Source organism: Dermacentor variabilis, chromosome 5 (assembly GCF_050947875.1).
Source record: "Dermacentor variabilis isolate Ectoservices chromosome 5, ASM5094787v1, whole genome shotgun sequence".
NCBI lineage: Eukaryota > Metazoa > Arthropoda > Arachnida > Ixodida > Ixodidae > Dermacentor > Dermacentor variabilis.
Genome location: NC_134572.1, coordinates 50319278 through 50390928, shown reverse-complemented (window position 1 = coordinate 50390928; position 71651 = coordinate 50319278). Strand labels below are relative to the sequence as shown.

The 71651-nt window shown below is 47.8% G+C and overlaps 3 protein-coding genes across 4 annotated transcripts; all 3 read left to right on the top strand.

The window, feature by feature from the left end:
- The first annotated feature begins 5062 nt into the window (after positions 1-5062).
- On the top strand, positions 5063-6933 carry LOC142582588 (uncharacterized). The gene has a single exon (XM_075692461.1). It carries the CDS (start codon positions 5704-5706, stop codon positions 6088-6090), a length of 387 nt encoding a protein of 128 aa, XP_075548576.1. The 5' UTR covers positions 5063-5703; the 3' UTR covers positions 6091-6933.
- Positions 6934-28711: 21778 nt separating this feature from the next.
- LOC142582587 (putative glycerol-3-phosphate dehydrogenase, mitochondrial) lies at positions 28712-54758 on the top strand. 2 transcript variants are annotated; one of them, XM_075692459.1, is made up of 8 exons: positions 28712-29664; positions 31427-31606; positions 33141-33425; positions 34028-34306; positions 37581-38003; positions 40934-41242; positions 43575-43790; positions 54253-54758. In XM_075692459.1, exons 1-8 carry the CDS (start codon positions 29524-29526, stop codon positions 54505-54507), a joined length of 2088 nt encoding a protein of 695 aa, XP_075548574.1. In that variant the 5' UTR covers positions 28712-29523; the 3' UTR covers positions 54508-54758. The 2 variants fall into 2 exon arrangements, with proteins under 2 accessions (XP_075548574.1, XP_075548575.1); XM_075692460.1 differs by lacking the exon at positions 43575-43790.
- Positions 54759-61809: 7051 nt separating this feature from the next.
- LOC142582586 (uncharacterized) lies at positions 61810-62886 on the top strand. Its single transcript, XM_075692458.1, has one exon. It carries the CDS (start codon positions 61948-61950, stop codon positions 62335-62337), a length of 390 nt encoding a protein of 129 aa, XP_075548573.1. The 5' UTR covers positions 61810-61947; the 3' UTR covers positions 62338-62886.
- The last annotated feature ends 8765 nt before the right edge of the window (positions 62887-71651 follow it).

The following is a 71651-nucleotide window of genomic DNA, read 5'->3' as shown; positions in this document are numbered from 1 at the left end:
CTCGTCGCATTTTTTTTTTTTTTTTTAGTGTCTTGACTAAGGTCAGCAGGAATTATTTCTTCCTTCTCTAAACGCTTTGATAACCCGTGAGTTTTTAAGCGGGGAAAGCATGCATGGCATAAGCATTTTTCACCTCTCAAGCACCCGCCTCTCCCAACAGCACTCGTTGTCATTGCTAAAGCTTCAGGACGTGCATGCGAGCACTTAATGTCCCCTGCAAGGCGGCTGCACTCCACAATAGGCAGGACTAAACTGCAGCCGTGCAAATCCATCGCGTTCATTGAACACGTCACTGCAAGGTCAACGTGCGCGGGATAGTGCGTGCGCCAGTTCCAAGCCGTGACATACTCACAGACTCCCAAAAAGCGCCCCCCTCCCCTCCCTGTGAGCGCCCAATAACCGATTGCGCGCCCACGCAGTCATTCAGCGCGCAGGAACTCTCGCGTGGTAATATAGTGAACCATGGCGCAGCGCTCTCAAGGCCAACTCCATTGCCGTGGCGATGTTCTCGTGAGAGGTGTTTATATCGACCGAACAAGAATAACGGCCGAGCGGACATGTGATGTTGTTCGACGAACCCGCAGTGCAAGCGACTATACTTGTTTTCTTACCCTTCTGCGACTCTCAGTAGTACGCGGAGAGTCCAAGGCTGTTCGATAGCGCCCGCTGTGGGGGGAGGGGGGGGGGGGGGGGGGGGGACGATGACATGTTTTCAAGCGTGCGAGAGTCATACGTATTCATTATTTTTATAAACAAGAAAATCTCCTGCAAACACGTGAAACCGCGCGTGGGCACCGTGTAGTGGACATAACAGATAGGAAAGCTGGCCGATCTCGAGAGCGGTTACGCGGCGGCCACTCAACCCCAACGATAACGGGCTTGACTGCTGAGCATAGGCAAGCACGCGAACACACACGGGCACGCTTCACCTACACTCACTCGAAAACACACACGCATGCATTACAAGAAACACACACACACACACACACACACACACTGCGAGAAGGAGGATATGCTGATCAATCGCCTGCTTTAGAAGTGCTGGATTTCGCAACTGACAAGAATGAAAACAAACAGACCTTCTTCGAGAAGCACGTGGCACCAGTCAAAACGTGTCCGCCTCTGAGAACTATATTCTTCAAGCCGTGCTCAATTTCTTGCGCGTGCGTGTAGAGAACATTCACCAAACGCATTTATAATATTTAACGCTGTTTGATCGCGTGTATATAAGCATGTAAGGAATGTTCAAGGTACATGAGCCACTTGTTGCTTGCCTGAAGTGTAGGCTTTAGGCGAAGCTGCACGATACTGCCGATATGTGTTACGCCTCTGCAGTAATGGATCAAACAAGGTCACAGTTTACGCCGTTGACAACAGATGCAGAACAAATGCATCTTATATATGTGTCACATTTCACATGTGTGTCCATAGGCCCTTTCTCGACATTTTATTCCCGATTGATAAATCTTCTCTGCTGTAACAAGCAGAGAAGACAGACATATTTATACTGCTCATTCTGAACAAAATTGCCTAGCTGTCTCCGTCAATGTTGCGAGCGGGCTACTGGCAAATAAACGCGGCATATTCTACGTCGTGCGCACGGATGCGCACATTTCTTGCATCGGCCGCGGGCTGCCCCGCATGCATCCTTGAGGCGGTCTTTGACTGTTGGCGCACTTCTGCGCAGTTTGGCGGAGGCGAACCAACCCTTTCGACGAACGGGACCGACCTCACTCTCACTCGCATGCACCCTCTCCTCCTCGCCGACCGCAGCGACCCTTGAAGCCCCGTGGCGGCCGCCAGCATGCCGTGATATCGCGTTGCGCAACCGCCACTGGCAGCAAAACAAACAGCGGCTCACGGACGCCCACCGCCAAGCATCGGAAAGGGTCAGGCGACCGATACCGCTAGACTTGCAAGAAGCTCGACAGAGTCAATGTTCTGTGAAGCGGAGCGGATATTTGGACCAGTTATGGGAACCTTATAGAGGTGAAACGACGCCTTGCCAAAGTAAGATGGACATAGTTTGTCTGAAACAACTAACTCTGAGAAGTACCTCAAGCCTCGTGACTAGTCCTATAAGCAGTATCAGGCATAGAAATTTGTTTATATAACCGAAATATAAGAGCTGGGAAGGCCATGTAATGCGTAAGGTACACAAGTGGTGGACCTTTGAGCTACATATTGGGTGTCAATGGAAGGGAAGCGCAGTCGAGGATTGCAGAAAATTAGTTGGGGTGATGAAATTATAAAATTTGCAGGCGCACGTTGAAAAGAACTAGCGCAAGACAGGGGTAATTGGAGATCAGTCCTTTGTGCTATAGAGGACCTAAAGTAATTATGATGATGATGATGATGATGATGATGATGGGCAGTGGCTTGCTTGACAAACACAAGAAAATTCTTCTTACACATAGAATGAAGTATAGCTTCACTTGACAGTATGTAGATACCACGCCCATATTTATCGACCGTCATTTTCTTTCTCTCTCTCTTCTAGGGTCTTTCGGCCGGTCCCCTACGATCCAGAACAGTATCATGTAGAGGATTATACACACGCTGCCAGAAACCTCTTATTTTCGTTATAGAGGTCTCTCTCTCTCTCTCTCGCTCTATATTCAATACGTTACTTGGCACCTGTATGTTGAGTATCATGGTGCAATAAAGAAGAAAAAAACAGTACAACGTTCCGGACTGCGAGGTACTTGTAAACTGGGTGAACCCACAGAGAGATCTGCTTTCCGCCTACCACCGAAAGCACGAGTTCGCGAGGCACGAATTCCAGTGAACAAGGTTCCTGGTGGGGATTGCCCCAACCGGAACTGCCACCGACACCAACGCTTACAGAAGCTCCTATGTAAGTATCAAACATGTGCGGGTCAGTAAAGAGAGAGTGAGAGAAAACACGAATAGGAAAGGCAGGGAGGTCAACCAGAACAGCATCCGGTTTGCTACCCTACACTGGGGGTGGGGAAAAGGAGAATAGAAAGAGGAAGAAAGGGAGAGAGTAAGCATTGTACCATGTAGTCACGCAGCCCGGTAATGGGAAATGTGTCGGATATACCCGGAGCTTCTCTGAGAGACCACTTGATCTCACCTGAAAATTTCATGTTTCTGCAGGCGGTCTTTTTCATTTGCTGCTTTTTATGTTATACTTCCGTTTGGCGTCGTTAGAGGCGCAAAAAAGATTGCTAATATGGCAGTCAGTGTCCAAGTGATCCGTACACATGGCGCGGAAGGACATAAGTGCACCATAAGTGCACCATAAGTGCACAGGAAAGCTTAAATTTGAAGAAAGAGTTATATAAGCAGGTCGGTAGAAGGAAAAGTGGCAAGAGGCAATAACGTATATGATGACAAGGCTCAGAAGTTCATGACAAGGAAGGTTAGTGAGGGCAAAGTAAAACCAGAATAAAGAATATCATTCAACCAACAATTGCAATAAGAAACAGGGCGCAGTTGAAAGGGTGAGATCAAAGAGTATTGGTTCAGCGCCCCCTATTTTGCATTAGCTGGAGCCATAGGTGGTTCTGCTTTCTGCATTGTTTCATTCGCTCGCTTTTACAGGTTTCACGGCTTGATGCACGCATGAAAATACGCGCATGAAAATACGGGGGATATCGCCGGCATATCAGCTGGCGCGTCGATGTTCCGAGCATTCGGGCAAATATCGGGATTAAGGCAATTCAACCAAAGTTAATTATATAGGACTAAAGCTCCTTCTTTTGTAAGGTGTCGCACCGACAGCCTCTGCCCTTTCCAGAAGATTTTATTAAGGCCGCTAAACCATGCCCCCCCCCCCCCCCCCACACACACACAGTACGCCTCACACATGCATGTGAACGTTATACCGGCCAACGACTTCTTTCTTTAGTTTTTTATTATGTCAAGTAGTTCCTTTACGGTACAAATTTTCAACTTCGTTCCTTTCTCTCTAAATAAAGGTTTTATTCGCCACATACGGGCTGCATCCGACGGGAACGGCCTTCCTCCACAAGTTTCGTCTATCTGCAGGTCGATCGATTTTTGTGCGAAAGGTAATAGAAATGTTATTAAAATAAGCAGCAACGTGGAACCCCACCCCTTATGTAATACGTCTAACATAGGCGTGCTTATGTATATAAAAGTGAAGCTGTCATGCAGCGTGCATAAACTTAAACTCTAGAAACCTGTCAATACAATATCGACACATTAAAAAAACAATTAGTTTAAACTTAGAAAAGCATGTGACATTTATGCTCTTATTTCACACTTAGGTGACTCATCCTGTGGAAAAGAAACCAAACGTCAATTATCCCCCAACATCACATATAAGTACGTCATGCAACCCACAACAAGTACAGACGCAGCAACGCCACGCGTGTTAAGGCATACACTGCGTTGCCTTGCAATCACAACCTTAGGACAGCGGGCTCTCTATGATGAGCACGTATTGTGCAAAGAGAGATGTAAATAGCCACTTTCAAGTGAGTACAAAACACAGTCACGTGCTTACACATCGAGAGAACCGTTGACACGGCAGCCCCAGCGATCTCGTGTTTTCCGTTACTTGCGTAGTATACTTGTTGCGAAAACAGAAGCGCTGTCATCTTGAAGGTCACCAAGATTGCACAGGTTTATGCCTCACGGACCAACGGGTGGACATAATGCTCGGATAATGAATGCCGTTGGACGATTACGTCGAAAGCCTTACTGCTCAGAAGTGCAACGAGGAAGGAAGAGAAACAAACGGAGGCATAAGCGTAGATCTGCCACTTATTCAAACAAGGAGCGCTGCGGTGAGTGCGCCCCGTCCAAGACGAAAACGGCCACAGAAAGAAGGAAAAAATAAACCGCACGATGTAGGAGAGCAAAGGTGGCATGAGAGTCCATCCCTCACCCACTGAGCAGGCAAGGGGCTCGATTCCCATATGCTGTGGTTCGTTGTACACGCTCGAAATTTCAAGGTAAGGTGAGGGATACGGGCTCGCTGATCGCGCGGCGGGGGTATCAGGAGGACAAGCGCAGAGCGGCGCTTATCGGCGTCTGTCCGCGAAGACTTGCGCGGACAGGTTCATCATACACGGATGACGAGCGCTGCGATGTGCGAGGGGCGGACTGCCCGGCTGACTGACTTGTTGGCCGGCCACCAATCGAGAAAGGGGGAATGCAGCAATCGAGTATAAAAAGGATGCCGGCGGCCGGCGCTCCTTACAAACGACGTTGCTTGGAGTCCGCGAGCCGACTTGGCGGCGCCGAAACCCGATACGCAGTCACAACTGGCGCGCTTGTTGTTCCTCCTCCGCGTGCTACACAGTATCTACGCAGCGGCGGTTGTGGCCTGCCCCATCTGCGTATCACGTGCCGCCGATCGGCCAGGCTCTGTCCACGCGCCGATAGCGCGAGCTCGCGAGAGAGCGTATCTGATCGTCGTCGCCAGATCACGCCTGCACTTGGGCTCGCAACTGTGTCCACGACGTGCAAGAAAGACCGTCTCCCGCACATTCCTGACCCTCGGTGGACAATCGCTCGATTGCTGCCATAGCTGCCGGTCATCGGAAGCTTGAGACACCATCGACGAGAGCCTGTGACTTCTACTGGAAGGCTCGAGGAACAGTTCCTGGTACACCGGCGGTTCACGCGCGAGCGCTGAGGCACGCAGGATTTTTTCTTCGGAGACAAAGAAAGACAAAAGGAAGCTGAGCTTCCCCAGAACTGAGCGGCATGGCCTTTATGATGCCGGTCGTGAAGCAAGACTACGACATATACTCGGGACCTAACAGCCGGAAGAACTCTGTGTGCAGCACAAGTCCTGGGACGAACAAATCTCGCAGCAGCAGCCGCAACAACAGCGTGTCGTACTCGAGCTCGCCGTCGCAGCCCGTCATCACACCGGAACAGGCACGCAAGATCCTGCAGCGAAGGCGAAGTCGCGGTATGTCCGAGTGTCTGCCCGACCTCAGGGAAATTGACCACGAGGAACCGCGCCCGCGTAGGAGGAGCAGCCTGGGAAAGTTGTCCTGGTCATCGCTGCAAGCCGCGCTGCAGAAACTGAAGCCCGCCGAGCCGAAGAGCAAGTCGCAGACGTCAATCGAGGAACAGGAGTCGTGACAGTCGTGCAATTTGCCCGTGCCGATTGTGATTTCTGTGTATATAGGACCTGTACATACACATTGGGGGATTCTCGACAGTGGTGCAGAGCCGCTTCCATCTGTTTGTGCGTATATGCATGTTTTGTGCGCACAGAGCTGTTACCGTAACGTTATTGTTCTGTACTTTGGCAGGACACTTAATATTGTCGGTCAATACCGCGCCATGACATTTTTCATCGAGGTAACTCACAGCAAGCGTACGTATCATATGCAGTTTCACAAAGAGATCTGAACGAGGCTTAATTTAATTTATTTTGTTAATAATGTCATGGAACCGTTTAAGTCACGTTGTGCTATATTGTATGGCCGAATCACGCGCACAAAGCGTTACAAGTACTCCTTTTTGCATTTGTCACTTAATATTCATATAATCGATCAAAAAATTAGATGTGACCTTTTCGGCATGTCGTAACTCTCGGATAATAAGTTACCGCATTACTATAACGTGATACATGGATGCACAAACAGCTGACTCCTATACTGTATTCTTGGTGGCTTCTAACGCGGCCAGAACCAAGCACACCGATTCATCAAGTGCAAAGCAACTGCGTGAGAAATGCAACTAGATGGCCAAAGTTTTGAATGAGTTTCGTTTGTGATCAACTTTGTGCAGGGCGTGTTTCCCAGCACGCTAACTGCCCTGAGCATGTAAATTTATTGTTGTATTTGCTGTGTCAGTGCCTGCAAGACCAAAGTATTGTAATATTTTCCTGTCAAGACCTGTAGCCGTATAGTCGCGATGTCTTGTTCACTTTCTTCGTGTAAATTTTTCTGACGATCAAATAAAAATGGCAATAATGAATGAATAATTTAGTTGTGAATCGAGTCCGCGAACGTCTAGTGCGCAGTTTCGCCGTTCATAAATGGTCGCCCCCCCCCCCCCCCCACGTTATCATTATCTCGTTTCTTTTGCCTGCACTCGGAAGAACGTCGAGTTCACAGCTCGGAAGGCAACGAAACAGAGCATCTACGAAAAAAAAACAAGTGAATTGGAGTGAAATAAGAATGCCACAGTGTGGTATTCCGCAGTTAACAACTATCAACCCAATTTCAGCTCGCCTAGCTTTTGTATTCATGACGCCGTTACCTCACCAGCTGAAATAATGCAGCAGCAAAGGTAAGATACCGGTCTCTCTCATTCTGCACCTTTTTTCTTGCCGTACTTGAACCGCTGTTAATGTTGTTTTGTTGCTTACGCGCTAATTAACTTCACAGGTCTTGGCACGTAACTAAACTATGAGAGCTTCAGTGTCATTAGAGACGTAAATGGCGTTTAAGAAATATGTGCTTTATGTTTATTTCGTGTTCTTAAGCTTTTTTTTTCATAACTATGCAGTTACAGTTCAGTGCATGAGCTACACCGCCAACAGTTAACGGCCTGCCGAGCGATGGAGAGCAAGTATGTGGGGAAATGAGATCGCACTGGTGTTTGTGACACGCTAAGGAACCGTTAGGTTTTCGACCATTGCGCGTTATCGTTCAAAGAGTACTTAACAAAGTATAGCTGGAGCCACTTGCAAGCCCGCGCCAAATCCTTTACTCGTTTATGCCTAAAATTTATATTCTCGCCTGTTCAAAGCCTCAATATGTAAGTGTATTATACTATCCCTCATAATATACGCACAGAGAAAAATGAACCTGCAGCCAGCCGATTTCGCAGGAATTCCGCAACACCACTTCATCTCGACGCTTTGAGGCAGCTATCGCATCCCACCTCGTCCGTAGGACGTGTGATATCGTCATCGCCGAGTGGTTTTCTATCGCCCGGATTGCACTATGCCGTAAATCGTTCTTTATCTCCGCGATTACGAAAACGAAACAGTGCTACGTACGCAACCCTCCTCTTGACGTACAAGACCATGCTGCTGCCTTCCAGCTACTCCCTGCATTGCACCCCAGACTCCTTGTCGCCATCTTAACTCCTTCAAAATTAGCCGACGCATTGCTGCTACGCTACGCAAGTCATTCTTCCAACTGCTCTCTTTTTGGGTCTTTTTTGTTACTCGCGCACTGAACGCCTAAATACCATGCCACCAACGACACCCCTGAATGCTCCTTAACCTCTCGCGTCCCCAAAGCCCTCCCATGCCCTTCTTTTTCTTTTCTTCTTCTTTTCTTCCCCTTTTCTTTCTTTTCTTTTCTCCCCGCCTTCCCACTCTCCCACTCTTGTCCCTTCGTCTTGGGAACCACGCTTACAGACGTCAGGCGACAGCGCTCATCTTTGAAGACTCTCCCTTTACAACCAGCCGCCACCGACAACAACCGCACGTGACGTCACTGCACTAACCCTTTAAAACTAACATGCCGAGGATGACGGGGCCGCCTTTGACGAAGATAGACCCTCCTATCGAAACGTTGGCCAGCCTTTCTGAGGCACCTTAGCCCTGTTTATAACCTTTAGATCGAAGGGTAGGACGAGGACCAATTTTTTTTTCCTTCAACCGCGAAGCGTTCTGTCTGAGATAGCCCGTGTGAGTTTCCTTTGTGGCTTCGTGCGACATTCGCGCGGAGGACAAAAGTTCCCTATCCTGATACTTCCTCCAGCTAGACGGATTCCGCAGAAGTGATTTGCGAGGGCCTCTACAACTTGGGAAGTATGCTGCGGCACGAACACGGTAACAGTCTTCCATTCGCCCGCACTACTTGATAGTCAAAGTTCGCCAGGCAGTCTTCTGGTAAGGTAACGTCTTAGCTGAGTTTGAAATATTGAACTTTTTTTTAAAGGATGGGGATGGGTTAAAGCCTTCCCAGTCCTTAAGAAAGAGTTTTCAAAAGAATATAATTCCTTATTGATTTTTCCAGCGGCCGAACTAGAGATGAAAAATATCATGAAATTTTGAGGGACGTGAAAAAAAAAACTAGTTTTTTTTTCATGCTTTATTTCGGGAAAATACGAAAAAATAAAAAGAGACTATTGCGCACATAGCTATGGAAAACCCGACACAGTTATTTCTCTGACACAGAAAATAATATAATTGTTCCATTATTGTATCACAAAAGGCCTTGCGGATAGTCCGGGTTCAAAATCTAAGCACGATTTCACGTCACAGCATTGATTTCCCGCGTCAAGACCGACATTTGTATCAATCTGCTGTGTCCGATTCCCTTCCGCTTGACACACTAACGCTTCGCTGTGTGGTGGATTAAGCCTTCCAGACGTTGGAGTTCTAGTGCACGTACACAAGTTTTTGAACGCGATCCCCTGGGAGCCTGTTGCGCAGCTTGGTGCGCACATTTTCAGACTCGTGCCAGTTTTTTTTTTTTTTTCACATAGCGCAACAGAATGGGAAATCTACAGTACACGACAGGCGAGTAGGCCCAAGGGTTGGTTGAAGCAAAGTCCTTGCCCCCACGTTGACGGATTCAGGTCCTTCGCAGACTCCCAAACTCCTTCTTTTGACCAAAAGTTTAGATACGCCGAAAGGAGTCACATGTCAACAGAAGAATTATGCGGGGGAGCTGTTTTTCTTTTACCTTGGTTGAAAAAAGAGAAAAAAAACTTGTTGTTCTTTTCCCGAAATTCTCAATGTTTTTTTCAACCACTCACACCTCGAGGCCAAGCTACTTTTTCTAAAAATTAAGTAAGTCTAACTGTCTTACTGTACACGTCCATGCATGTTCACAAGGCACAGAACAAAGCCGGACTGAAACGCATGCACCGTTCACGAATGCATTTACTGTCATACAGACATGATTTAGAAGGGAAAAAAAACAAGAATTGGACAAGTATTTTTTATTATTGTTTATGGGACTCAATATGTTGGCATCTTTGCATGGACAGTAATTCCTGACCACCAGATAGCTCCCGGTCTTAACAAATCAGCTGATAAAGAGTCAAGGCATAGTAATCATTACTCAACTACCTATGTTCTTGGCAAATAATAATGCAGTCCTTAGAGTTCTTGGCGCTGTAACTTTGATCATGCGTTGATCAAAGTACGGTCACCATGTGTAAAGCTACAACAACGGCAATTAGCTGAAAATGGGACCTTCCGCTTTTCAACAGCCATGCCAAACGAAAGTGCTCATCCATGGGGTACATGCTCGGTAGGAAGGTGGATTCGTCGTAAAGCGGGCGGTTAGGAATTTTCCGTCTCAGTAAATTCTATCCACGATGTGCACAATATCTCTTTCTAGAAACAAGTCCACCTTGTTTACATACTTTCAAGTGTTTGGCAAGTTTCTTTCTCTCTGTTACAAGGGATATCGAAAGACGAATTCCCGCTTACTTTCTTTCCTTTGTTTCTATTTGAACAGGTATAAAAAATAGGCCGATTGCAAAATGTGTGCTACAGATAAGCAGATGTGCTTGAGCGTCAAAGCTGTTTCCATAGGACATTTCCAATATAACTTTTCATGCCTGCGGCGGTTAGATTAGGAAAAGGTTTAAGAACACATGTCAAGAACGCACTCGCAGCAAGCCCTTGTGTTCTTTAAGTTCAATAGAGCGGGATAATTACGTCGGGGTTCGTGAAGACGAACTGGAGACTGAACTGCGATTAACAAAAAGGAATTAAAATTCAGTGAGCGGAATAGAGGCTATCCTACCAAGTTGTTTTGTTGTTGCTTTTTGTGTTTAAGTGTCCTCTAAAATGAAAACGCATGTCATTCACTTCATTAATTTTTCAACAGAATGCTTCTTGTTTCCAGACTTGAACCAGCGATGGTATATGCTCGACTTCATGCCTTTATCAGAGCTATCCAGTGCGCCTCGGCAGATCCAGTGAGCTTCGGCAAACTCGGTTGATAAGCGCCCCGCTATTGAGCGATGAGTCAATACGTGCGAAGGATCGGACGTGATACATCCTGTTACGTTCCTGACATTGCGGTAACCGTTCCAATGTTTATGCACGGCGTCACGTGGCCTTCTTTTGGCGGCAATCGGTTACAGAGCAAATAGCAGCTGCCGCTATCTCTCGCGGCGCGGTCGAGAACTCGTGAGAAAGACCAACACGCACGAATTCCTCTCTCCCAGCTCAGTTTGCCATTGACGCTTGTCGATAAGCTAAAAAGGAGGACGCACATAAATGATGTCGAAGTGACAAGCCTTGATAGCTAATGCGGCGTGGACGTCACTGGCTGTGATAATGGCCGCAGTCACGCGGATTCTCGACGACGGCACAAGAAGTTGGACGTTCGGCTTAAGAGCATATTACGCAATTTTTTTGGCGATAGAAGCGTTCTCATAAAAGTGTATGTGCTGAGCAGTAGTGATAACGTAGGCAGCATCAGTGATGACACTTTTCGACAAGATTGCACGTCACTGAAGTTGTTGACGACGTGTTAGCAAAGTACCATAAAATAATAACTGCTGGAATTTACCTTCCTTTTTCCTGCGGTAATCACAAAATCTTTTTGTGCCACCGCTCTTGCTCATGTTTAATTTGGAACACTGCAGTCGTCTGCCCATTGTGACCTAACATTTATTTTTCTTTGTGTACTCGGTGATGACATTTTCAGACTGCATTACACGTCACTTAAGCGGTGGATGTCATTGACGCAAATACTCAAGAACAAATTATCTAACTCTCCTTTTGTGGCACACAATTTTTGTGCCTCTATGGAATTCTCTATGGAATTACGCAATGAAACAATACTGTGACGCAGCAGTTATCAGGACGTTTATTCCGCGTCAAAGACGGGGCGAACCGACCACGCCCACAGCACGGATCACACTCGACAGCCAGCCCCACAAGCGATGATGAAGAAGAACCCCATATAAACCCCACATGATGATGATCATGTACAGATGACAAAGAATAGCTTATAAATTCCCACAATACCTTGGTTTGGGCGAGTTGGTTAGTCTTGACGGTTTTCATAAAAATGCGCTAAACACGAAGACGAAAGGAACACATACGCGCAGTCTGTTGTACAAACACAAAACGTTTATTTTTAAACTCACACGCCCAAATTGTTAACTCCCTTGTTATCATTATTATTTTTAGGCACCTAATTAAACCGCCCGATTCTTGGCCAATCTCCCACTGTGGGTATGTGCCACGCACACTCAGCACAACAACAACAACAACAACATACATAAGCGCCAGTCCTGTTGTATGTGTTCCTTTCGTCTTCATCTTTAGCGCGTTTTTATGAATACGTAACGAAACAACAAATGGAACCTAAATATCCTCACTGAAACCAAGATACGCCTTCAAGCGCATAATTATTTTCTTTAAAGTGAACCTTTCTGTGCCTTCTCCCGCGAGGATTAGTGCGTCTTGCCCAGTCAGCTTCTCACCGAGTAACGTGGGTTGATTCCGGAGGCAGTGCAGTTGCAAACTGTGCCAATCTCGGAGGCAGCTCGATTCGCGGTCACGTGGGTTGCGCAGTGCGGTTATCTGTGTCTTACCGTCTTGCCTGCAGCAGGTACGTAACCGACACGCTGCAAAGCGCGGTGCAGAAGAAGACAAGTTCCGCAACATTTATTTAACTGCTTCGTGAAAGCATCGCCTCTCGTCTATTCCAACATGCGTGATGGATGTACTTTTTTTTTTTTGTCGTTCACTGTTCCTGCGTCAAGTTCTTCATTAGTCGAAAGGCACAGCGGCTGGCGGAGGAAACCTCTCGGGTCGTCATGTCGTGTCTTATTAGCGATGACTACCGCGGTTATCAGCGCAGTAGGCGCTCCGGCCGTAGCTTTTACCTTCTATGCGGGCCAAGGCTACGGAGCAAACAAAAATTCCAGCCCAGGCAGTCAAATGTCCGCAGGGAGAGATTAGATAAATAGGCGTTACGGAGTTATACGCGCCTCTCTGGAACATCTCCGGTGCTTCAGGAAAGTGAGATGCAGAAACGAACGGCGTTCGTTCTTTTATACTCCAATTATATGCACGTTTTCTTGGCCACTTCAACTAGTGCGTTCTTTAGTCAAGCAGAACGGAAGAGCCGTAAGCAGAAAATACGATTCGGATTGTCGCTTGAAGTGTAATAACCTTTAGAGCTAAGAAGCAGCATTCGAAAACATTTTTTTTCTAAGTGACGAGCTCAAACATCCACTGAAAGCATAATGAGCAAAGCAAATGTGCATGCTGTTACGAACGGCCTGCGCGGGCTGGCGAACTAGAGCAGAAGCGTCCGATGAAACTGCTCGGCCCGCTGCGATGACTTACTTTGTGGAAACAACAATGCGCCGAGTCAACAGGCCATTGGCGCCACCATGTGTGCTGCGACGACTCGCTTCGTAAGGATGACAATACGACAGTCCGCAACCGAACGGCGCAAGGATGTCTACGGCGGCGACTCGTTTTGTAAGGACGACAATACGACAGTCCCCAACCGAACGGCGCCGGGATGTATGCACGCAGTCGGCGGACCAACTATTGTTAGTGGATTCGCCGTCACCGTCACGGTTTTTTTGAAGCGGTGGAATTCCTGGAAGGTGTTTTGCGGCGCCGTCTCACGGGTCTTAGAAGTCGTCAGTCAATGGACAGACGCGGCGGCCACTGTCTGCGGGGTCAACTCTGGGACCAAGAGGCGCCTGCTCAGGGCAAGACGCGTGTCTGCGGAAACCCTCTCACATCGGTGTGGTTAGTGAAACCTGTGCGGAGGTGAGTGTGTAAACCCTCCCCCTCAAGGGTGGGTCGTCTACAATGACTTGGGACGCTCCGAACTGGTCGACGGTTGAACGGCCGTTTTCCCTCACCTAGGGATCTGGGGAGGACAGTGTTTATAAGCAGCTGTTACGCGGCTGCTGAGTGTGCATTTATTTTCTTTCAGTCATGCTAGACTGATTAACTGTAACGTTCTCATGTAGATAATGTAAATAAATCGCATATACCTCGTTGTCGATGAGAAAAAGTCTCTCCCTTCAACAACGTCCTCAGCGTGGATGAGTTGGACGACGGCATGGGCCAGCTACCATCGATTTTATGCCGGAACCCAACCATTACAATGCTTGCTTGCACTAAAATTTTCATCTGATGCAAGTTTAACTCATGGCTTGTCGATACTACATTGCCTATTACACAAGTGATGTTCTTGTTGTTCATTAGGCAGGAGGCAGTACAAGGCCACTGTCCTCCGGAGTATTCAGGGTATGAAAGCATTGCACCATTATACGATTCGGTGTAAAACATACATCCAGAACATAGAGAGAGAGAGAGAGAGAGAGAGAGAGAGAGAGAGAGAGAGAGAGAGAGAGAGAGAGAGAGAGAGAGAGAGAGAGAGATTGAAATGAGAGAAAGCCAGTGAGGATAACCGGAGTTAAAGTACCCAGCACATGAAAAATATATAAAGACTATAGTCTGGATAAAAACGTCCTTGATGAAAATACTAAATTCACCAACTTCTTCCCTATTGCGGGTCAATTATTCCATATGTTGACGTCAGTATACGATATTAATTGTATTCTGCAGCGACATATATGTCATAGGCCTTCAGTAAGGTAAGGCTGCTGTGATGAACCTGTCATGCATCACAATTCGGCTTGATTAAGAAGGATGCGCAAGATGTCATCTTTGTTCGATTATTTCGGATAGAATGATAGCAGTTTTCTAGCAACAAGGAAAATAAAAATGGCGTTGTATTAAGTTCACGAGAAAATAGCGCGGGTGCTATTTACCAAAAAGGCGATATTCTTTTAATTGGGCTTCCCTGTAGGTGCCTCAGCGTTATCTTTAGTGACTGTCGTAGGGTTCTAAGCCGATGGCCTCCGAGATTGTGATTGTCGGCGGTGGCGACGCCGGCTATTGGTTTAGAACAATAGTCTCGGACGTAGTTGAATAATAATAATAATAATAATAATAATAATAATAATAATAATAATAATAATAATAATAATAATAATAATAATAATAATAATGGTGATGGTATGATGATGATGATGATGATGATGATGATGATGATGATGATGATGATGTCTAACTCTAATATTTTCATTGTTTAAGGTTACTACTCCACCACCCATCCCTTTGTGAACCGCCCTCTTGGCGAATTCCCAGTTGTGTGTGTCAGTGTCTGGCGTGATTTATCATTATCAACAGCAACAGGAAAGGAGTTTGAAGGGGGCAGCAACTGCGATCCATTTTCCCGGCGTACATTGATTACGGCGAAGAAATTCCCACTTAGCAGTGAAATGCAGAGCGGCTTGTCATTTTTTTCTCTTCAGAGGCCTTCAACATGAACTTCCCCGTCATCTTCAAATAGATACGGGTATGTTACAATAAAACAGATCTTCAGTAGCAACGTGTGATTATTCATTCGTCTGCCGCAGCCGCAGCGGCATCTACGTAACCGTTAGTACTAAGCGCCTTGTCTTTTAATTCCATCGGAATCTTGGCAAATCACCCGTAGTGGGTACTGCCCATCAACAAGCGGGCAAACAGACAAACAAATCGCGGCGGCCATGTTGGTGGGCCGGGTCGCACTGGCCGCGGCGGGCCACTGTGCCCTGCTTTGGGCGCTCAGCAATCCGCTGAGCGGCCCAGCACCCGCCACGCAGCAGCGGCCGCCGGACACCGTCGATGGCGGCGTGCCCTTCCTCAAAATTCTGCCCACCAGGTGAGCGACCAGGTGGCCGTCCCGTCGCGATAGCAACGCTGACGAAAGCGCCGACTACTCGGTACTCTAGTACGCACTACTGGAAGTGAACCTTGGTGTGACGGCACAGCAGCATTAGCGCTGCTACGAATCCGACGATGACGGGCACCAAATCCCTACGCAACTAGCGCTATGGGGCCAACTGGGACCGCGCCCGAAGGTCTGGGGGGAATGAGTAGGAAAAAGCTAACCTAGGAAAAAAAAAAAATACCCCATAGAATACTCCGTAACTACTTATACATCGGATATGTCTACAGAAACAGCAATGAACCGCCAGAGTAGCTTCCTGCGTAACATGTGCCCTTGAAGAAAGTACGCTGGTGTGGAGACGATAACGTGTATATTAACGTGACGCAAAAAAAAAAAGAAAGCGCGATTAGTATTTCTCAATATCTCGCAGGAAGGCGGCATAGGGAAGGGCCCATAATACTTGCTAGTGTACAAATTAATGCGCAACCTTACTATCGGCCGCTTTGCAGGGCGTGGTCTATCGGGACCAGCGTGTATACGCTGCAGCGAGCCTGTACATAGTGGCGAAAACGGAGTACAAAGCTGCACATACAAAGCATTGCATAGTAGCGGCAGCGGTTTCGGCGAAAGGTGTTGCGAAGGCATTGCGACATGCTTAAGGTCATCGGTCCTACGCTTTATCTCACCTCGTGACCTCCGCGGGCACCCACAAGCTCCCTGCAGAACGGTACACGCAGCACGCGCTCGTAGAAGTTCCGCGCGCGCTCCTCGGAGACTTTTCGCAGTTGCCGCATGCAAGCTGCGCTGCCATTCTTTTTCTCGCCGTTTATAGCCGAGTTCGTTCAGGGATACGAAGCGGCGTATTAGTGGTAACGTACAACGTGTTCCGATGGTAAAGGGAACAACAATCAGCTATTGTTCCGCCATTGATTACAGTGAAGAAATTGCCACTTAGCTGCGAAATGCTGAGCGATTTGTCATTTTCCTTTCTCGCGGCAGTGAGTGCTACAATACCAGGGCTGACTACGATGTCCCTACATTTATCAGGCAACATTTCCCCATCGATCGCGCTTGCCCAATGTTCTAGCAATACAAGGCAACCTATACTCATTCTCTTATAGGTATATGTTTCGCGTCCACAGCAATGACACGAAAAAAAAAATGGGTTATGCATTTAGCTCGCGGAACTATAGGCGCTTCTGGCACCTAGTTGCAAGTCCATTAACGAGACCATGTACGAGGAAACATTAACCTTAAACAATAGATTTTGAATAACCTGTTCTCAGAAGCTTCCAACTATAGACTGTAATAGCCGCCCTGCTTAGTAAACGTTGTACGCGTGTAATGCTGACGGCCTTCTCACTGCTTCGCGTAGGGACGAGCAGCTTCAGAAGCTGCGCACCACGCTGGAGTTCGACGTTATGGTGCTGGGCGGAGGAGCCATCGCCTGTGGCGTGGCACTTGACGCAGCCACCAGAGGGCTCCACGTGGCGATGTGCGACATTGAGGTATCATTCATTCATTCATTCATCGTTGTGCTAGTGAGGCCGTTGTAGCCATGCATAAATTGAGTAATGCACAATTAACAACGCATTATATTCAAGTCCATTCATACATCAAACAAAAAACTTGATTTCCGACTTCAACGTGATCTCAGAAAAAGCTGTCAGACATCCTGACAATCTACAAACAGCAACACGCTCTGGATTTCAAAGTTTGTTTTTCTTCAGAACTCTAGAAGCCAACACAGATATTAATGCAGCGACCCACAACTAGATGAAAAGACCTCGCCCCCCCCCCCCCCCAGGCGGAGCATATCTTTTTTAATAAACAATGTTATGAAACAAAGTTAGCAGAGAGTTCACGAAGGTGAAAATGTTTGCTTTAGTAGCAGCTGTCGTTGTCAGACCTGAGAACTCCGCCTTATGGAACATGGGGAGCGGAGCGCTGAAACAGTATTGTTTTAAATTATCAGAAAGTCAGCGTAAACTAAATGAAAGTGTGGACCTACTGCAATTTATGCGTTTACGCGGTAATGGTTTCAGCTAATCATGTATATAGGCTACATAGTCTCGCAGTATATGTTGAATATCTTCTGGAAGATTATGTTTACGCATAAAAAGAGACAATTTAAGTACAAATAATTTACTCGCTTTCAGCAGATTATGCTTAATATACAAGCGATCGGCAGGCCACGCCGGATGCTAAGATTGTTGTTCAAATTCTCAATAATTCCTAGTACGTTCATTTGCAGCAGTTCGTTTGCTGCAGTTGCTGGCTGTTGTAGTGCCCCAGACTAGGTTACGGTGGCAAACAACTCGAAATAGAAAACTGGAAGCATTATTGTACTTGAGCTGACTGAATGTCCCACCAAAGAAATTTATTTATGCGATGTATACAAGCTTAACTTTGTTCACAGGTGTTATATAGAGTTAATTTGGCCCAAAACACTATTTTATAACATGGTGATGCGGTCTGCAAGAATCCTTTGGAAAATCTAGGCATGAGCCGTTTAGGCTCATTTCTTTAAGTCTGTAGGTGATACATGGCTGACCGTATAGGGACAAATCATGATGTACTGTCTAAAAGATGTGTCAAAGTTACATATTTTTATTCCAAAGCGCTGCAGGCTTCATTGGAAGGCAAGGCGGTATAGGATGACGTTTTTCGCGCTTTCTCGTTCTATAGTGCCTCCTCAATAATTGCAATGCAATTAAATAATAATTTATTGTATACACACGTGCCACGTTAATAACCGAATCACCGGCTCAGAGCACACGTCGTTATTGTTGACAGGCATTGCAAGAAAAGAAAAAAAAACACAATTCTTTTGCCAATGCTGACGAAAGGTGACACGTCGAACATCCCGTTAGATACGGTACAGTGTCTTCAGCAATCTACATCCGTGTATGGCAGTACCTATCACAGAGAGGGAAAATATAGTCACATTGAGTACGCAGAAGCTTCAACATCCCTGAAGTCCAACGTCCACCATTTTTTTTTTCATTTTCTTTTAATATGCGGGGTGCACACGCTTTGTGGGTATCCGTCTGTCACAAAAAAAAAAAATGTGGGCCGATCTCGAAGGCAGCGTTGTCTAGCACAGCGTCTCGGAGCGCTAGCTGACATGCACGAGAGAAGCGTTCGAGAAACTGGTACATGACGCTCACATCAGACGTTCCAAAGAGCGGCTTTGGCACGAAAAAAGCAGGCGTGCGATCGTGGTCTAATGGTTAGAGCCCTGGGATGCTGTGCTCGAAGACGGAGGTTTGACGTCACCGTCGGTCACGCATTTCTTTATGGCATTATAGGTGGACTTCACCCACTTTGGAGGAGATGTCTAACATAGAAACCGAAGTGTGTTGAGCGAGCGCGTCACACAGCGCAAGAAATAGCCTGTTTCTAAGAGACAAACAGGTATAGGCAGGCCACTTAGATAACTGAATAAGGTTGCCCGCGACGCAAGCAAGCGCAGCTGTCGTTACGTCGCAATTGTCACATTCTAAATCTGCTATCGCATAATTAGAAAGTTAGTCATGTTAAGTTCAAGCCCCCCTCTCCTCTTTTGTTTTTTCCCTCTGAACAGAACTAGCAGAAACAAATCGCGTGCACATTTGTGTACTCCGTGGCTAAAGGGAACAAATTCAAGCAGAACACACGCGCGTTTACGTAGCTCGTGGAAGTAGCAAGGACGAATAAGTCATGACGCGGTGTGGATGGTTATATTACACCGAAACAAAAATAAACGCAGTTTTAACGCGATGTTGGAATATCAGTGACGCTAAGCTTGTCTGAGTTGCCGAGGAACAAGCAGTATAGCGGCTTAACAGCTGCTGCTGAGCTAGTTGGTTGACGCTTAATACGGAAATTATACTTCAGTGCGCACTTGGGACGCGAAGTAATGCGAAGAAAGACCAGGGGACAGAAAGAGATGCTCTTTGCTGTCCTGGCCTTCCTTCACTTTGTTTCGTGTCTTATTACACTGTAGTATGTAGCGGATGACACAAGCACAACCTCGTCGTCTGTGTACCCATGTCGAATGTCTGCGTCACGCGGAAGGCGATGTACGATTCTTGTCGGGGGAAGGAAGTTGACGAGCGGTGTATGTCTAAGCGCATACACACATACATACGCACACCCCTTTACGTCACAGGGTACACGCCCATTCTGGAAGACTGGACAAGAAAGGGCACATACCGCGTGGCGTATGTGCCCGTACTCCACTCCGTATGTCTCCGTATGTCACATACTCCGTATGTTTCCATACTCGGAAAGACGGCAAAGTACCGGGAGCCTTCTTTGAATCTTTGGAAAAGAAAGCTTCGTTTTAAACATGACATTTCTTTCCAACTGGTGCGAGTAGTGCGGCTTTGCGAAAACAGTCTTCGATACTGAGCTTCGTCGCGGGCTGGTTACGCTCTATCTGGTCTGTCGATATTCCGTATATTTCTTTCTGTCCTTTCTCTTCCTTTTTTTTTTCGGTGCGGTACCTAGATCGCTTGGCGGCACCTTGCTGCCTACCTTGGCATTTCGCATTGAGGCAATCCGACGCAGCACCTCTAGATTCGAGCATGCTTTAGCAAGATCTCGCGCGGACCAAAAGCACTAGAAACAGCATCTTTTTTCAAATATTGTTACCAGTTGGCGCTCTCACTTACGTCGCAGGATTTTTGCAATGTTTTTCATGCGTCCCTTAACTAAATAGACCATTCATTAGCTTAATATTTCGTCTAGAAGCAAAAAAAAAAAGATTCTTTAACACATTGCGAGTATTACGTGAACCTTACAGAAAACAAAAAGAAGCGTTACTGTTTGTGCTAAACGAATTCAATCCCAGTGAACTTCCCTCGAGCATGATACCTCATTCTTTTTTTTTTTCACTTAATCTCATCTACGGCAATCATCCAGTAAGTGTGCACACGGGTTCAACTAAAAGAAACGTTTAAAGCTTTGTCGGGCAGTAATCTTTTAATTACGGATCATCCTCTTTGTCGCTCTTCCTTGTGGTTTTTCAACATTGACAGGAAGCCTCCGAGCTACACGACACGAGCACGCAGTGCGCGTGTATATTGCAACGCGAAAGACGGGCACGCGAAGGTAGGAACCGCGTTGTTCGCATTTCCTCGCTGGACGATCACCCCTGCAGTTGGCGCGCGGCACAAGACTGCGCCCGAGGGAATCCGAGAGCCCCTGATACATTCGCGCCCATGGGAGAAGAAGCCTTTCACTTCCGACGATTGTTGACGCCCACTGACGTCAGACGTCGCGCGCACGTGCTGGGTTGCTCGGAGCGGGTTCAGCCGCCCATTCAAGCCGACGACCCGCAGTAACACTAATACCGAACAATACCGCCACAAACAAAGAAAAAAAATTACGGCCTGGACAGAGAGCGAATCGAGATTGAAAAGGCTGGGAGGTTGACTGGAGAAGCTTTCTGGTTTGCCACCCTACACTGGGGGAAACGATAAGGGTAAAATGAAAGAAGCAAATAATGGCGGAGAAAAAAAACGTGCGAAAAAAAAAAGAAAAAGGAAAAGGTGTGGGAATCGCCCAAGAGTATCAAAGTCTCTCTACAATTAGAGCTACTGGAATGTACAATGTTCACCAGCGCCTACAGCCGTTGACGTGGGCCAACTCGTCCGCTACAATCTATACTATATGGCAATGAGAGAGGAGGCACGGCCTGCAGGACCAATTTTGACCAGCTGAGGTTTGGAGACCATTGCTCAAGCGGAAATCCTTATCAGAAAACGGCGGCGCTCTCGAGGGTGTTCTTGAAGTGAAGTATATTCTATTGTCGGTATTGTAGAAGGGCAGAGCTTTTTTGTTCGAAAGACCTGTTTGCCATTGGCCGGCCGAGTTCGCTAATATGTCCAACGCCTCCATTTGCTGGCAGCTTGCTCTCAACAATTCCAGAGTAATATTTGTGTGCGTGCGTACGTATGCGCGTGCGTGCGTGGGCGCGCCGGGAAGGGGGGGATGGGAGGATCCCAAGAACCACGGATCGAATCAGCATCGTAGAACAAGGAAAACTAGCCATTCGTGGTGAACAACGTATTCAGCAAGGAAGAACCAAGATTCACGGATCGAATCAGCATCGTAGAACAGCAGACGCTAGCCATTCGCAATGAACAACGTATTAAACAGGGCAGCTGCCTCATCGCTAATAACGTTGAATAAGTGGCCGAATTGGAAAAACTTATTTCTTAACTGTTAGTCTTTGTCCGTCCGTCTCGACTAATTAATGCGTTTGTTAACATGCCCTTTGTCACCCTTTGCCGGCAACTGCCCTTAGTAAGCGCTTGTAGCGTACGTATACTGCATTGGGACTAGCAGCCGCATATTCGGAATTCGAACTCGAAAAAACTTTGCGTTCGCGAAACCATTTGTAATTGGTCGGATTAAAAGTCATTTTTAAGGATTATTTGTTAAAGTGACGCTCAAGTTAGCACTTCCCTGCGTGCCAGGCATACTGTTTTTGCTTGCCTTCTATGGCAGACTGGAAACTATCATGGTTACATTGTTTCATATTGTAAGAGAAAATTATTGACTATCAGATGATCTTGAAGAATACGCAGATGACGCTACTCGGGCTCCACACTAAACACAACACTGTTTTGTAGTATAACTATTGGCACCACATCCATACGTCTGCGGTTTAGCAATAGTGTAATGAGCAACTGCTGTGTCTTGCGTAAAAGCAATATTTTAATTTTTATTGTATTCTCGCATAAATGTTCATGCAATTGAAGGTGCCTTTACTGTTCAGTTGACATGTCATGCGCGTTTCTATTTTTGCAAATTTACTCACAAAGGTTGTGTGAATGTTCGATTATTAGTTTATTTTGCACTGTCTGTGTACCATTGCCCCAATAACTGACGGAAATCACACTTCCCAGCAGTTATGACAGAGCATTTCAGAAGATGCAACTTAAAACACTAAATGGATAGATGGTGCGGGGCCTTCAGTGGAATAAGTCCTAAACGCAAATAGGAAGCAAGTATTGGTAATGTCAGAAAATATGCGGCAACGAAGAAAGGATAGCAAAGAAAAAAAACAGCTTATAAACGCACGTTTTTTTTTTCTATTTCTAACTCTGTGGGATACGAAGTTGCTTGTCAGTACAAAGGCCGGCTCGACTTGCGCTCTTTCTTTAAACGCGCGGATGCTTGATGCATCGCCCGAATAAACGTCTTTGTGCGGAGAGAATGCGCCAAGCTAACTGCGCAAAAGATTGTTGGCGCGACGCTGCAGTCCTTTCTCTAGCTTTTAAGGTCAAGCTCTCCTTAAAGGAGAAGCTTTCGGATATGTGCACGTGAACAGACACTGCAAGGTAGTCTATTTTTTTTTTCACGACGTTTCTAAATGTTCGCGGAGCCGCTATAGAGTCGGCAAGCGCATGAAAGTGTGGGCGGTAGGAACTTGCCCGGTTCGCAGGACTCCCTAACGACAACAAACAGTCCGTGTTGACCTTCGTGACAGCCCCGAATAGGGTGGGCGGACTTTGAGAGAATGCATTGGTGTGCGAGGCACTGACGAAGAGCGACAGCGCATATACTTGTGCTGGCGTGTCGATGCGGTTTTCTTAAGTGTGGGCCCACATTTGCGTGGGCACTCTCGGCGGGTCAGACTCGCGACCCGCCGAGAGGTGCATACGTTCGTCAAGCACGAAAACATTTCGCTGAAGTAACGGACAAACAGCGTAAATAAAGTCACTAAATTCTAAATTCTTCAATACACTAGAAGTGTTTGCAAGTGTCACGCGTCGTGTCTTTCCTTTTTTTTTTTTTTGTATATGTGAGAGCAACATTGGAGGTGGTGGCGCGTTAACGTGTCAACTACCCTGTGAATAGCCCAGACAGCGCGAGAGGCCTTCGGCGAGCTTGACCCCACATCCTACCGCCGATAAAGAACCTGCAAGAAATGCGCGGCAGACATGAAAATGGTCATGTAATTTACAATCCAAGAGCCGACATTCTTTCTTGTTTTATGAGGCTAGAACGCGCGAGCCAATTTTCCGATAATAACTTTCCGCCCACAAAAAGAAAACATAGGAAAAGAACTATCTTTTCTTTCTTTCTTTCTCAGCTCTGTCTCTCTCTTCCTTTCTGTGTTGGCGCGGCATATCTAACTTATTCTGAAACGAAGGCTGGCAGCAAATAAAGAAACATACTGCCTTGTCTCAATCTTGCTCCCAATCCAACGCTGCCATCAAGCGTATTGCGCGCGTTGGCGTGACGAAGAACACGTCGAAAGCACTGCCCAACATATATATATATATATATATATATATATATATATATATATATATATATATATATATATGTGTGTATGTATATATATGTAAACACGCATCTAATTATTATTGAGAAACTCCCTGCAGTTTCTTCACATTACGCAGCTGTGGTTACGTCTCGCGCGGTACCATATAAGATGTTGTTTTTTTTCAGTTACGTAACCAAACTTTGCCAAGTTTAAACGCGACGCACAAACCCAGGAAAAGATGGAAAGGCGGGCGGTCCCTTGTCAAAAATAACCGTTGCGTTTGCAAGCGCACAGATGCCATTCGCCAAGAGCACAATTCAGACTAATTTAACTTTTCTTCTCCGCCCACTCCTTCTATAAGAATCATATTCTTTCGCAACGTACAGCCAGTTTGCCGCCTGGAAGACGCACAGTTGCATTTCCTTTGTCTGAGTGCCTGCAGCCTCCTAAATCAATATCTCACGGCCTGCCCAGATACACGTGGAAGCACGTTAAGACGAACAAAAACGGCGCCTGCGCAGGCACACTAAGACTGGCCGGCGGAGGACTAACGTTACCGAGGCCAGTTGCGAGACGAGCTTCGGCAGACTGCCCCCCTGTTTCTTCACAGACGATTGCGACACCAGTCGGATGTATCCCGGCCTTAAGCGCCGGCCGTAAAGGCAGCACCGAGGCGCCGCTGATGCCCCGCGCTGGCCCTCGGCACTCTTCTTATAATAGCAGTCAATTTCCTCCCTGTGATCGCGTCGACCTTGCATCACGTTATAGCGGGAGGAGTCGCGCAGAGTGTCCCTCTTCCACCGAGTCCGCTCGAGATCCGTCGCGACCCCTGTCCGTCCCCTCGAGAGAGAGAGCCGTGGATCGAAGCGGTCGTTGTCGGACGACGTCAGATCCGACTGTGGATTCGGCTCGAGACGGCGGGGATTGTAACTTCGTCCTGCCCGAGCTATAGGAGCGCAGCAGCGAGCGACCACCTTGGAGCGCGTATAATGCGCGTCCCGTTCCTCTGTACTTAGCTGCTTTGTTCGTGTCGCTGGAATTCCCGACACATCGCTGCCCCGAGCCCACTTGCGCGCGCAGAGACCCACACGGATGCGCCGCCACACGTCGTGTTTTCCTCTGGTCGGTCTGCAGCGGCCACCGAAATCCTGAAGCGAGCGCACCCGAACGATTTCGTTGCTATACTTCATAGTATAGTCTTCAGTTTTCATATATAGTCTTCATATATAGTCTTCATACGTGAAGTGTGACAAGTGACTTCCACTGCTTGTCGCTACGTGCCGCCATCGCTGCGATGGTCGTCAATGCCGATAGTTGTAGGTTACTACGGCCCGTGTGCTTCGGTGAAATAACCGCGTTTGGTCTATATAGGCACCACCATATCGCCAAATTGAAAAAAAAAGAAAAGAACCATGATGCCTAGGCGTAGCACCTGTCACTAAAGCTCAACTGAGGACGAATGCGGCACATTGTCTTCCTTATTTAAGCGTCGTATTCAAACACGTGATAAATCTTGTGGTGTACCGCACTTCCGGGCTTGATGCACGAACCGATGGTAAACGGGGTGATGATTTAGAGGTTATGCGGATTTCTTTCTTTTTTTTATCGCTTGATGCAGACACCATAATTCTAGTCCTTGCGTCGGATTATTCAGAGAGGCGGACATTAACTTGCACGAGAAATGGAAACACGTAGGCAAATAATTCTTAAAAATCGCTAACTAACTTCTTAATTACTTCACGGCGCATATTGGAATTCACGCATTGTAGCCATTCGGTTTGCGAGGCGTATCCAATTGGAATGAACTTCCAGAATGAGACGAGTTTGCATTTTTGCGGTGAGTTTGATGGCGCCTTTCCCCACCGTTGTTCCACTTTTTTTTTTAAAGGAAACGCTCTTTTATGCATAGAAGCACGTAACTGGAACGCTCATATATATTACGGCTCACACTTTGGCAAATTATATCTCTAAACTGGTGTCAGCCTGAAAATTAATTTCAAGTGGATACGTCTTGCAAACTCAGCGGCTACAATTCGTAAATTGCAATATGTGCAGTAAAATAATTAAGTTACTTAGTAAAATTTCGTTAATTAGTTGAACATGTGTTTCGATTTCTCGTGTTAGTAGTGTCCGCCTCTTCGAGTATTCTAGCTCAAGAGCAAGAATTATAGGCTATCTGCCACAGTCGATTTTTTAAAATTCTGCATATCTTGAATATGATCCCCCCGCACGTCAGTGCAAATGCATGTAAACGTTGCCCATGCGCAAACCATGACTGTGTCGAGTAGAGCGTTAAACTACAAGAACGTGCTAAAGCTTTAGGTTACACGGACCACAGTGATATTCGGCACAACTTTCGCTTGGCCATCGCGGTTGGAATAATCTAGACAGACATGCGTACCGCACGCGTTCCGCTCCATAGCGGCGCCAGTTCGCATTAAGTAGCGATCTCGTAGCCAAAGCTGTTCATTCCATGTGAAGTCATCGTCAGCATTGGCTTCATGTTTAGGCTGCAGAGATTCGGTGTGTTCTGGCTATCGCTTTTTAGCATTTGTCTTGCTTGACATTTATCGTGCTTGATAGACTAAACGTACTAGGTTCGAGCTAAATGTGCTCCTATATATACACTGGGAACAAGAACTAAAAGCTTTCGTAGCATTGCCTTCTGTCGTCATAACAGACGACGCGAAAAGTGGGTGCATTTTGTTCGCAAAATGTACTATATGTTTTGCAAGTAAACCACGACTTTGCGGTCATCCGTATCAGAAGCTTCCAGCCGATTGCCCCAATAAACGTCACAAAACAATATTCAGCTCTCTTACACACGTGCCACATCGCGATGACATGGAAAATTACATTAAGGGAGCACCGTCCTAAATGTTAGTGCTATTTGAGCAGTGGGCATGCGGATGAACCTAATGTGATTCGTCATAATTAATTTCGCTACAAGATTCATTTACCGCGCGACTCACTGATTGCACATTCTCGAAGTTACGTCATTTCCGCAGACTGGTGCAGGCCTATTTACTTAATTTGCAGTATATGCGCAGCCTATCCCAGTTAAAAATAATTCACCTATAACTCGCTCTTGCGTCGAAGTGGGCCGCCGTTCTGCGCAGCTCCGACCTTAAGACGCAAGAGTGGGCTGTCCGGCATACCCGAGACGCGGCGACGAGGCAAGGCCTCGAAGTCCCCTCATGGGAGACCTGAGCCTGGGTCGTTCAACTTTGCCGGATTTAAAATAAACTTGTTTCCATCCATCTCCTTACAATAGCTCTATGAGGTCAGAAACCAAATCGTAGCTAAGCTTACAGTAAAGTTCGGCATGTTGTGGATAAGACTGGGGACAAGCCAAGCATGTAGTTTCATTATAACTAGCTTAATCGCAATTGCAGCCTTTAGATACGGCTTCCTATATTTTACTATTGTGTTTAAAGCCTTACTGAAGGCAGGTCTTGTACGCAGTTCAATTTTTGAAAATATTTTTCTGTCACTGCCACTTTCATCAGCACAGGTTGTATCATCCCCACTGTACTAAATGTGCTAAGTTCAATAAAATATTTGCATGTGGTAGTGGTCTCGAAACCTTCACGAGAAAGCTTGAGACAGTCAACCATTTGTTGCCTTTTTTTTTGTACTTACAATGTATAAGTATAAATGTGCTCACAGCAAGTATACGATGGGGACACTGTTTTCTATATGAAACGCTTGCACGCGCAGCTGGCAGGAACATATATGGGCTGCCCTAATAGTTAACAATAAATGATTACACAACTATACCGTAGTGTATTACATAGAAAGAAAAGAGAGACAAGCAAATGGATTGCCTGTCACATATTGCGTATTTGCCGTACCAACAAGCTGAGTTGTTTTATGAGATCACCAGCGTAATGAAGGTGGCTGCAGTAGCGTTGCTTATCACTAGGAACCAAGCTTCGAGGCTTCAAGATGCAGGACCGAGCCCTGATCGACGTTACGTAACGAGCAACAATGCCCTCTGTAAACGACCTTCCAGCGAACGATTTCGACGGCAAATGAGCGCACCTGAACGTAATACGCTCGGCTGGCAAGTGGAGCTTTGCATTCCCTTAAATGCAATTTCTTTGTTTTGTGTGTGTGTGCGTGCGTGTGCGTGTGTAACAGCCCGACCAGTGCTGAAAGAAACGTGAAAGGTCAGAGGTAGCGGCAGGTGTCCTTCGGCGTTTTCTTCTTTCTTTATTACCTTAATTACGTTACTTAACACAGCTGACGAAAAGCAAAAAAATGGAAATACCGTGAATAAGAAAAACAACCATCGAAACACTATACGATAAAGGACAGCCGGTTCGGTACAAGCTAATGTGTTGGCGCCAATTACATATATTATTTTTTTACATATAAGTTTTTATATTCGCTGGAGCCAGGGAGGCAATGCTTGTCAACATCGATGAACATTATGACCACATTTCGAAAGTGATTACACAGAAAGAAAATACTGATGTCGGCGGCAGTGTAAACAGTCAGGCGTCTCGATTGTATGCTGTACGCTCCAGCACCATAGCGATGTCGAAGGGTACAACGTCCCTGATTTGCTCCCTAGTCTTGCCGCTGTGCTCGCGAGGCAGTGCAGTCACCTCTAACAAGCTAGCTCCCACCTGGGCGTTACTGTAATGGGGAAAAGCCTCCCTACGTAAATGTCGACGCAAGATTTGCTCGCTCCGTACGTTACTTGTAACCCGAGCGCGTCTGATAAAAACCAAGCAAAAAATAAATTGCTTTTAACGATATTCAAGACCGCTCAAGACGCGCTCGTGTTTTGCGTTGCAGTTTTAGCAGATCACCCGCTACGACTAGCGAATGTTTAGGCTTGTACGCAGGTACACAAATGCGCTTTTAGCAGATAGCGGATATTAAAAGGCTTTCCTGTCAGGCTGTTTAGCCGATTCTGGCAGATTCGTAGCTTTGCTTTAACGAACTCTTTTCATTGAAGGTGGTGACGTTGTGCGTTCTACAATGTCCCGTTAGTGTAGCAATGTGCGTTCTCCCCATCACATTAGAATAGCGATAAGCAAGGCCGGATAAGTTTGAATACTTCGTTCCTACTGGCATCGCAAAATTCTATACCGTTGAATTATATTTAAGAAAAAAAATTATTAAAGGCCAGTCGCAGTTCAAGTTTTAATATTGTTTGCCATCTTGCGTTATTTAAGGCGTGTATCTCTTTTTCCATTCATCTCCAATTTGAGTGCGGGCTCCGGGGTCGGAAATCAAACCTGCGACCCACTCAGCAACAAAACGCCACTGAGTTATCGCACCGAGTGCGAGTACTTGTCATAGAAGGGGGGCTGTATGGTACAACACCACCAGCTGCACCAGTTTCCTTCCACATTATTTTAACAGGACACACAAATAGATATGTTCATATCTAAACACGGAGTTTCGTAGTTTTGTCGCCACTAGCTGTTTATATCACTTATACGATGTTTATTTTGATATTATTCTTGTCTCAGTTTTGTTTTGTCGTTTATGGTGGCGCTTCGCGCAGATTTCCAAGTTTTGGTGCATCCTTTGTTGCTGCTCCTTGGCGGTCCGATCTGAGACTGCAAGCGGTGAAAGCGCCCATGCAAGATCGTCATGCATCGTGAATGTATAACCTTGCAGGACTTCGGTGCTGGGGCCAGCACACGCGGCTGCAAGCTTCTGCCTGCAACAGCGCGTGGTTACAGCGAGCCAATGGTGCCGTTCCACTTGAAATTGTTCAAGGGCAACCACCAGGTAGGGCAGTTGACGGTCCGATTGAAAGATTTGAATAGTGAAGAAATCAAACGCTAGATTCACAAAACTTAAGTGCATATATAGGTGTGCTGTTTGTGAAGACTGAAATTGAATTGTGGAATCAGAACGGACACGTCTTTCTGCAAATTCCTTTTCCATCCCCACCTCCATGCACTCACTTTTTTTTTCAAGTATACTTTCAAGTATACTTGAAAAAGTTGAGATGGGGAGCGGAAGGAATTTGCGCGCACGGATGTCCGTTGCAGTCCTGCCATTCGATTTCACTCGTGTTACGCACAACAGATCACTTTTGGCATTAGTTAATGTGACACTCGTTATTCCGAAGATAGGTTTATGAAGTTGCATAGTGATCTAAGATGGCTTCCATGTGAAGATATGGGCACAATGTTATCAGAAGATTTCACTCTTTTGATATTTATATAGATGGCATGCTGATCAGAAATACGCTCACATTTTTGTCAAGCTAAGGGTCCTCAATTGTAATCGATAGTTTAGTTAGGAAGTGCAGCAAACACACGTAAGTATCTTGGAAAATATCTACAAAGACTCCAAAGCTACCTTAATTCTCCACAAGTGGGAAAATACCCATCAACAAGAAGGGTCAGGCAAGGAGACATAATCTATACAATGCTATTCACTACATGCTTAGATGTATTCAAGTTATTAGACTAGGAAAGCTTACTAGTGAGGAGCAACGGCGAATATCTCAACAACCTTCGCTTTGCAGATAGCATTGTTCTGCTCCGCAAAACTGGGAATGACTTGCCACAAATGATTGAGGTTCTTAACCGAGAAAGTGTAAGAGTAGGTTTGAATATTAATATGCAAAAAGCAAACGCAATGTTCAATAACATGGCAATGAAGCAAGAATTTGTGATCGCCAGTCAGCCTGTAGAGTCTGTGTAGGAGTACGTTTATTTAGGTCAATTGCTGACAGATTGAGAAGAAAATATGCATATAACAAAAATGGGTTGTACATACGTCAGGCATTACCAAATCCTGACTGGGAGCTTACCACCGCCGCTGAAAATAAAAGTGTACAATCATTACATTCTACAGGTGCCAACATATCTGCTAGGAACTTTGATATTAACAAAAAGAAATGTTTGAGAAGAAGTTAAGGACGGATCGAACAGCAGCGGAACGAAAAATGTTAGGCGTAACGTTAAGAGACAGAAAGAGAGCGGCGTGGATCAGAGAGCAAACGGGGATGAATGGCCGATATTCTAGTTGACATTAAAAGAAAAAATGGAGCTAGGCAAGCCATATAGTGCATGGGGCACATAATCGGTCTACCACTAGAGTTACAGAATGGGTTCCAAGGGAATGGAAGCGCAGTATAGGGGACGGCAGAAAATTAGATGGGGGTGATGAAATTAGGAAATTTGCACGTGCTACTTGGAATCAGCTAGCACAAGGCAAGGTCGATGGAGATTACTGGGAGAGGACTTCGTCCTGACATAATAATAACATGGCGGTGATGATTGTGATCCTAACGATGACTGTGATCATTTATCCTCGAACGTAGCACCCTCGGTCATCTTAGCGCAACTTTCGCAAGAGTCGCCAAGGTCTGCTTGGTGTAGCACGTTTTAAAACCTACATAGCACTGTCGAAGATGGGCAGCTGGGATAAATGCGCTGTCTGTCATCGCGTAAATGGTCCTCCAATATGGGAACTGTGATGGCATCAATTCAAGTAATCTATTACAATACATCCGGAAATACTTACCCCCTCTCAGGCGATCGAAGAACGGCAGGCTATATTCAACTCTGCGCCACATCTATGCCACCCGGTGTCCGTGGTGATGCCGCTCTACGACTGGCGCAAGGCCCTCTCGGTCTGGTTTTATTTCAAAACCCACTGGTACATCTTCAGCAAGCCGAACCTCAACGATAACCGCTGGCTCAGCAGCGCCAAGGTAAATAAACCGAAAAATGCTGTAGACATTCTCTCTTCTTTTTTTCTTTTTTTGCTTAATATGTGCCACATGTTGTGTCGGAAGAGGTTATTCCTATGTCTCTATTTCTTTTCATTGACAGTCTGTTGTATATCGACCAATGTCTAAGACCCCAATTTTCACTGTTCGCGCTTCACGCCGCGACAACAATGGCCTTCCTATGGACAGTCACTTCAGAGACAAGTTTTGTCCGAGAGTATATCATCATCATCATCGTCGTATCGGCGTCGTCGTCGTCATCATCATCATCATCATCATCATCATCATCATCATCATGATTTATTTTCACCAGTAAACACGCGAAGTGAAAAAGGGAGAACCGGAAAGAAAGCCGAAATTTCTTCGACCTGACAAACTCTAGTCTCCCAGACAGACAGTGGAGACAGACACCACCCGTGTCGTTTTTGTGTTCTCTTCCGTTGTACCCGTCTTTATTTGCGGTCAATATGATGTGCAGTAAACACCAACTAGGCCAAACTGAAGTTCTGGAGACAGCGGAGGGGCTGGTGCACCAATACAATAGTTCGTAAAGTGTTGACATAACAGAACTTTAATACAGGTACATGTACATATTTTCATGTTATTATATAGAAGCTGGTTATAATACAGTTGTGTAGAATAACGCCCACTAAAATACTACAATTTCTTATCGTGCATGTTATTATTTTTGTAATGTCTTACCCTACATACCCTATACCCCATGATCGTTTCTGGCTGTTATAATGCCACTTGAATATTCTTACCGGTACAACACATAAAAGCTCGCTGCAGGCTGCGTAGATCACAAGTATTGCTACTGAAATAAAGGCAACTTATACACCAGACGCAGCGTTGGCCAATACTGATAACACATTGCGCCCTTACAGTGTGTATAGTCAATTGTCGTCTGTGTGTGGATGACCGATATCTTTGTATCCCATAGGAAAGCAGAGTTATCCTCGTCGGGCAACGCGTCCTCCCACTGCGTCTGATGAATTATTTAATCACACTATTTCACAACCTATAATTTCCACCTGCGTTCATTTTTAAGACGTGGCTTTCGCAACTGCACCGTCATCGGTGCGACGTGACATGCCAATCTTTCACGTTGATTCGATACGCGAAACCACCGGCAAGGCACCTACAAATGTCTCATTGCGGAGAGAACTTGTCGGTGGCTATGGCAGGCAACGAAGTTATCAACGGTTGCGGCATACTGAACCATTAAGTATACTTACGCCGAAAGCCGACCAGGCTGGGTGATAAATAGCTGGGATGGATCAAGAAATCCCGCTGCAGCCTAAACTTCCTGCGCAGAGCACTTTCGTGTATTCTTTCGTTACACATTTCTTTCATATATCTCACCTCCTCCCCTTCCTCCGCTTGTTCACAAAATCAAAACACTCTGTTTTCGAGCGAGGCAGTCACGGCTCACGCGGTCACATCTCTTTTCCCACCAGCTTGCTTTTCTCTTCCTTTTTTACAAGTAGTAAATAAAAATCAATCGATCAATCAGACGCAGGAGTTGCTGCCCCTTCTGCGCAAGGACAAGCTCGTAGGGTCCGTGGTGTTCCGCGAAGCCACCATCGACGACATTCGCATGAATGTGGCGCTGGCGCTCACAGCCGCACGCCACGGTGCTGTTGTCGTCAACCACGTAGGATGCGAGCGCTTTCTCAAGGATAAATTCGGTCGCCTACGCGGTGTTGTTCTGATAAACAAGCTGACCGGAGAGAAGTGGCCTGTGCGCGTAAAGTGTGTCATCAATGCAACGGGGCACAGTGCAGACTACCTTCGGCAGGTGAGAAAGGAACTTGCTTCAGTGAAAGTTCGCGGGGTGAAGTGTTGCAAAGTGATGTTCACTTACTGACCGAGTCAAAATAGATAGATTGCCGTTGAGAAACCCACGCGAGTGACCTGTTGACATTAAAGCCGAGCGAAAGCCTATCAAATATTCAAATCTTAACTGACGTCTTGTATTTTTCTGTCTTACCTCGTTGCCACCTGCAGAGAACGGGTAAGAGCTCCGAAACTTCATTCTACCCTTTCGACTGTCCTGGTGAATGACTGCGTTTGTTTCATTTATCCTGCTAGGGTAATAATCATTCGATGGTCCCATCGCAGCTATACAGGCTTGTCATTTGTCGCGCAACCATTGGCAGGGTAGAGGTCTGCCCCTTTATCTTATCGAATCATCTTTAGAAGTTCCGTTGAAGCTAACGCCGCTGTTATAGAACAGAGTGTTCGGGACGTCCTGTGCAAGCAATTATAGCCTTGGAAATGAGCTCGTGGGCACTGTCCGAACGACATTGTATTTATTACCTCAATTTTCAACAAGGGATTCTCCCTCTGGCTCCAGTCTATACTACCTCAGCCTTCAACTGCACTCTTCTACACTTGCAGGCGGACACGCCGTCGGCCAAGGCGATCGGAAACCCGGTGTTGAGCACATACATGGTTCTACCCTGGCATTTTGGCCACAAGACGTGCGCCATCCTGACGGCCACCAACAAAGGCACGCTGATCGCTATGCCCTACCAGGAGCAAAGCCTCATCTCGGGCTCACACAAGAAGCTCGATTTCACTCAGGCCGGAAAACCAACGCACGAGGCAGTCAGCAAGATGTTGCGAGACTGGAACGAGCAGCTCGACATGAACACGGTGACAGCGAGGCTCAGTGAGGTGAGCAAGCTTGCTGTCCGTGGCCGTGGTGCCCGCAGACTAAGCGGTGTTTGGATGCTTCCATACAGGATGCGACATAACGAGTCGAACAATGAGCGCTTCCACGAAGAATTCTAGCAACGCGTGAGAGCGCCATGTGAAAGTCCATAAAAGCATCTGTAGCCGGGACGCTGGCGTGCACCCGACGAAAATTTGCTGAGACGGTTCGCAGGGTTGAAATTCGCCTGCTGTGATCACACGCAAACATTAAGAGGAGGAGGAGGAGGAGGAGAAACATTTATTAAAAAGAAAGGACAAGCAGGTGTCTTTCTGCTTGTGCGGGAGGCGCCCTTAGTCCAGGGCTCCTGCGGCTCTTGCTGTCTCCCGGGCCCGCCGCGCCAGTTGCTGCTGGTTACGAGGGTCCGAACTAGTCAGCACGGCCTCCCACTGCTCGGGTGTGGGGTTGGGTATTTGCGGGGCCGCCTTCACGTTGGGGCACGCCCATGTGGTGTGATATAGGGAGGCGTAATCATTACAAAGGGGACATTTGTATGAATATAGTGTAGGGTGTATTGCGTGTAGTCTGCTTAGATGGGGGTATGTGTTGGTTTGTAGTTGTCGCCATGTTACGGCGTCTTCACGTGAGAGGGTCTTGTGTGGAGGCGGGTATTGTCGTCTGTTCAATCTGTGGTGTTGTAGTATGGCGTTGTATTGTAAAGGTACGGGCTCCATGGAGGCGGCCGTATCCCTCTCTTGTGGCGCCCGGGAGGCATGAGCTCGGGCTACAGCGTGCGCACGCTGATTTCCACGGAGGGACTCGTGTCCTGGAGTCCACACTATTTCAACGTCCGGCAATTGGGAGGCTTGTTTGAGGAGTCGGTGGGCTATTGAAGATATTCTGCCTCTCGCGTAGCTACGGCAAGCTGCCTGGGAGTCAGTAATGATTGTGACGTACTCGTTGGTCGGACTAGAGGTGATGGCCAAGGCGATGGCTGTCTCCTCCGCTACGAGGGCGCTGGCAGTGCGGACCGTCATCGAGACCACCTCTTGTAGGTTACAGTCGACAACGCTGGCCGTCATGGCTGCCTTTTGGGGGTACTGCGCGGCATCTGTGTATAGTGTGGTGGGGAGACTGCCATATTTTGTCTGTAGAGTTTTAGCGCGAGCTTGGCGACGATCGGCATGATGTTCCGGGTGCATGCTTCTGGGGATAGGGGCTACCTTGATGTGTTCCCGGAAGTTGGGGGCCAGATGAATGGCTTGCTCGTGGCCTTTGCCGTGTGTGGGGTAGCCTAGGCGCGCTAGGACTGTCCTTCCTGTTGGTGTGAGGGCTAGTCGTTCTCGTTGGCTTGTGAGGTGGGCGTCTATAATTTCTCTTATAGTATTATGGACTCCTAGGGCTTCAAGCTTGAGTGTCGCTGTTCCTGGTGGTAGGCCGAGCGCTTGCTTGTAGGCTTTCCGAAGAAGTACGTCTAATTGATCAAGTTCCTTGGGAGTGAGGGGCAAGTACGGGGCAGCGTAGGCAATGCGGCTGATTATCAGGGCCCGGACGAGCTGTATTATGTCGTCTTCTTTCAGTCCGTATTGTCTGGTGGTGATACGGCTGACCATTCGCATGATTTGGAAGGTGGTCTGCTTGAGACGTTGGATGGTGTATGCGCCTCCGCCGTCCTGTTGTATGTGGAGTCCTAGAATGCGGACGCGGTTTACTGTGGGTATTTCTTTGTCGTCGAGGGTGAGTGTGATTTGGGGTAGTTCAGTGAGTTTTCTTCGTGATTTCTGTCGAACGACTAATAGTTCTGACTTCTCGGGGGAGCACCGGAGACCACTTGTTTTTGCATATTGCTGGACGGCGTCGGTCGCTTGTTGAAGGGCGTCTTGTTTCTCTCCTTCGGAACCAGTGGTGGTCCAGATAGTGATGTCATCTGCGTATATTGCATGCCTGATTCCTGGTATTGCGTTGAGTTTCTCAGGTAATTTCATCATAGCAATATTGAAAAGGGTGGGTGATAGAACGGCACCTTGTGGGGTTCCTTTGATGCGAGTAGGTAACGTCGGGGTTCTGAGTGAGCCAATGCCTATTGTGGCCATGCGGTTGCTTAGAAAGGCGCGTATATAATTGTAAGTATTACGACCACAGTTCGTGAGGCTTAGGTTTGTAAGGATGGTATGGTGAGCCACATTGTCAAAAGCGCCTTTGAGATCGAGTGCTAAAATCGCTCCGGTAAGAGGGACGGTGCGGGGGGTGGCGATGGCACGGAAGGAGGGCTCTTACTTGAGCCAACCGACTGCGATCAGCCATACTAGACACGGACTCATCCTAAAACATTTAATCCGACATGGCGTTGTGCTCTTGTCTCGCCAGTGCAGGGTTCATGTTAATGCGATCGGGTTTAGCTCGACTGGTGCTAGCGGAGAAGGAGGGGGGGGGGGGGGGGGAGCTGAGAATAAACAAACAGAGTCAACCCCAGGCGGCCCGAAAAAGAAAACACGAGCAGAGTATAGAGAATTTTACAAGTGACTGGGAAAGCAAGACCAATTCAGCTTTTAATAAGCGGAGGTGCTTACACAAAAAGACGAAGACGACGAGCGTTAGGCTCACAGCATGTTGCGCGTGCTTGACCTCGAGGCCACTGCATATCCTTTGAGCTGCATGCGCAGCGCGTGCTATAGGTGTTCGAATTCTGTCGGCTGCAGAGACGCGAGCGCGCTGCCCAGGAACCGTGCACTTTGACTTGGAACTTGACAGACGGCAGTGGAGGCACGAAAAAGGTAATTTTGCGGCCACGTGGTGACGTCCGCAGAGGGTCCATGTAAAGTCGAATTTAGTTTATCGCGAAGCGCGCATCCGAACGTGCCATGTCACCAGTTGACAATCAAGGCAGTGAAGGCTTTAGGGTAGTACTGGAATTCACGATGTTCTTACATCAAATAAATTTGAGTTGGCCTTGAACTTCGAGTACGAACACGTCCTGGAGGCCGCCCAGCGTTTTGCTGCTTTGGCCGCTGGCCGTCGATATTCCAAAACTCGCCCATACGGTCGTTGTCTTCGGCAAATGGCTTCGCAACGGGCCAGTAGCGCCACTACACTGCAGTGTTTGCGTAGCGGGCTCTGTATGTTCTGTGCTCGATTCACAGAATTTCACTAGTGAAAACTGCTTTTGACTTGACAGCTCTTTCATTTCGCTCGCTACCGCAGTGTGGAGCCTATATTTACGAGAAACAAGTAGCGATGCCTTTTTGAAAGCTTACACGTGATTTAGTGGCAATTACAGCCCGGCACGGATGAACGCAGGTGCTGTCCACGTGGACTTCCGTGACCTCGGTGCAGGAGAGCGCGACGGGTCGTGAGAAACCGGTGATCGAAGTTAGCCAGAGCGGCTTGGTCACTTGCACTGGCGGCGCTTGGACTTGGAACCGGCTTCTGGCGGAGCGGGTCGTGGACACGGCGCTGGCGCACTGCGAGGAGCTGCAGCCCTGTCGGCCTTGCTCCACCAGGGCCATCAAGCTGGAAGGGGCCGCCAATTGGTCTCCTACTCTGTACGTCCAGCTGCTGCAGAAGTACCGCCTCGAGGCAGACGTGGCCAAGCACCTGGTCGACTACTACGGCGACCAGGCGGCGCTACTGGCGCGCATGGCCGCGAATTCACGCAAGGGCTCACGCTCGCTCAACCCGGGGCAGAGGCTACTGCCGCGACTGTCTTTCATCGAGGCTGAGGTAAGCAGAGAGCACGCAAAGGTCCAGGCCCATCAGATGTACCCCGAATTAAGCACGCGCTGTTTCGAAGCGCCGGTAATTGGCCCTGCACATTTCGTGGTCACCTTAAGACCGTTTTTTCGTAGGCGCCGCCTTATTGTGAACGCAGTGGCGCCGCCTATGAGCAGCGCCATACTGGCTTGGGTGAAAGCGGTCTTTTGCATGGCAGGCATACGCTCGGCGGTAGGTTCTGACGTTTGTTTTCGCGGTCGTGTGGTCTATTTAGTGTGACGTGCGTCTTCTACGTGGTAAGCGGTTCTGTGAGACGTGCTGAAGTGGTTTAAGGCGTCATGGCCGGAATTCCTGCTGGCGTTAAGGTGGACGGGACACGTAGCGCGATGTGTGCGCGCATAATTGAGCCTACAGTCAGCGTCGGAGATCAATTATGTATTTATTAATGTTGCAATCACTAATCTGATCTTATTGCAGTATTACTCTCTATTACTAAGCTGCGGTTTAGGAGCCATGAAATATACGCGACGATCGTAACAGCGTGGGTACCGTTCTGCTACGATAGGAGCTGTGATGTTATACTTTGACAAGCGTTCAACCTGTTCGCTGCAGGTTGCATTGCGTGACTACTTGGTACGATGGATGAGGTTTCCGCCCCTGAATAAAATAGTTTTTACAAGTAATAGCAGCATACCTTACAGTCTGAATTAAGCTTGTCCAGCACAGGGATTGTTTACGAACTGCGCGAGCCTCCTAAGCAGTGGTAGGTGCTGGATTATATATCTTTGTTCTATATAATGCGGTACAAGCATAAGACATCAGCGGTTATATATTTATAAACGTTGTGCGGCGTGTCTATGCGAGGTCCTATTGCGGCGTTAGCCCGTTTTCTCTTGCTTTTTCGAGAAAAAGAATGATAACCGAATTTTTTTCCGATTGTGTTCGTTCCGTTCTCTACGACGCACTAACACGTATTACGGAAATTTGGTCCTCAGAAATAGGCAACGCATTCTTTTTATGCGATCCCTCTCATATATTATGGCTGTATGCAGGCCAAAAAGGCAATGCCGAAGCGCACAGCTTACATATGTATCGTGCCGGTTCACCAACCGCAGTGATCGCTGTGTTGAGCAGCGCCATCGGCCTCATGCAGGAAGGCTAGCGTAGACATATGGTAATTTGGAGCCTACTAGACTTGAAGTGCGCGAGAACGATGCCGGTGCATCACAAATATTTGATAGCGCCTGCCGCTTAAATGTTTCGTGGTTGCCTTACGCGTACGCGTAGCAAGACGCGTATCCCGTGCTGCGTGTGGTTGCGCCTTTAGGTTGGCCGTGCGCGAGCATGCGCTCTTATATGCTTTATGTTTTACTCTCTACGCCAAGCGATCAGATAGTGAGCAGATTTACCATTTCATGCTTCTAATACAGAGACACCGTTTTTTTTTTTTTGTTGTTGTTGAATTAAAACCGATATAAGCAAAATAGTTCAGAACACATACCCACACCGCGACTGATAATGTGCGTACACCCTGGCTGATAAAGCGCGTCACATTTTTGCGCCCCCAAGAGATATTTCCGCCTACTGTAGTTATCGATGAGCCGAAAGGCTTCCCTGACGACCTTATATGAACGGACATGGCGTAGATATCACAAAGTACCATCTAAAACATCTCGAAATCGTTCCGCAGCACGCGACAGCAATACTTTCAAGCAGCGCCGCGCCAGATCGCCCAAGCCAGAGAGGCGGAAAGGCTCTCCGCGTGCACTATCCTCCTCGCCCGATGAAGCAGTCTATAACCCAGTGACTTTATTTCTCGAGTCCTATATACAAGGCTGGGTCGCATGGCCAAGTTGAGGCATTTGGGCGGACAAGAACGCCTCGTGGGGAAGTACGAGCTTTTAATGCGAAGCATTCTTTGGCTCATCCCAGGCATATAGAGGTAGGTAGGTTCCTGTCTCGCCTAGTTTCATAAAGAGGAAATGCAGGTGTCCAATGGTGGGATCGAGCCTCTGAAGCCACGAGCAGCCGCCCGACTCTAACCATTAGGCTAGGGTCGCATGCAGTTTCTCTCATGTAAACGTCAACTAGCCAACCAGGGGCGTGTGTCACTTCCACGGCATGAACTATATCGCGTGTGCAACTTTCTGTGGCAATGAAGGGAAAGCTACGCAGGCAGAACGCGCACAAGTAAGAGCGCTTCTGAAATAAGTTCCACCGTTCTCATGCGCGTTAGCTTAAGCTGGGGAAGGGAGAACGTAAAAGCCAGAACATCAAAATTAAACAAAATGGCACCACTGGGCGCGAAATTCCACTTGTTATTCTGCTTTGCTCTTCTGAATCGAGGCAAATGCGAAACCGTCGCACGTGGGAGCTATGTACTCTGATCCCCTCCCCCCAGTATCTGTTCGAAGGAACCGAAAGCACTGTCAAACGCTGCTGGACTGCTTGGCGCGGTGACGCAAGTGCAAAAGCTCCACCCCCGCAGATTTTCCCCACATAAAGCTGTCCCGCAAGAGTAGTTTCTACGTCCTTGCCACTCTTTTTCTCTCCTGCGTCACGAGCGTGCGAGCGTGTCAATTGCTCCTATTCTTGCCTCGTGGCAGCTAACGCTTTGAGACGCTGTGTTATAGGCAGCACCGCCATCCAGGTCGGTCCAGGTCGTAACGTTTATTACCGGAGCGAAAAAAAAATAAACAAAAATGCCGTCGTTAAGTCGCCGTCGTCAAACTATCGTCGTTGTCTTGCTTCTGTCGTCACGCACAGGCTCACGTCAAACACAACAGCTTGCTTTAGACGAACACGTTAAGTCGTCTATAGTAACTCTTCGAAGAACGCCAAGCGGTGTTGGATTCGCGAGGTATGCTGTAAAGGGTTTCACATAACAGTCGGCTTCCACAGTGCGCGGGGTCAGAACTTCTTTCTTTTTTTTCGCTCAGGTGCGACACGCGGTGCGCCACGAGTACGCGTGCACGGCGGTGGACGTGCTGGCGCGGCGGCTGGGCGTGGCGTACGCGGACGCCAACGCGGCGGAGTGCATGCTGCCGCGCGTCGTGGACATCATGGCGGCTGAGCTGGGCTGGACGCCGGGGCAGCGCGAGGGCCAGATGCAGCAGGCGACGCGCTTCCTGGAGGAAAACATGGGCCTGGCCGTGTGCCGGCCGCACAGGCACGCGCCCGTGCTCAGGCTGGACTCGAACGAGTTCGGGCGACTCGTGCGTCTCTTCCAGTACCTCGACCGGCGACAGGTATCGTGTATATATAAGGTTAAGTCGCTGCACGTCATCGCGTTCGACACTGAAAACCTCGACACAGTTACATGCTGCCGCCAGCGCCGTGTTAGCGCTATACATATAGCTGTCGTGCGCTTCGTACAGGAAACGACAGAAGTTTTGTTTTGGACGCAAAATTGATTCTTTTTTTCTTTTCTAGTCGACTACGAATCGTTCAAAGGAGCATATAAAGAAGTTCTGGCCATTAGATGTGAAGGTATTTCCTTGGTATACCTTGTGGCGCAAGATACATTTCTTGAAAAGGGACAGAAGAAATGAAGACGGTGAAGCGCCACTCTTCCTTTCTTCTGTCCCTTTTCGAGAAATATATTTTGCGCCACAAAGTGTACCTAGAAAATCTAAGCACCAACTTGCCCAAGAAGAAGTCCTTTTGGATGGGAATGTAATAGTACGGGGGGCCGATTAGTTTGGGCGGTCGTTTCCCTGTTCATTGGGAACGAGTCAGGCTCACGTGGTCGGGCCGCGCAGGAGTGGGCCGGCACTTTCAGGCCTCAGCGCTTTTACTGTGGCGTTATCTCAAAACGCCACGACTACGACAGAAAGCCATGCTATAAATGGAAAAACAAACATTTTGGCAGAAATCATCCCACAATGGGTGTCGATATTAATGAGATTAGCATTCAAGCAATCCAGCGACACACCGCATTCCTAAGGACACCGTTAATCACAATCCGTAGCGATCATTCTGAGATTTCCATTACTCAGAGGGTTCGCTACCGATTGCCCGCATCCTAGGCTTATGTGAGAATCGGTGTTAATTAATCGAAGCGAAGCACAAATGTTAAATGTAAATATAATGCAAAACGAAACGCTTATGACGAAATGTTTGCCCAAAATCACGCAAATAGAATGTGCTTCTACGCGCTTCTCGGTAGCCGACTTCTGAACTTTAGCGCAACGCTCCTCGCTCAGTGGACGTTCAAACAAGACGAGAAACCTCGCTCAATGCACCCTCAAGTCCCAGTTTGTTCAATTCTTTTTCTACACTCTACTGCTCCTGTTCGGACTTTTAATTCCCTTCTTGCATATTGCCCTGCTTGCCTATTCGGGCGCATACCCAATCTGTGGCACTTGCCAAGAAGAGGCCTATATATACCGAGTGGAACGTACACAGTCGCCCATGTTGTCTATATTGGGGCAGATGTATTGAATGCCACGCACCCAGTGCCAATGAATGATCTTGTCCTGCTTGTCCATTCGGGTGCATGCCCCATTCTGGGGTATTGGCCAAGAAAAGACGGATTTCCCAGTAGCCTAAATTTTCATGCGGTAGCGGTTGGATTAGCAGCACACCAAAGTGGCGTTAATAACACAAGAATGCTAATCACATTAAAAATACTGGCCGCGCAGTGTCGTCAGCGTTACCCTCAGGACAGCCACAGGCAGTCGTGAGTAGTTTATCTGATGCAAGTGAATATACCCGAGTGAGTGAGTGGACACCGGATCAGAGTGTATTCTTGAATAAGGCTCATAGCTTGCAGGCCATACGTTAGGCAACTGCATGGAAGTCGTGTGGGGACATTGTATAAGAGGCAATTTGCGTCACTCTCTGGAGTAGCGTGTTGTACGCATATAAGCGTATGGCTAGGCAACCATCTCCAGCACCCATTAGATAATCTCTCTCTCCATCGTGTGAGAAAGCGTTTATATAGGGTGGGAACTCGAATTAGAGCGGTTAAGGCTCCGAAAGCCCTCGCGACTGTCAGTGATGGTCGAGTGCTTCGTAACATTATGTTGACATGATGCCGGTTAACATACGTACTGTACATATACATTAGTCGCCCTCCGCACGAAAGGTATACAACAGAAAACATTGGCAAAATTCACAAAGCTTTTCCCTTGTAAGTGATCTTTTCCATTGGCTGGCCGCCATCGTTAACACCTTGTCCAGCATCAGGACTGGCTAGAATTTTCTCTTACGAACATTTCTAGCGTGAGAGCTTCTTGTGCATAGTGGTCTAGGTCCCTAAAGGCGCGCAAGTCTTGGTGGGGTAGTCTGGCGAGTCTTCAATACTCGAAACAAACTTCATGCTGCCGCAATTGTGATTGTCCGGCAACGGCTGCCTCCCAAACAAGCGCAACGACGTTGATATACCCCCTGATTGTTTGCGCACTTGAACGCCACAAGTGAGGTCTTGCGAGTAGGTAAGAAAATTGCTTATACGTTTCGCACCACACTCCGTCCAGCTCAAGTTTGAAGGGCCACATATTGCTTGGTGTACAAAAGCCTATATTATCTCGGCTCAACGACGACGCTCCAATCGCTGCACACATATCCCCGCCGCAGACGGGCTCGGTGTCGCTGCGGCGCCTACGGCCGCACATCCTGGGCGAGCAGTTCCGGCCCGAGCCGTGGCTTCGCGTGATGATGCGCCGTCTGGTGGACATCATCACCGCGGCCGACTCCGAGGCGTACCTGCACAACGACCTCTACGTACCGCCGCTGTACCGGGCCTCGGTCGAAAGCGGATCCACCAAGGGCACCGAGGCCTTCACCGAGAAGGCACGCGAGAGCCCCGACGCCCAACCTACATCGCGGCGTTTCCGCAAATTGAAGTTCAAAAATTCAAAGGATGGAAAATATCTGTATTAGTAAATTATCCAATATCAAAAAAGTGAAAAAGAGAGCTACTCTTGCAGTGAGAAGTCTGATAAGCGAGGACAGACGCAAAACCTAAAGTACGAATCAGGTCGCCGCGACGTCATGGATTTTGACGGTCTCTGCTCGGGTAAACTTAATTTTTTTTTTTAAAGTAGAGATGGACTACATTTTATTGTAATAGAGCCATCGACAGAACGTAGCAAGTTTCAAGTGCATTTGCTGAGCCACAATTGCCCAAATACGATTAGGTATACCTTGAAATAAATGACGTCACACTGCGGTACCGGCGCAGGGTGGCCTGGCACGAAATTCAAAAAGACGATACTTTTGACGTTCGTTCTCTCTTCATATAATCAACCAGTTAAAATAAAATTAACGAAAATATAGTTTTCAAAGAATACGTAAGAGAAGACACACCAACCGCTTGGTGTGTCTTCTTCTCTTACGTCCCTTCTTTTTTGTTGCGCAATAATACTTCGGTAATGGATTACCAACTTACCCGGAATGCTGCTCTCATTAAGTTCAAAGAATACTTTGTCAGTCTAAACTGATTTATTTTTTTCCTCTTAGCATGCACTGTAATAATTTCATGTTTCGCGATAATATAGTGTAGCATAGTGTAGCATAGTGTAGCAGCGCTTGTAGCGACATCTTGCGGCGCCGTCTTTCAACCAGGTTGACCTGGAAATATCCTCGTATTGCGCATCATCTTGGTAATACGAAAAATGGCGAAAAATGATTGCACTGTGCACGCACTGACTGAAGTCTGCCGCCTCCAGACTTCTCCGGCTAGGTATCCGGTACTCCGTAAATGAAATATGTACGTCAGACGAAAGACATCTGCAGATTCTGCGTAAACTTATCATTTCCAGAAGTAGTATATGAAAATATTTGGAATCGTGCTGGAACTAACACGGCACGCTTTCAATGGCCGGGGATTATCGCGACATACTGCAATGTCGTAACGACAAGCCCTGCTCATGCCCTGCAAAAAAAAAAATAATAATAATAATAATAATGAATAACGCAAAGGACTACGTAATTAACAGTGCGTGCGTTTGCGTGTGTGCGTGCGTGTGTCACCGCACTTAATCTGTTAACCACGACCATTGCGTACAAGATGCGAATGCGGCTTGCTTAGTGAGAAATCTAGTCGTGGGCTCGATTTAGCTTTGCTACAGCTCCTGCTAACTTTGGCTAATGTGCCCGAGGATCTAGAGTATTAGTGGTGTCACGATAACACATGGTGCAACTACTTTTACGTCGTAGTCTGGGGCGTGAACATTTGCGTCACCATGAACAGAATTTGTTTTCTTATATCAGGCACAGGCGTCGTCCAAACACATACTTGCAGCTGCCTTCTATGACGCATGAAGTGATTAACAGTAGTCGAACAAGGAATATCGCGAGAGCCAACGTTTCGACAAGAGTATTTTAGTGTTAGGTTGTCTTTAGTGACATCCCCTGTCCGACCATTGTTACTCCCTTCAAGTCTCCACCTACCTGTGAACTTCTGTCTTGTTTGAATTTATATGAGGTATACATTTTAGTGCGTCGCGGCAACCCTTTGCAAGAATTACCCGTTCAACATCCCGGGAACTAGCTTACCTTACTATACATTTTAACTGCATTGAATATACTGGCAACATAGCGTGTTTCAATCTAAGCCTGGCACAATAACAGGGCAATGACGTTCAACATGGATACCTTATTTTACATTCCAATCGACTGAGTTCACTCGTAAGGATGTATGAAATTAGCCGACTGGTTATATAACTGAACGCTTCAGCTAAACTATCGAAACTCCAATTTACCTATTACTGTCAGTTTAAGTGCATTCAATACACTAACGACAAGCTGCGCCCACTGGGCATTTAAGTCGCTGACGGGGGGATGAAATTTGAATAGCGTACATCACGAGTAGCCTGTCGTATATACTGAGCTAATGTATGGGGAACTATATGTAGTCAAAACAGCAGCTTTCAGGCGTCAGCGACAAACGTATGCTCATTATTGATTGCCGAAGTCAAACTGGCATTTCTTGCACTTTGGTTTTCTTTTTCTCTATTATTTTCAAGAATATCACGGTAATTTTAAACTTAAACCTCGTCTGCACTTATTGACACTCGTCTGCACTTATTTACCAAGACCTGTTGACTTCCCACGGATGTCACGTTGCTATGTAATTTTTGATGACAAGCTAGCTTTAAGGCTGTTAATTCACTGGGACCACGAGGGTGTTCTAAGCGGACTGTACTGGTTGTCATAATGTACTATTTTTCTTGGGAATTCATGATTGCCAAGCTACTTAACACTGCCTACTGTTGCGTTTCGCCTGCGACACGTGGTTTTGCCGGCGCGACGGCGGCGGGGCGGCGGACATTTTGGCCCGTTCGTCGTCACCGCAACACTCATCGCCAGGTGTTTCCAGGCGCGTCTGCGGCGATGCGACCGCCTAGGGATTTCGTTCCAGTCATTGTGCCCGAAACAGGCGAGGCCAAAGCAGGGATCTCCTTCCAGTTATTGGGCCCGAAACAGGCGATGCCAAAGCAGGGATCTCGTTCCAGTCATTGTGCCCGAAACAGGCGATGCCAAAGAAGGGACCATCTTCTCGTTACAGTCATTGTGTCCGACCGGCAGCGCCACGACAGTGTGCTGCGCAGCGCCACGACAGTATGCTGCGCAGCGCCACGACAGTGTGCTGCGCAGCGCCACGACCAGGTGCTACGAGATCGTGCGCAGCGCCACGACATGGTGCTACGGCATCGCTACGACAGTGTGCGTCACCATTAGCCCATTGTACATTCACGTGCTCGTCTTTTGAGGGGTTCCTTCTTGCCCTCAACTGCGAGAGTATAAAAACAGCTGCGCCCGGACGCCAGAGGAGGGCTCCGATTTCTTCAGTTGAGTGAAGTGCTCTCCCGTCTCTCTACTTCGGTCAAACCTGACCGCCAACTCTTTGCGATGTTAAAATAAACAAGTTGTTTCGTTGTTACCTGTCGACTCATGCTTTGCCGGGACCTTCGGATGCTTGCAGTTGTACCCCAGGCCGCCAGGCCAACGCTACCCTTGGGGCTTGCGACCCAGGTACAACCACGGGCGTCAGCGCCGAGTTCCCAACAGATCGTACCAGCAGTCCGATCGAAACATCTGGTTGCCAGCGGTGAGATCGCCTACGACTTCAAACAACGGTCTGCCAGCGGCGAGATCGCGACAACGGAGGCCAGCAGCAAAGAGATGCAGTTGACTGTATGCTGAGCAGCTCAACGTCGATCCGGGAGCAGTGCAACGAGCCCTGTGTGACGACTGGTTGCCTGCAGCGGAACGACTGCGCGGAATTCCTGCCTGCGAGGTTTGGTGAGTGCGGGACTTTCTTCTACTGAGCTTTGCCAGGCTTTTTGTTAGTGTCAGAAACAGAGCTGGTAATTGTGGTTGTCGTTGCTGCCGGGTTAGTTTGCGGCAAGACAATAGTAAGCAGTAGAGAAAGCAGCATTCAGAGCAGCCATGGATTTGAAGTCGTTGCGCAAACCGAAATTGTTGGAGCTTGCAAGAGAGTTGGGTCTGGATGTCTCAGACAAACTAAGAAAACCTGAACTGCTAAAGGCTATTCTTGAGTTAGAGGCTGAGGATGACGAGCTGTCGGAATGCCTTGAGACTATTGAGGAGAGGTCAAAAAGACAGGAGCGCGAACTTAAAGAGCAGAAAGAAAAAGAAGAGCGTCAACACGCTTTGGAAATGAAGCGTCTCGAGGTAGAGATGGAACGCGCTCGTAATGGAAGTCAGGCACACGGTGCAGGAGAACGCGTATTGTTCAAAATGACTGACCTGATGCGGCCGTTTAAGCTTGGAGAGGACATTGGTTTGTTCCTGGTTAACTTTGAGCGAACGTGCGAGAAGCAGGGGTTCTCTCGGGAAACGTGGCCACAGCGCTTGCTCACTTTGTTACCCGGCGAGGCGGCCGACGTAGTCGCTCGCTTGGATAGAGAGGAAGCAGAGGATTTCGACAAAGTAAAATCGAGTCTGCTAAAAAAGTACCGGCTGTCTGCGGAAGCGTTCCGTCGGAAGTTTCGGGAAAATGAGAAAGGCAAAAGTGAGTCATATACAGAGTTTGCGTATAGGCTTATGTCGAACATGCAGGAGTGGCTCAAAGAAGAGAAAGCGTTTGGTGACCACGATAAAGTTCTGCAGTGTTTCGGGCTAGAACAGTTTTATAGTCGGTTACCGGAGAACGTGCGATACTGGGTCTTGGATAGGCCAGACGTGAGTACGGTGGCTAGAGCCGCTGAGCTAGCCGAGGAGTTTGTGACGCGTCGAGCTCGCGGAGCTAAGGACGGTCAAAAGGGTGAATTTGGCTCGAAGTTTGAGAGGCCGAAGTTCACACCCATGAGAGCAAAGGGGGACACGCGTAGTGCGGATGCAAGTGAAAGCAGTCCGACCAAACGTAAAGAGACGGCGGCAGCCAAACGCAGAAAGCGGTTCGAGATGAGGCGAGCGGGCGTTTGTTATACATGCCAGAAGCCGGGTCACTTTTCGGCGCAGTGTCCGGAAACAACACCAAAAGTTGTGTTTTTTTCAATAGGCAGCACTGACGAGAACATGAAGCTTCTTGAGCCTTACATGCGAGACCTCCTCGTAAACGGGAAAGAGTGCCGAGTGCTTCGCGATTCCGCAGCTACGATGGATGTAGTTCACCCGTCTTACGTAGAACCCCATATGTTCACGGGCGAGTGCGCGTGGATCAAGCAAGCCGTGGAAGCTCATAGCGTGTGTCTGCCGGTAGCAAAAGTGCTTATTGAAGGACCTTTCGGAGCGCTTGAGACAGAGGCGGCAGTGTCATCTATGCTGCCACCCCAGTACCCGTACCTATTTTCAAACAGGTCCGATCACCTCCTGCGCGAGAAGGGGCTTTTGTTTGGTGAAGCTAGTGTTCAGGCCTTAACCAGATCGAAGGTTCGGGAGCTCGCTGCAAAGGCGGTAGTTGCGGGGCCGACGTTATCAAACAACGAAAAAGGGTCAGAGGCGCAGCAAGCCGATATTCAGAGCACGCCCGAACTGAATAAAATTGAGTCTGTAGCGTTGAAGGCGCCAGATACTGGAGAGGAAAATCCCGATTCGGGAAAGTTAGAAGAGCTATCTACTGATTTGCTCATCGCGCCTACGTCAGACGGACTTGATAGGTTGCTAAAAGTCAGCCGGTCGGCTTTGATAGCCGAGCAAAAAAAGGATGGCAGCCTGGAAAACGTGCGCTGCAATGTCAAAGAAGGTATCGCCAGGAAAACTGCGCGTTTTGTGGAAAGAGGGGGAGTCCTGTACCGGAAGTATCTAGACCGCAGAGGAGTGGAGTTCGATCAGCTGGTCGTGCCTCAATGCTATCGTCAGGATCTGTTGCGCTTGTCACATGGGGGTTCGTGGTCCGGACACCTAGGAGTTAAGAAAACTAAGGACCGTCTCTTGCAAGAGTACTATTGGCCAGGGTGTTTTCGGGACGCAGACCATTTCGTGAGGACATGTGACACTTGTCAGCGGGTGGGCAAACCAGGGGACAAATCAAGGGCGCCGTTGAAATTGGTACCTATCATAACGGAGCCTTTTAGACGGCTCGTTATTGATACTGTGGGACCTCTGCCGGTAACAGCCACGGGGTACAGACACATTTTGACTGTGATCTGCCCAGCGACAAAGTTCCCTGAAGCAGTGCCGCTTAAAGAACTCAGCTCAGTTGAGATAGTCAATGCACTACTGTCCATATTTGCGCGAGTTGGTTTTCCTGCAGAAATTCAATCAGATCAGGGCACAGTGTTTACTAGCGCTTTGACGACAACTTTTCTCGAAAGGTGTGGGGTAAAGCTGTTACACAGCTCAGTGTACCACCCACAGTCGAATTCCGTTGAGAAGCTCCACTCCGTCATGAAGCGCGTGTTGAGAGCGTTGTGTTTTGAACATCGAACTGACTGGGAGCTGTGTCTGCCTGGGGTGATGTTTGCTTTAAGGACCGCGCCGCATGCGGCTACGGGGTTTTCGCCAGCTGAACTGGTGTACGGTCGCTCGCTTCGATCTCCGCTTCGCATGCTTCGAGAATCATGGGAAGGTAGGGGCGACGACCCAGTCGTGGTGGAGTACGTGCTTAAGCTCCTCGAACGCTTAAGAAGGGCACAGGAGTTGTCAGGTGAAGCAATGACAAAGGCCCAGCAGAGGGCCAAGGTTTATTATGATCGGACAGCCAGGGCCCGTCGTTTTGAGGTTGGCGATGAGGTCATGATATTGCGCACATCGCTAAACAACAAACTAGACGTGCAGTGGGAGGGCCCAGCGCGAATTGTTCAGAAACTGTCGGACGTTAACTACGTGGTAAGTCTGCCAGGAAAGCGGAAAGCACAGCAAGTTTACCACTGTAATCTGCTCAAACCTTATAGACAAAGGGAAGCAGTGGTGTGCATGATGGTAAACGTTCCTGAAGAGCTTCCGGTCGAGCTTCCGGGACTAGGCTCAGTGACGAACAGGGAAGACACCGGTCAAGTCATTAGTGACCTTATCAGTAAAGCACCGCTGTCGCCTGAGCAGAAAACCGAACTACACCAGCTATTACAAGAGTTTCAAGGTCTGTTCTCTGAGAGGCCTGGTAGGACTTCTGTACTTACTCATGATATAGAACTTACCTCCACAGAGCCAGTACGATCCAAGGCGTATCGGGTGTCACCCCGCCAGAGCGATATTATGGAGGCTGAGGTAAAGAAAATGCTACAGCTCGGTGTTATTGAGGCAGGTGAGAGTGATTATACCTCCCCTTTGATTTTAGTTGAGGTACCGGGCAAGGAACCTCGTCCTTGCGTCGACTACCGCAGGCTTAATTCCATCACTAAGGATCAAATTTATCCGATCCCTAACATCGAGGAGCGCCTTGAGAAAGTTAGTAGCGCTCAGTTTATTTCCACCCTAGATCTTGTCAGGGGTTATTGGCAGGTTCCACTTACAGAAGAGGCTAGTAGGTATGCGGCGTTCATTTCACCAATGGGAACATTCCGTCCTAAAGTGTTGAGTTTTGGTTTGAAGAACGCGCCATACTGTTTTTCAAGTCTCATGGATAAAGTGTTGCGGGGACAGCAAGAATTCGCTTTACCGTATCTAGACGACGTAGCGATATTCTCCGCATCCTGGTCTGAGCATATGACACACTTGCGGGCAGTGCTAACCCGCCTGCGCGAAGCAGGCTTGACAGTAAAGGCTCCTAAGTGCCAGTTAGCACAGGCCGAGGTTGTCTACCTCGGTCACGTGATTGGTCAGGGTCGTCGCCGCCCCTCTGAAATAAAAGTGGCCGCTGTGCGAGACTTTCCGCAACCGCGCACAAAGACCGATATTCGGTCGTTCTTAGGTGTCGCCGGCTACTATCAGAGGTACATCCCTAGGTACTCTGATATCGCGGCTCCCCTGACGGATGCTCTAAGAAAGACAGAGCCTCAAACAGTCGTCTGGGACGAGACAAAGGAAAGAGCTTTTAGCGCCCTAAAGAGTGCCCTAACAAGCCAGCCTGTGCTACGATCGCCAGACTATACAAAAGGGTTCATTGTTCAGTGCGATGCTAGTGAGCGAGGCATGGGCGTTGTACTGTGCCAACGGGAAAATGGAGAAGTAGAACACCCCGTCCTGTATGCTAGTCGTAAGCTGACCAGTCGTGAGCAGGCGTATAGCGCCACCGAGAAAGAGTGTGCATGTCTCGTGTGGGCCGTTCAGAAATTGTCATGCTATCTAGCCGGCTCGAGGTTTATCATTGAGACAGATCACTGCCCTCTCCAATGGCTGCAGACCATCTCTCCCAAAAATGGCCGCCTCCTGCGCTGGAGCCTCGCTTTACAACAATATTCCTTTGAGGTGCGTTACAAAAAGGGGAGTCTCAACGGTAACGCCGATGGCTTAAGTCGAAGCCCCTAACGTAGGAATCAGCCTCAAAATTGTTTGTTACTGATGTTTTTCTTCCTGAGGCAGGATTTTTTTTAACATATTGCTTTTGTTTAGTGTTTCAAAGTGATGATATGCTTTCTAGTGCAATTTTTCAATTTGTGGACGCGTTCTGAGTGATGCTAGACTACTGTAAGGAACTAGGCAGTGGTATAAAAAGGGGAAAGAGCCTGGCAGGGCTTAGTGAGGGTTGTGCCGTGCTTGCTGACTGAGCGGTTGAGTTTTCAGCGTAGTTCTAACGCTTGCCGGGAACGAGAACAAAAATGTGAACTCTCCCGAAGTCACTTTGCAGTGTCCCGTGCGAACCTGAACGAGAGAACGAGGCCTTCTCTGTGCGCTGCGCTCAAGAAACGTCAAGGGACGCCCGACTTCGGTTATGAGCATCATCGAGCGACATCCCTCCGGACAGCGGATGCAGTCCCCTGTCCATCGGGATCTCCTTTCCCCGGCGGGGCGGTCTGTTGCGTTTCGCCTGCGACACGTGGTTTTGCCGGCGCGACGGCGGCGGGGCGGCGGACATTTTGGCCCGTTCGTCGTCACCGCAACACTCATCGCCAGGTGTTTCCAGGCGCGTCTGCGGCGATGCGACCGCCTAGGGATTTCGTTCCAGTCATTGTGCCCGAAACAGGCGAGGCCAAAGCAGGGATCTCCTTCCAGTTATTGGGCCCGAAACAGGCGATGCCAAAGCAGGGATCTCGTTCCAGTCATTGTGCCCGAAACAGGCGATGCCAAAGAAGGGACCATCTTCTCGTTACAGTCATTGTGTCCGACCGGCAGCGCCACGACAGTGTGCTGCGCAGCGCCACGACAGTATGCTGCGCAGCGCCACGACAGTGTGCTGCGCAGCGCCACGACCAGGTGCTACGAGATCGTGCGCAGCGCCACGACATGGTGCTACGGCATCGCTACGACAGTGTGCGTCACCATTAGCCCATTGTACATTCACGTGCTCGTCTTTTGAGGGGTTCCTTCTTGCCCTCAACTGCGAGAGTATAAAAACAGCTGCGCCCGGACGCCAGAGGAGGGCTCCGATTTCTTCAGTTGAGTGAAGTGCTCTCCCGTCTCTCTACTTCGGTCAAACCTGACCGCCAACTCTTTGCGATGTTAAAATAAACAAGTTGTTTCGTTGTTACCTGTCGACTCATGCTTTGCCGGGACCTTCGGATGCTTGCAGTTGTACCCCAGGCCGCCAGGCCAACGCTACCCTTGGGGCTTGCGACCCAGGTACAACCACGGGCGTCAGCGCCGAGTTCCCAACAGATCGTACCAGCAGTCGGATCCAAACACTACACATGTTGCCGTATAAGCTTTTGTCTAAAACCTGCCGCGGCGGTTGTTTAGTCGTTAAGATGTTCTGGCTGTTGATCGCGAGGTCGCGGGGTCGATTCCATAAGTGGCCGCTCCCTTCCGCCGTAAGGAGTGGAATACGAAAAGGCTAGCGTAACAACGTTCGGGTGCACTTTAAAGCAGTTCACATGGCTCACTTTGATACTGTACGCTCCAATGAGGGCCTGTGCCGCATTACAAGCATTAAATACTGAAATGACAATCCATTTTTAATCAGGTTAACTGAAAGAGCAACCAGGACCTTCGAAGCGAACAGCACTGCACAGATTACCAGGCCCCATAGCAAACTTTTTTTATACGCTGAAAGTTGTTACGTGTCCTGTGGGGAGCGTTCTGCCGCAAAAAATTTTTTTTCAAATCGACTCCATTAATAGCCGAAACAGAAATATTTATTTCAGGAGGCGAGCTTCACCGCAAACTCTCTCCACTTGCCTTGTCTAGCCTCCGCAAGCGAAATTCCTTCCCTGCATTCTCTCATACCAAATCTGAGCTCCTGAATTGAAACGGGTCGTTTACACGAGAGGTAGCTGGCTTCTGACGTCGTGTCTGGTTGCTTTTTACCATTTATTACTATACAGCTAACGTTCTGCACACAGTTTCCAACAAGGCATTCCATATAGGCGGACAAATTGCAGTCATCATCTATAATACGATATGCCTTCACATAATGCACGCACGCACACACGTACATGTGCACATACACACAGGGCATAAAGCCATTCTTTGGGTAAAATATGATTCACTGTAACGTGAAAAGCTCGATAACGGATGTATTTCGCGCTACCGCAAATCACGTTCGGTCATTACCAAATATCCCAATTTTCTGTCCTGGAAAGCATTCTTTCGCACGCGATGCCTATTCCAGTTTCTATTTTATGATTATACATATATTTTCATCGAGCGCATAACTTTGACCCTGAGGCAGGAAACGATGTGTAACTAGATGCGAATGTTCTAAACTCACATCGACGTACTTTTTTTAAGTTCAGTTCCGATGCAATTTTTGGGCAAAGCGACAATTCAGGCTGTCCGAGACTATGAAAGCCTCCCCCGGTCGCCGCAGGTGGAGGCCCTTTCCAAGGCCCTGCAGCTGAACGCCGACACGCTGGCCGAGACCCTGGACGAGATGGAGAGCGCGACGAGCGGCAGCTTGGAGCTGGGCGACTTCCTGCTCTTCATGAACAACCTGAAGGTGTGCCTGCACGCGCAGCAGACGAGGGCCGCCAATAGAGACCCGAGCATGAACGAATTGGTCGAGCTGCGCGGAAGCGACACACTCGCCCCGCTGCCGAGCGCGCCCACCGTCTACACCATGTAAGAGGGCGCCGCCCAGCCCACACCCTCCTCCGCCTGGACGGGCGCCGCACGGCGCAGCGCCCGAGTCGCCCGGTGAAGCGGCGGCGCAGCGGCCCCCGCGGCGCCACTTCCGTCGCCGCGTTGCTCCCGTGGAGTGAGCGTAGCGTGCTGGGATGCGGAGTCGACTCGGCGTCACGCGGTGTCCGCGCCGCGTGCGTTTGTAAATTGGTCAATTCGGCTTATTTTAATATACATGTGTTTAGAAATTGGTAAGCGCAACGCGTGTTTCTTTTGTAACTGGGTTCGTTCAGTCAATGCGACCCGTATTCACTAAACGAACCCACTTATACAGACTGCAAGCTCGTTAGGTCTAGAAAGCTCGTTAGGTCACGAGAACGAAGGCGTTGTTTGATGTTAAGAATTGTGAGGGGAGTTGCATGCAGAGATAAGTACAACAGATGTGTCTAGGGTGGGCAAATATTCGAAGTTTGTACGAATATAATACTACACACTAACCATTCGCAAAGGAACTATTCGGTATTTTCGAATATTCGAAACTTGCCAAATATTTGAATTGAATTCTGGGGTTTTACGTGCAAAAACCACGATTTGATTATGAGGCACGCCGTAGTGGGCGACGCCGGATTACTTTTGACCCCCATTGCACGGCACAAGGGCGTTTTGGCATTCCGCCCGCATCGAAATGCGGCCGCCGCGGCCGGGATTTGACCCCGCGACATGGTGCTTAGCGCCGCAACACCATAGCCGCTAAGCCACCGCGGCGGACGCCGAAGATCTCGCAACAACCAAATGCTAGTCAGGTTACTGCTGTTCGCCTGCTAAACAAACTATTGCGAATTATCAGAAGTGAGACGACAAACGTTTTCAAAGCAATATGCGTTAACAAAATTGGTAATGCAAGCTTTGTTTGTGTCTTCGCGGCAGAAGTCTACATGTCAGTCTCCGATTTTTGCTTGCATTCTGTCGTTAAGGGTTTTTGGCAGCCTAGACATGTAGTACCGGTTTACCCTACATCTTGTGATACTTTACATCCAACAGACTCTCTCAGATGTGTCTATACGGCACAGAAGACCTTCAGCAGCCTTTTATATTTTTCCCCAGAATTTGCGGCTTCTCTTCGGCAGCCACTTACCAGGCTTTTTTTCTTTCTTTAGAAAGCTTTCATACAGCAGCCACTTTTTTCTTTGAATGATTATTTGCCACTTGGCTTTAAAGTAGTTGAGAGGCTATTCGTGCTTTTTTTCCATGACAATTAGTGATATTTTGTTGAAAACTGATCCTTTCTCCTTAATATACGTCTTTCTTGCACTAATCGGTACAAGCTCAGTAACTAATTATACCAGAATAAATATACCTCCACAAATATATGCGTCTGTGTTTGACAACTCAGTATTCGATTAGATATTCGATACTTAGTATTCATATTCCATTGGTATTCGAAAAAGTTTCTATTCGCCCATCGCTAGTCACTTCTGTCACAGTTGCACATACCCATTCTGTAGATAGTGAGAGAGAGAGAGAGAGAGAGCGTAGGACGTTGCACGTACCCAGAGGCGCACATGCCCATTGGCCCAAGAATTGGGTACATCAAATATAAGCAAGACAAGCTCAATGAAGTTGAAGATCATGCGGTATTCCGCAAGACGTCTGTGCGTTTTACTTTTATGCAGTATTTTATTGTTCGATGACGCATATCATAGGTGCTCTCACTGGCAATCGTGTTGGTCACAATTTCGTGCTTCAAATTAAGCATATAAGCAGTCAGATTTCACGCGCTATTCCATTAGGCGGTGTTTGCGCTCTAGAGAAGCCTATATGACTCTACCTTAGATATGCAGGTTTCTGTGATATGATATTTAATTACGCGGGACATTATATATATATATATATATATATATATATATATATTACACCATGCTGGTACCATGGCGGAATGGGCCAAAGACAGCTTCTCCTTAAAGCTGACATTTCTGGGATAATTTGGTTGTGGACATTGCATCTGTTTATATATAAACAGAAAGCAGTTTCTCCTAACTTGAGCTTCAGTCACGACGTATTACGGGATGCAACATCTCCTGGCCGTGTGGCGCAACAAAGTGGAGCAGCTGCAAGGCCCGAGATTGCTGTGTGATCACGTGAGTGACACAGGAATCCGGCAGGAATTGCTCCATTTGCCTACGCCTCTCTCAAAAGCAACTTGCTGGAAACGTCTGTCGATTTTGAGCTGTACGCATATGTGACCGCTCGGTGCGTGCGCGTGTGCGTGTGTAAGGGGGGGGGGGGGGCAGGGAGCTGTGAACGAAATTGCACCGTTATCTACACGGCCGGTACCAATGCGTTGCCAAGGCTGGCTGTGGATCTCAGTGCTTAGGTGTGGTATTATCATCAATGAAAAAATTATGGCTAGCCCCTCCGTGGCGTGCTTCTGGGCGGAAAGTGCAGATACTTCACAATGATCAAAATACAGTGAAAGTAGCGGGTGTCGTCCCTCGACGTTACATCCTTGCGCTCGCACCGAATGCTCGCGAAAGATAGAGCGGTTCTCTAGTCCCACACACCTCATAACCGGGCTCTCTCTTACCCCAGCGCAAATTTTACGCGTTGACCTCAGGCGCTGACTTGCGTAAATTTCCGGTAACTGTGTCCATCTTGAGTGAGCACGCGGTAGCGCGCCTCCAGTCCGTTATCATATTTTTCTTTCATATTTTCGCGCAATTTCTCCAAATCCATGGCGTCTGCGTTATTGTAGGAAATGCGAAGAGGGAGAGGCAAGGAGATAAGAGATGTGTAAATGGCAACGGACTGTGCAAGTGTGCAAGTGCAAGGCCACTCAGCGCTGCGCACGCATTTGTTATCGCCGTTCTGCGACTAAAACCACGCGGCTCAGCAAGCACGCACAAGTACCGCTGATATAGATTCCGGGTTCTTGCACTTCTCCTATTCGGATGAGTGCAGCACAAAAACGTGTTTCCATTCCGCATGTAAAGTGCGCTACGCTCGACTCGACTGACCATTGAATGAAATCAGTGCATGCCCACCGAAATTTTGTCTCTCTCTCTCTGGTAATAATCAGGATCCGTATTCGTAAAAGAGTTAGAATTGTTCGTAAGAGCAGACGCGAGCCAATCGTGGTGCAGGACATACCATTAGCGAAGAAATAGAAAACTATAGAAAACAGAACGTGCAAAGAAAAAGCTTTGCGAATTCAGCCCTACGTTTCGGCACCAAAATAATGAATAATATCCCAGTATAGTTTTTCCTCACACATCGGAACCCTCTATCAAAAAACTTTGTATATTCTAGGCAACTTGTGACACCTGAGGATCCTAAATTCACAGTGCATAAGTATGTGAATTATAGTTGCAAACGAGTTTACTCTTCGCACAATTAAGTAATGTAGCCGCCCTTGTGTAATTCCAGAAGTATGCGGCACAAGAGGCGTAATTTCGGTGTGCAGCAACGTATGGACATTCTCGAAGTTTTAAAATAAGCCACTGGTCTGCGGAATGAAATGTAGGTAAATTATGCAACCAGAGTTGCTGAAACTGTGATTGATCACATTAGTTTATACTTTTCTCTCGTACTATGTGCAATGGTTCCTACAATTCTGATTGTGTTAGAAAGGGTTAAGCTCATCATTGTTATTATGTTGAATATGGTTGAAGAGAAAGCACCAGTAGGACTTAGGCAAAGATAGCTCAATTCTGTTTTTCGACAAATGAGTACACCGCTGCGGGAAGCTGGTAAACTTTCGCTCGTTCTTGCCATGACCGAAATTAAAGCAGGAATTCGTGACAGCTATTCAGAAAAGCGGCGTGTTAATGCTTGCTGCCATTGCTCTGTGTGCATATGGATCCTCCACACGCGTGTTGCTTCATTCGGCTTGTAAATTTGTCGTTGACAGGTCGCGCCTTTTGGCGCTGTTGTTGCGTGTATACATACGCAGTAATTTATCGCCACAACGAGCAGCTAGAGAGAGAGAGAGCATCTTTATTGTGAGAAAAGCAGAGAGGCCAGCCTGAGCAGCTTTTGTATTTTGCCTGCTACACTACGTAAAGAGCAAAGGGTGAAAGGGAAAGAGTGTAAAGGAGGAAGTGCAGATTATTGTGTCGATATGTGTATAGTAAACTATGTACACGCGGCGATATGCATACATGTTCTGCGCACGGCATGCCACAATGCGCGGGTGCCTGTCGTGTAGCTCTATAGAGCTGGAGGTGAGGCCGCACTCCCTGACAAATGTCAAGAGCGCTCTCGTTTCCCACTGTGCACTTTGAGTGTTGTTCCATTGCCCCAAAATTTTATGCTCCGGAAGCGGTCTAGACAACGAGCTGTCCACACCGCACGGGCTCCGTGCCGTTCGAGTGTACTTAGGTGTGGCCTTGAATGGCTAACAATTCAACAGCCGGGATCACGTTCAAAGCACCCGTGCAGTTCCCGTAAAGCACGCATTTTTCAGCTTTGAATCGAAAGGAATGCGTCGTGTACCATATGTCTCGTTTCTATCGCTGATGGTGCATACCAGTGTTTCCAAGCAGAGACCCGGTTACGTGACGGGAGTATATCGGTACGCTATGTTGGACCCTACATTGTATTCGGCCGCATTAGCGACCCAGCTGAGTTATATATTAGTGCGTCCCAAAGCAAGCGGCCCACGTTCTACGAAGAATGAAGTCACGCACACCGCCACTGTGAACGTTACTATAGTGCGCCTATCCGACGACTATATCATTGCTTCATCGCGCGCCTGTCATTGTTAATACTTTGCTTATCCGGTGGTGTTACCTGTTCACGTCACTTTACGCACTGTAATAAATTCCATAACAGAAAAACACATTCGTGTGGTGTTTTCTTTCATTTTTTTTCTATTTTTTAATGCGAGGGTAAATGCCTCAGGGCATACAGGGGGATGGGATGGGGGTGAATAAGGATGATTACATGAATGAAAGATTTGCGGATCTAATGAAGTACAAGAGGGATCGATAATGTGATCCCTGCGTCCACGAAGTGTAATCGTGTTTCGGTTGTGCAGATCTCACAGCCTCTTCAAGCCAGAGAATCAGCGCGATCAGGCAGCTGCATCTCGCGTAACAATGTTTGGCTTTAGCTGTGGCTTCCTCAAGGCTTTGTTGACCGAGACTGCAATTCCAGTACTGCAGGCAGAACCGCCTACCAAAAAAAAAAAAAAAGAAGCTCACCTCCTCAACTTTGTTGCTGCACGGAGCTACGAAACGGTGATAATGGCATCATCATCATCAACGGTAGTCATTGCAACAACACCGGCGTTGTGCGCCCTGGAGCTAGCGCACTGTAGCATATATTTGATGAAGTTATACTGATATAACGCCTACATGCTGCCACAGGGGCGCTTGCACGTTCAGACGCATAAAAGTGGGAACGCGATCAGCGCTAGAACCGAATTGACTACTCTCCACTGGTTGGTACAGCAGTATGCCGCCTTTGAGAGCAGCTGTGCTATTAATGTACCTTGTGCGCATGGGCATTAAAGGCACCAGTTCATCGCCCAGCGGCCATGTCGACGTCTCTTTTCCACTCGATCCTTTTCTTCTTTTTTCATGCTTGAGCGGTAATTATCGTACAGGAGAAGCGACCTCCATTGCCGCGGCGTGGCGGCGCGGCAATTTAGCGCGACGACTTTCCCCTTTCCGTTCCGTGCTGAAGGCAATGGAAAAATTTGACGACTGGTTATGCTCGCCGCTGTAGGGAACTGTGGTTTTCCGTCTCGAGCGAGAAATTTCCGAATTCACCTGTTCTTTCCGGTAATTTCTTCAGCAGAAATGTATACCAGATTTTATACCATTTAATACAGTATGCAGGATGATTGATAATTTGACCCGTCCAAGTTCGTCGAAGAAGCACACCCATATGTTCACGTTCCTGTAGCTTTTAGTCAATATGCTGAAAGGCTCTATTCCGAAACGATCAGTGCATTGCAGAGATGAAAAGAATTGGGGCCACTTATTGTTCACAGCTTGTCTGAGCTGTAATCAAAACTCTTACTGGCGCGTACAATAAGCACTTTGATAAATTGGCTTCTTGTTCGTGTACGAACAAAGAATAGAAATGTTATCATCGTCAACTAGCTAAACGAAATAAAAAGCGCGAGAACTTGCAGTTACTAACAATAGCTTGCGACCGTTTTCGTTGGGCCATTCTACTATGCAGTGCACGTAAGGATGCACATACTCCGCTATATTGTGGCATTCGAGGTCGTCACAAACAGACAACGCGCTAATTTACGCTTCCTAGGCTGCTGCTAATTCACGAACTTGCATATATGTAAATCCAGTGCCTGAGGCAGCTGCTGTACATTTTCGTGTAGTTCAAAAGCCTCCGATCGTCTTCTAATGTCTTACTGATGTTGATACCAAGCTATACGTGCAGCTTTAGGCTAGCTAATTTCGTAATAAGTATTACTCCTGCTGCTCATACGCTTACCGCTGTACCTCCACAGCTAGGGTAATAATCAGTAATATTTCGGGCAGCATCTTGCTGTATGTTGTCAAACACTTGCAACGAATTCTGGTATATGTGCTCTTTCTGGCAGTTGGCATAAAGAGCACATCGGGCGCGTTGAATCTGACTACCCTGCCCTCGCCCAAACGACGCTCCGCGAGTGCGAGTCGTGGCGCCGCTCGAAGAATTTATTGCGCCGCACCGCCGCCCCGCGATGTAACGGCTGTCTCTGGCACGCAATAAAAGTAAAACGACGCGCGCTGCGCAAAGCGATACGTGGCGCCTTGCCGAATGGAGTGCGGACTTGCGTTAAGGGAAAAACCTCGCGTCAGGGAGTTCACAAAAGGGAAGCACGCGAACCTACCACATGCCGGCATGCCTAATCGCTCTCCGACTGCTTGTTTGGAAACACTCGCACGCGGCGCGTGCCAGCGCACACACCTTTGGAGGTCGGTTCGCCGCTATCGCGGTGTACGGCGTCGCCCGGCCCGGGGGCGCGTGACCGTAATCGCGGAACTCGCCCTCCCTAGTCCTCCCATCTTGCAATGTCAACAAAATGCCGTACGCAGCCTTGACGGCTGCGCGCCAGCGATCACAGGACCGAAAGCGAAACGCCATCATAAAAAAGAGTTGAGGGGGGCATATTTTGCCGGCGCCAGAATGTCGCGCCGGAGTACGCGCTCCGCGTTTCACCGTCTCGCCGCATGGGGCGCAGCGACCCAAGCCTTCCCTCTCTCCTTTCATGACGTTACGTGTGTGGCAGCCAATAGCAGTCACGCGCCAGAATGGCGCCTTGGCCATCTGCCGAGCGAGACCGGACGCGGCGCAGTTTGCGTTCGAGCACGTGATCCTACGCTTCAGAAGGGAAGTCATCAGCGCGCGCCACCGCACACCCCTCATTCATTCTCGGACCGTCGGGCAGTTCACTTGTGCAAGCTCCCTCGTATACGCAAACTCAGCAGCCATGGCCTTTATGATGCCAGTTGTGAAGAACGACTACATGATCTACCAGCAGAACGGTAGCAGCTCCAAGTCCCGGCGCAGTTCATCCTGCAGTATGAGCAGCCGTGCTTCCCGAGGCCCCGCGTCGGGCCAGACCAGCCTGTCCTGTTCGCCTGGCAGCGACGTCGAGGAGCGGTTACGTGCCGTCGAGTCCGAGCGGGGTACCCGGAGAACGTCGCGCATAATGGACGTGCCCGTGGCACCGAGATCGGCCTCACAGTCTTCCCTCTACAAGAAGTTCCACAGCAGAGTCGTGGACAAATTGAGGAAGACCCTGCGCTCCAAAGACGACTCCGTCGTCAGCACCGAGAACACGTCGGTTGTGCAGAAGAGCGGCCTGGCGTCGTCGTGATGTTGGCTTCCCCCATCTTAGCCGTTCCACTGCACCCATAGACTTGCGACTGTACCACGGCGTCCGTTAGCACCTTTTGTTACGCGCGAACGTTCATTTTCGTGGGACCACCGCCTGGTGCTCTCGCGCGGCACCGCGTTCCTTCGGTTCATAAGCCGCTGTGTACATATGTAGAGCGCTTCGGATTTCACGTGCCCTGCGGCGCAGGTAAGGGAGCATGCCAATGCCCCTGTGATGTATGGTCACCCGTGACTGGAACCTAACGGTGCTTGCCTGCTGCCCAACATCTCTGTCTGCGCTGCATTCATCCGGCCGGCCCACCGCGGCCCGAAACACCGGCGCGCCAGTTGTGCTGCTCATTCCGCGGGCCTTAAGTTATGTAACAAACGCTGAATGCAATTGTGTATATATATTCTGTATCTATTGTATATCGCGAGCATTTGACATTGTGCTGGCGATCAACTGCACGAAGAACGCAAAAAAATGTTTCAATAAATGGCGCGGCAGATCCTTGACCCCTTACAGGGCGGGTCTGCCGGCCTTACCGAGCACGCTGAGCAAGTTCTTACTCGCTTTTTGGCCACGTCGTACTCTCCCGCCAAGAGGGATGCGATGTTGCATGCTGCTGCGAGCGCGCTTTGTTTCCTTTTCAGATAAAGGTATCCAGCGTGCAGAAAAATGCACCGCTCCACGCCAATCTTATCGTTTGGCGGACGTGGGTGCGGCCCGAGTCGAATGAATGGAGGGGCGCTGTCGATCGCAGGAAACGGCGCACCGCCGCTCCGTTTGCACGGCCGCGCCGAGTGGAAAATTCCCGGCGCTTGGCGCCTCTCTTCCCATTGGTCGGCGGCCGCCGCACCCCCGCCGCGGCCCGCTGGATTGGGACAGCGTCGGCGGCGTGGCGCGAAAAGAAACAAAAGCGCAAAGCCTCTTTTCCTCCACGTTTGAACGCAGAGGAAAGCGCTGCTCTCGCTCGGAGCGCCGTGCCTCCTCGCAAAACGACGCTGCTCTTCGATCCGTTCTTGCCGCCACGCGATTTGGAATGCGTGGCTGCTTCGTAAGCGGGTCATTTTTTCTTCTCGAGCCCCGCCCGTGCCTCTCCACCGTACAAGCTTGTCTGCGAAGCTGCAGGCGACTCGGCGCGCGTCTATTAAAAATCTCATGCGCTCCCGTTGATCATCTATTCATATCTGTTCCTCTATTAGTAGAGTGAGTAAGGATGGGCAGGCTCGCGATTCTTGCATTCACATAGGTATATAGTATGTAGACACATTCCGGATAGCTGGCATCCGGGATGGTGAGCTGTAGTTGGAGAGGTACAGAGTGTACACGATGCGCAAGTATCAAAGAGAACTCATTGTTTAGCGCAAACTGAAATAAATGTTCGGTAATTTTGAACGCTAGAACGATACGTTAGATGGAATCGCTGTTTAAACACTCATTAGTGCTCTCTAATGTCGGAACACATCCGGTTCTGCTTAGCATGCCGCCGGTTTGTTGTAACATACGTTGTTTTTGTGTGAAGTATTTGTTTTCATAAGTTTAGTTGTGGTCTTGCTCAAACATGTACGTAATTGTTAATAATCTCATATCTACAAGAAACACACCTTCAAACTCCTCACGACCCTATATAAATTGCTCAACGGCGTTTCCGGACTTACTACGAGGAAAGTTCTTACAATTTCTTTCAGGGGCTCTTCAGTCAGCCTTCGAAATGGTGACTAGTAATCTGTACCTAAACGTAAACTTAAATCCGATTTTGGTAACCATTAGCCGCCCAAAGGATAAGGAAAAAAAATATTTCCACTTTTTTTTAGTTAATGCTAAAGACATATATCGCTTACAGGTGAAATAAGGATAAAACACAAATCCATTCACCAATGGCGTTCCACATCACTTGACACGAGCTAAGAATGATAGTCGTCAAGGGAGAGAGAGAAAAGGATGCATAGAAAGGCATGGAAGTTAACCAGCGGTAGTTCCGGTTGGCTATCCTGCACGGAGGAAGGAGTAGGGGGAAAAAAAGGAGTGGAAGGGGGAGACAGAGAGACAAGCACGAACCGCGTACACTATAGAGCGGTAGGGGGCGGCGTTCTTAAAATCTATCGTGAAGACCCATAGACCGCTGGCACCTTAGTAACGCGAGTATGCCTTCAGCACGGACGTTCTTTGGGAGCTCAAAACAACGCACACACTGAACGAGCCGTCGTGGCAGCAACAATAATTAAGTGAAAGTGGTGTCAGAGGTGGACTCGCCAGCAGTCTTTGAAACCAGCTGTCACAAGTCCAGCAGGATATTGTTCTTCCTACTCCACCCACCATCTCAGGCCATGTCGCTGCACATCATCGACCTGTAGCGAAATGTGAAAATATGGAACACGCCCTGTATGGCGTACACTTAAAATGAGAATCAGGTACTGTGACTCAAAATAGAACTGTTAAAGGATGGTCGAAAGCCAAACAACTCTTTTGGAACTCTGGCATCGCATAATAGAAAAGAAAATCGGAAGACAACGCTGAACTTTCATTTTCCTGTCTCTTAGGCACCCAAAGAACGACGTCGATGACGTCATTCAGTGACGTCCTAAACGTCATGTTTTCTTTTCGCTGATCTAGGACCTTTTATTTCAATGAAATACCCCAAAAGCTGTCGAGCAGTATACTTTACTGTTGTACGCAGCACAATTCCTCGTATAATTAAGTACACTCAACTGGTCGTTCCCTCAGTCTATGACGTCACGGGGTGCTACCTCGGGAAATCGAAGGCGGCGACTCCCTATACCAACGTTTTTTCACGACGTTTTCTGGAACACGCGCTTCCAAGCACCAGATGTCGGTGAAAGCGACCTATTTGAATATTTCAGGCGTGTGATCTACATGCTTATAGCCCGGCCTCACGTTTTGGTTAGCGCCTCTTTAAAGAATTGAACGTCAAAATCGAAGAAAAAAAAGAAACGAGCGGCGGCTCGGAATCGGTTCCCCTGTCCAATCGATAAACTCCGATTTACACAACGCGTGCGTTTCGGGCATAGAGGTTAATGATTTTTGTCTCTTTCTATCTGCTTGAGTCCCACTTGCATCGCTTAGCAAAGCAGGGAGCCGTCCCGTGTTTCAAAAGTTTCGAACGTTCCGCATTACGCGTAAAGGCTACGAACTTCCCATATTGTAAAGGAGGAAGGAGACGCAATGCAAGCTTCGCATAAGAAGAGTTTTCGAGCTGGAGCGGGATTTACTGCCAAATACCTCGAAATCTGCTTTCCATTTTGCAAATTCCTTTCCTTAAAAGGGAAAAAAAGAAAAGAAAGGAGATAAAAGAACAAACTAAATCTTGTGTATTTCAATTTTCTTTGTGCAATTTACACTTTACGCTGCTTTACTTTCGGTTTTGCGAGTTTCATCTCCCATCCTCCCTCTAACCCCCGGCTTTTTGTCCAATAACCCCCCCCTCCCCTATTGAGTAAGCGCGATTGACTTGAGGTCCAAGCAAGAAAAAATTACTTTTGTGTTAAGGGTCGGCGGCGGTCCCTGGACAAAGACCCGTAACAATATCATACGAAGTGTGATCCTATATGCAACGGGGATGGCTAGATTTAACTGATTTCACCTTTGGCGCCTTACTTTACCCGTCCGTAATTTTCTTTTTACGTAGAAATTAAACACGGATATCGCTTGCTAATTAAATTTCTTGGTCACGAAGTGGACGGAGTCAGCACCTGCCATCGTTCCGTAGGTACTATGCACTCACGAAACTAATTTATGAAGAACTCATTAGGAAAATTACACAACTTGATCAAAAGTACGATCCCATGTTTGACGCAGTTGATAAAGTGAACGCATTGCTAATGGAGACGTAGAATATCCTGAAAACAGTACAAGCTGATTAGGAGTAGCTTTCAATTTTTCCAACCCAAAGGTGTGTCGGCACAAGAAGGCTATATTTAATGCGAACGCGTTGACATTGCGTAGGCAAAAAAAAAAGGGGGGGCACGCACTTTTTGTTTTTAATTGAAATGATTTTTCGCGGCAAGTTACAAGGCCATGGTGGCAGGTATAGTGCAAAGTTTACGGGCACACATTGGAATAATGAAACACGTTAATTTTGCACTGCCTGTCACCATAGATTCGTACCAACTAGGCCGATCAAGGTTCCTGTTGAGCTGCAAGAGTCACACAGACAATACCACGATATTATTATTCATTTCTGTGCAGCATGCGCTAAAGAGAAACTAAATAAAAAACGCGATTTCACATTAGCGAATTACCCTTCTATAATTATTTGAATTCTGGGGCACAGCGCGGTTTCCTGACAAATTGTCCGAAGAAGACCGGCAAGTGGTTATGATGCTCCAATCTCTGATGAATACTTTTCGAACGCACTTGAAGAACATGCACACTGCGTCAGCGCCAAGTGCAATGCAAGAGCTGGGATGCTTTCAATTCAGTACTTGCAAGTCTTGAGTGAGCATCATGGCTCAGCCGCAGCATTCTATTCGCACTGGAGTCAAAAAGGCTGGGTTTTACTTTAACGATATACAGCCACGTATTGCAACGAACTGCTGGCTCCTTGATTTTCACAAGTGACTTCAACGTGCATCGCCAGCTATGGGGAAGCACCAAGTTCAGCTTCAGCCAGCGGAATGACGGCAGCCTAATGTATCGGCGGAGCACTTGCTTGGACTTGAATGATTTCCAGGCGCTTTGCTGCGTGCACACACAGCGTTCCCCTCTATCCCGCTTTCCTCTTTCTATTTCCCCTTTTCTTCCCCCAGTGTAGGGTAGCAAACCGGACGGCTGACCTCCCTGCCATTCTCTCTCTCTCTCTCTCTCTCTCTCTCTCTCTCTCTCTCTCTCTCTCTCTCTCTCTCTCTCTCTCTCTATCTATCTATCTATCTATCTATCTATCTATCTATCTATCTATCTATCTCGAATTCTGGGGTTTTACGCGCCAAAACCACGATTCAATTATGAGGAACGCCGAAGCACCACATTAATTTTGGCCACCTGGTGCTCTTTAACTTGCACCTAGTGCACCGTACACGGCCGTTTCTGCAATTCGCCTACATCGAAATGCGGACAAACGCCAAAAAAAATTGTGGACCAACGCCAAAAGCACCATGCACTCTTACCGGGAGGAGAGGCGCGGTAGGCCAGAAAAATGGATAGACGGGTGGCGGCGCCACCTTCAAGTTCCCACACTCATACGCCGTGACGTCATGGATTTTGACGCCGTCTGCTAGGGCCTAGTTAACTGTCTATCGGTAAAAGTGGGCTACATTGTGTTTTACAAAAGCAAAAGATTGGACACGGCAAGCTTGTGGAACTTTTAGTAAGGCAACACAGCCCAAATAAGAAAATAACATCTTGAAATCGGTGACGTCCCACGGACGTATACGGCGATGGGGTTTTGGAGTCGAATTAAAATAAATAAATAAATAAATAAATAAATAAATAAATAAATAAATAAATAAATAAATAAATAAATAAACATTGAGCTTTGCTTTAACTTCTAACAACAATCAACTTATCATCGTGGAACTGTCAAAAATAGAGTTTTCAGAGAATTTGATATCAGGCTAAACTGACAGTTTTTGGCATTAGTGTCCCTCTAAGTGCATACTGGTAGAGCTCCTGCAATGTGCAAAAATAACTTCTACATAAGTAAATAAATGGAACGCCGTCAATAGAAAGCTTCTTGAGCAGTGAGCAACAGTAGTTTCAATGAACTATCATTGTTCTGGCTCGATAGGTGTTGAAGTTATGTTGAATATTACTTGAATTAATAGTAGCCCAATACTTCATGAAAGGAAATTCATAAACCACCTATGGAAGGGACTAGGTCCCGTATTCACAAAAATGTTCTGAGGCTGGAATCGTTCGTAAGAGTAGATGTCAGCAATGAGTGTTGGCGAACGTATTATTATCGAAAGCCACCGGTCAAGGGCAAACGGTACTCACGAACGAAATGCATTGTGAATCCTGCGCCTGCTCATCTACACTCTGACAAAAGTTTACACCCTTTGAGTCGTATCTTGCCACACAACAATAATTCTCCTCTGTCTTGTCCGCATTTCCTTTACTTTAACGCTGCGAGCCCGCGGTACTTCCCAGTAAGGAACGGCATGCACGTTATCAGCACGGCATAGCATTGCCGACAGGAAAGTAGCGGGCGCGGCGTTTTCAAGAAAGGAAACGCAAGCAAGGCAGATGGCGATTATCGGTGTGTGGCAGATATACACCCCAAAGTGTGCAACTGTGTTTAGAGTGCAGTATATGACAATATTCAAAGCTTCCGCGACGGTAAAGAAAAAGATACAAAATCTTCACACTTTTCTGCCCACCATCTTTAATTGGCACATTCGGCTGAGCCACAGTGGCATGGGTGTTCGTCTCACCTCAACACTAGCGTTTAGTTCTGTTGCCTCGAATGAATGACTGAACGCTGCGGTGTCGCGGACGCGCGGAGATGGAACAGAGGTTCCGCCGTGACCCAGCAAAACGCACCACTCACGTTTCGCAATGTTACGAAAGGAGGCCAAGGGAAACGAGCCTTTCGACACGTGACTGACATATCCTTGGTCGCTTTAAGACTATGGTGAAGAATCAAGAACACGAAATTAGTCAATTTAAAAACGGAAACACGACTGATTGATACGCTGCAACTGAAAGCGTGGTATACGACACCGTGGCTGCAATAAAGTGTTTTCTCTCTCTCATGGGCTGGGGCGTCCGGCATGCTGCTGAGCAAAATGGATGTCGAGGGTTCGACTCCTGACTGAAGCAAAGGAAATAGCTCCATCTATCGAAGCGTCGCCCGACCTTTCTGAGGAGCTTTAGCCTGGCTCATTCAATTTTTATCATACAGTGTGTTATAATTTGTCGGCCTTCATCGTTGCTTTGGGCGCTTATATATTACACAATATAGTACACAATTTCGCTTCTCGCGGTTAGCGAAAATGACTGATGGGACGGTCCCATGCCGTCCTTGAAAGACCATCGTAGTTCTTTTTTAAGCTTATAAAATGGTAAAAAATAAATGAAGAAAAATAGACAGGCTCAATGAGCCTAAAGCGCGGCCCTTGATTAAGCAAGCTTGAGGTCCTTGACTGAAGCCCCACTGTGTAAATGCAAATCAAATGCAATGGCGAGTGCGAACAAATGAAACTGTTATAAAGGGGCCATTGTCGGCTCACGCAGGTGGCGCTCACAAGAGAGAGCTACGTTATCGTTTTTTTAGGGTCTCGATTTAGGCCCCCCGAAAGAATAAGTAAAAAAAAAAAACATCGAACTGTTTCCTTCGAGGTGTACTGCATTCTCGGCCTTTTGTGGAAGCGCGCTTGTTCCGTTCAGTTCAGGCACTACACAAGAAGTTCATTTCTCTGCGGTAGAAGCATGCACGGAAAGGCGTAGGCCAGTGACTCCAGTTATTCACGCTCGTACAATAGCGTCGGTTGTACTGCAAAACGAATCCTGCAACAAACCGTCCATTTAAACGTGTCTGTCTCAACACTTTCACGCGAACGACGTTCAAAAGACACCGTGGTGTTACGTATTTGTGCAAGTGTATACGCCGTACCTTTTCTTCCCCACGCCTTGTGGCTGCAAAAGCCACCTGTGTTAAGTCACGTACGTGCTGCAACCGTCTCCACCTCCAAGAATCCAGCGCTTTTGTACAGAAGAAGCCTCCTGGTCAAAAGAAAAATTGTCGCTTCATTTAATAGTAGCTCACCGTTTATTGCCGGGAATATGTTCCACTGGCCAGAGCTCCGCAGCTCGCATTCACGTCTTACTATTTGATTTCGATTGTTTTCGCAATGAATACAGGAGCCCCCAGACTGCACTACTGTATAACTTCTTTCTCTCTATCTCTCTTTTCACACCATATATTACACAGCGCTCCTCGAAGCAGCCTCTGAGGAATACGATTGGATTGAGCTTTATCCGTGCTCTAAAATTGGACTCACTGAATCTCAAGCTGTCGCGCCATTTGCCCGCTTCCTTTAAGCATCTAGATAAAGTGCGCTGAGAGAATTAGAGCTTAGCTCTTGATTCTTGCGAATTCGTAACATTCGCTGGAATACGTTGCGCAATCGCACTCTCGCGTCTTTATTCTGGCTCTGAGCATAGTAGACGTCACGCAACCGTCCACAGAAATATTGCCACTATATAGGGTGTTTTCACGTAACTTGAACCAAGGATTTAAAGAAAAAAAGTGGTTAGCCGCAGCTGAATGAAACCAACGGCATATGGTTTGCCGTCATGTGGCGCTCCTCAGAGTATTCTTATATTACGCTTAATTGGTTAACTTACTAAGAGGAATTACGCAAAAATATTTAACATTCACTTTAGGGCCAAGTGCGTTACATTGCGTTGTAGAGGGGATTCTGAAACGACCGATCCAATTTTTTGTGCCAACGTACATGTTGCGTGGCGATCTTTTTTTTTTTTCGGCGTTTAAAGAAAGCCCGCGAAATATGAAATAAAACCACGTGACGACCGTATTGCGCTACCGTATTGCGCTACCGTATTGCAACGCTCTCAACCGCGCTTCGTGCGAAAGAATTGTGCGCGCGGACCGTGCCGAAGTGTCTGTCTGTGTAGCCGATTCCGCGGCACCGGGCATCGGCTACACAGTGCGTCAGCATCTTTAGCGGTGGCACACGAAAAGGAAGCGCCGTCGTCCTTGATAAGCGATAGTCTCGACGCACGGTTGACTGACTTAGTTTGAGTGTGCGTTTATATCATCTTTTTTTTTTTCATTCCTTATACCTTCACTAGGTGTATGTAAAAAGTTGTAGCAGGTGGAGATACACCTCATGTGTTTTCCGGTTATTGTCGCGAGGCATTACATCTTTCTGGAAGCTCGGACAGCAATATTTGTGGCTGAAGTTCAGGTACAGTTCGTGTCTGTTGAGTATAATAAACGACCGACGTTTCCTTTGTCTGTTTATCGAACACTCTCGGCGATGAATACAGCCCCTGATAACAAGGGCAGCCCTAATATAAAGCAATTTATTTATTTATTTATTTATTTATTTATTTATTTATTTATTTATCTGCAGCGCCACTACGGCATTAAAGCAGAAGGAGCTATAGAAACTGGGCAACATTACTTGTGAGTAAGGATAGCGTGAAATTAAACACGGCAGTTAAACACATCTCATTACGATAAATGCGAAAGGTGCCAGTAATAGATCATTCATAAACAAATCAAAGTGCAATAGACGGTAATAGCATACGCTATCGTCTTCAAGCTATAGCTGTCTACGGGGCATCCGGTACACATAACGTAGCGTTGCAGCGTTTGTCCACCACAG

What these genes read in the sequence shown, in the direction of transcription:
- LOC142582586 (XM_075692458.1), top strand. Translation starts at nt 61,948, where the DNA reads ATGGCCTTTATGATGCCAGTTGTGAAGAACGACTACATGATCTACCAG.
- LOC142582587 (XM_075692459.1), top strand. Translation starts at nt 29,524, where the DNA reads ATGCATCGTGAATGTATAACCTTGCAGGACTTCGGTGCTGGGGCCAGC. An exon ending in TGTTCAAGGGCAACCACCAG is followed by an intron (nt 29,665 to 31,426) that starts GTAGGGCAGTTG and finishes ACCCCCTCTCAG; the next exon opens with GCGATCGAAGAACGGCAGGC. An exon ending in TGTCTTTCATCGAGGCTGAG is followed by an intron (nt 38,004 to 40,933) that starts GTAAGCAGAGAG and finishes TTTTTCGCTCAG; the next exon opens with GTGCGACACGCGGTGCGCCA.
- LOC142582588 (XM_075692461.1), top strand. Translation starts at nt 5,704, where the DNA reads ATGGCCTTTATGATGCCGGTCGTGAAGCAAGACTACGACATATACTCG.